This window comes from Dioscorea cayenensis, chromosome 10 (genome assembly GCF_009730915.1).
Source record: "Dioscorea cayenensis subsp. rotundata cultivar TDr96_F1 chromosome 10, TDr96_F1_v2_PseudoChromosome.rev07_lg8_w22 25.fasta, whole genome shotgun sequence".
Taxonomy (NCBI): domain Eukaryota; kingdom Viridiplantae; phylum Streptophyta; class Magnoliopsida; order Dioscoreales; family Dioscoreaceae; genus Dioscorea; species Dioscorea cayenensis.
Window position 1 is genome coordinate 6067878 of NC_052480.1, and position 69114 is coordinate 6136991.

General features: G+C 35.7%; 1 protein-coding gene across 1 annotated transcript; it reads right to left on the reverse strand.

Moving 5' to 3' along the window:
- Positions 1-30539: 30539 nt before the first annotated feature.
- Positions 30540-45425, reverse strand: LOC120270049. The gene is made up of 10 exons (XM_039277050.1): positions 45126-45425; positions 43504-43547; positions 43374-43423; positions 43054-43276; positions 36755-36827; positions 32290-32670; positions 32079-32205; positions 31280-31573; positions 31080-31183; positions 30540-30962 (listed from the first exon to the last, which is right to left on the reverse strand). Exons 6-9 carry the CDS (start codon positions 32667-32669, stop codon positions 31136-31138), a joined length of 849 nt encoding a protein of 282 aa, XP_039132984.1. The 5' UTR covers position 32670; positions 36755-36827; positions 43054-43276; positions 43374-43423; positions 43504-43547; positions 45126-45425; the 3' UTR covers positions 30540-30962; positions 31080-31135.
- Positions 45426-69114: the final 23689 nt, after the last annotated feature.

Genomic DNA, 69114 nt, shown 5'->3' on the forward strand with positions numbered 1-69114 from the left:
GAACAATTTAGTGGTGACTGGTCAACTAGTTCAGGTGGGTGTCTTCAGCCTAACGGTTGACTTTTGTTAGAAAAGGGACAATTTCTATTGGAGATGCAAGACTGTGTATGGACCAAACATGAGATCGCACAAGCATGATTTCTGGGAGGAGCTTAGGAACTGTTCACGTCCAGGGGAGCTTGCCCTGGGTAATTTGTGGAGATTTTAACGTGATTTTCTCGCTAGAGGACAAAATATCGGAGGTGCCTAATTTGGAGGATATTAGGCAAGCTACCTCCTTTCTTCAAGACCTAGAACTTTAGGAGCCGCCTTACTGGGTAGAAGGTTTAGTTGGACGGATGGGCAGGCAGATCCTGTTTGGGTGAAGCTAGATCATTTCCTTGTTAAAAATGCTTGGGCGGTTCACTTTTCGAGAATGATTCAAAATTATCTTCCAAGGTTGGGTTCTGATCATGTGCAAATCCTCTTGAGGTCAGGAACTTTATTTCTTATCCGCAGTTGTTCAAATTCGAATTGGTTTGGTACACTGCGGAGGGTTTTCAAGATCTTATACATCCATGATGGATGGAGGCTAGGCCTGTGGGATGCGGTGCTTTTGTTTTCTCTAAAAAGCTATCTTACTTAAGAGGAAAGCTGAGAGTTTGGGCCAAGGTTAGTTTTGGTTCCATTAAACCTCCGAAATTGGATTTGATGCATGAAGTGGATGATTTGGATATTATTAAGGAGACCTGGTTGCTTAATCCTTCAAAGGCACTTCAGGAGTTGGCTCTTCTAGAAAGATTGGGAACATCTGTAAACAAGAAGAGGTATATTGGAAACAAAGAGCCAGATTGCAGTGGTTAAAAAAAGGGGAGGAAAACATTAAGTTTTTCCATGCAGTCGCTAATGGGAGGAAAAATCATAACTTTTTGCCTATGATTGTGCATGACGGTAATACTTCTTCGAAGCCAAAAGAAATTGGGAAAGTTTTTTTAGAGAAATTTAAGCAGCTTTTTGGGCGGAAGCGCGATTTTCGCTATAGAATTGACTTAAGGAAATTGTTCGATAATAGAGTTTCTGTGGATTTGTCGCACTTGAAAGATCCTTCTCGCTATAAGAGATTAAAAGTGCTGTTTTCCATCTGGGTGGTAACAAAGCTCCAGGGCCGCATGGATTTCCATTGCATTTCTTTAAGCAATCTTGGGAGGTTATCTAGGGGGATCTGGTTAAACTTTGCGAGGATTTTTATTCTGGAAGGCCAATTTGGAAAGGATAAATTGGGCTAGCATTGTTCTTTTATTCATAGGATCAAGACAGCAGTTGCCCCTGGTGATTTTCGGCCAATTAGCTTGATCAATTCTTCCTTAAAAATCATTTCCAAATTGATAGCGTCTAGGCTTAGCAAGGTTATGAATGGGTTGGTTGACAATGCCTAATTGGCTTTTCTCAAGGGTCATTGTATCCTGGATAACATAGCCATTGCAGAGGAATTGATCTTTAGCATTCATAAGCGTAGGCTTCTTGGGCATATATTGAAAGTGGATTTTGCTAAAGCCTTTGACACGGTTGACTGGGATTTTTTATTGGACCTTTTGAGGGCTAGAGGGTTTAGGGCGCGATGGGTGGGTTGGGTTTCAACTATTTTACACTCTTCAAAGGCTTCCATTCTTATCAATGGTTCCACGAATGGTTATGTTCGTTATCAAAGGGGGCTACGGCAAGGTGATCCTCTTTTGTGAATGTTTTTTGTGTTGGTGACTAATGTGTTGTGTGAAATGTTTGCACATGCACTGCAGTCAAAAATTCTGTTTGGTGTGCCTTTAGGGGAATTTGGAAGCATATGTAATCTTTATTATACCGATGATCTGCTTATTGTTACCATGGGAGGTCTAGAGGACCTAAGGATCATCAAGCTTATGCTGTATGTGTTCGAAGGGTTATCAGGCCTTGAAGTCAATTTTGCTAAGACTTGTCTGTTCTCATGTTCCTCGGGGTCCTTGCCTGAGGATGAGGCGGCTATGACTTTATCTTGCTCGGTTGGCCTTTTCCCAGTTACTTATCTCGGAATTCCGATCTCGGGTAGAAGGACTCGACGGCAAGATTGGGAAGGTCTGATTAAGAAAGTGCGGAGGAGGCTCGCTTCGAGGAAAGCTAGTCATTTGTCTTTGAGAGGTCGGCTCACTCTGGTTAATTCAGTTTTATCTGCTATCCCTACGTATTGGATGTCTATTTTTAGACTCCTATGTTGGGTTTCAAAAAGAATTGACCATCTTAAAAGAGATTTCTTATGGTCCAGTCCATATCTTTGGTCTAGCTGAAGACTAGTATGCTGGAAGAATTTATGTCGCCCACGTGATCAAGGGGGCTGGGGTATCTTAGACTTAACCGCTTTTAATCATGTGCTGTTGGGTAAATAGTGGTGGAAGTTCTCCTCAAATTCCGATTAGTGTGGTGTGGAGGTCGTTCAGTTTAATTACAGAGTGTCTAACTAGAATTTATTCCCTAGGCTTGGGGGACGGATCTCTTTTTTCTAGAAGGGGTTGTCAAATTGTTTGCCTACTTTTAGGGCTTGCATCTCTCAAGAAGTTATTATCGGTAGCGAGTCATTATTTTGGAAAGACAGGTGGCTCAATGGTTAGGCCCCTATGTGGTTGTGGGTGGAGGAGTTTAGTGTTTCTATGCATCAGAATGGCACCGTGCGGGATTTGTTTCATCTCTTAACTGAAGCTTCGTTTTTGGGTTTCCCAGATTTGCTTCCTTATCGGGAGAGGCTTCTTTCTGACTCTAGGTTTGATAGGGATAAGAAGCGGTGGTTGTTGTCTTTAAAGGGGTCCTTCTCGGTGAAATCTTTCTACACTTTTTTAATTGACGGGGGTTTGTTGTGCCCAATGTCTTGATGGTTCTGGCACAGTCAATGTCCATGGAAAATTAAGTTATTTAATTAGCTTGAGTGGAAGAATAAAATTTTGACTCTTGAAAATCTGTAGAAACACAGATGCAATCGCCTGCTTACAACAACTTATGTGATGTGGCATAGCGGGATTGAATCTTATGATCATCTTTTTTTCCAATGCTCTTTTGCTAAATGTATTTGGGAGTACTTTGGTAATCTTTTTCAGCTGCCAGAGCTATTGCTAGCCATATCTCTTTTTGGGGATTCGTGGCAGTCGGGTCTGAATCCGGCATCGAAGAGTTTGGAGATTTTGGCTGTAAAAGCTATTGTTTGGAATATTTGTCTTGATAGAAATGATCGTATTTTTAACGCTAATATTTTGCATGCTATGTCCATTGTTATGAAATGCAATTATATGATTTTATCTTGGATATGACAGCAGCCAGAGCCGATGAGGGTAGCCGCCCAACTTTGGAAATCCTATTTCGACTATTAGGCGCAGTTTGGACTTTTTGGGACTGCGTTCTGAGGAGACTAGTGGTGTGTCGACAACCAAGGAGGCCCAACATCAGATCCAGGGATAGTTTGTATTAGTTGTTTGGGCCCACAAGGAGGCCCGTTGTTCCTCGTTTTATCTTGTGTTGCTTTTTTGCTCTTTCTGGTTGTGTGCCACAGCTAGTGGACGTGGGTTCGGTGCTATATGGTTTGTTTTACCCTCCACTCGTTGTTTAGTGGAGGCTTATGGTTATTGTGTTCTTTTGTTTTAATTGAAGTGGTTTATCCACTTTTTCTCAAAAAAAAAATTCCTCAAGTAGCTGAAAAGGAATTGGATACATGATTGTTTATATTTTAATGGGATTTTTTTTTTAACTTTTTGCTGGAGAGGGTATATAAATAAATATAAGGCTAAGTAAATATAATTTTTATATTTGTATATAACCGATTTTCAATTTTTGCAAAATTTTATAAACTAAAAAACTAATGTTTTTTAAGATTCTTTGTTTAAAAGTTTTTATGTATAATATTAAAAATGCATAATAATATTAAGAGGAAATTACCAGAAAATTCCTTAAATTCTTCTGAGTCTATCAAAAAGCTCTCAAAATTTTAATATAATTAAAAAGTCTCTAATTTTGAAATCATTTATTTTTTTAAATCCAAGTCCATTTGAAATTGCTAATAAGCCTTTACCATTTAACTCCACCGGCACTAGTAGCAACGTAGGTGGTGGCGGCAACTAGAAGCACACAGATACAAGTGCGTTGCTTGCCTAGGCATGGATTTGCTGGTGGACTCATGGACTCATGGCTACAGCGTCACTCGGGTTTAGGAGCGCGGCCTCTTGGCACTTTTTGTTGTTTTTTTTTTGTTATTTTATTATTTTTTATTTTTGAAAAAGTGACAAACACATGTGTTAATGATGCATGAGTATGAGTTGTGATATCATCCGTAAATTAATTTTTCAAACAAAGATTTAAACCTTCACCACTACACGCATTACACGAGACATGAATAGTGTGATTTAAACCTTCATCACTACATTTTTATTATTTTTTAAGTATAGCTAATCACTTGTCCAATTGTCCAAGACCACCGGGAACTCCACACCAGGAGTAGGTCTCCTAAAGGCATGCACTCTTACATCGGGGATATCATGGTGCAATCACCTATGAAAAAGGAAACCTGTGCTTAAAATTGATGTTTGTGCTTGTATAGATTATGTATAATTTGCAAGTTGTATTTAAAGATGTTAAAGTTGTTTTTGTAAATTGAAGCAAATTGTAAGCTGTGTGTTTGTATTTATGTATAATTTGTAAGCTGTATCTCTGCATCTATGTATTAACACATAATTACATTAAGGCAATATTTACAATGATTATGTGGTATAAATTAAAAGTATTTGTTATTAATGGAAGTAAATAGTGACCTCAATGTATTTGTCAAATTTGATTTTATGGATCTTCTTTTTAGCATTTAATTACCTTCATTTTATTCTTCAATTTGTACAATTATATTGAAATAATGAATTTAAAACCCTAATTATATAACAATGAACAAAGTGGAACAAATGGCTCCACCTTTTCTCCCTAAAAGCAGAAGACATAACTCATCACGAATGCAAATCAAACGCTAGTGGCTCGACTGACGTACTGACGAGGTTTTATTGCTATAGTGTCAGGAAAAAGGGGAAATTGGGGGAGGGTGGGATGAGAGGAAAAGGTGATGTGTCCATCCTTTGTGGCCAAAGTTATGCCACTGTGTCTAAATTACTGAGTTGGTGCCTTGATGACGTGGATCTTGGGCATCCATGCAAGGTTTGCGACGTCCACGTGACCAAAATTTCACCGGAAATTCTTAATTACTCAAACTAAAATTGAAAGTTAGTGCTCAAACTAAAATAAAGCAAGAGTTTGATACCCACTCAAAAAATCTACTTATCTATTGCTATTTGATTCTCTACATAAGGTATTAATTTGTGTATGACTTAGGAAGAGGATTGGAATCTAAATTTGCAAAGGGTGAAACCATGTATTATGAGCTTGTGGTTATACTTCACACATTTACCTGCTCTTGACATATGGCTTGTCCACGTACAAAAAAAAATCTTACCAAAAAAAAGATTGGTAGTGGTAGCAATTTGGAGCACTCAATTGTGCTTGCTGGAAAGGGCTAGTCTATATTTCCTCCGGCCCGCTGCATGATGTGGTCACCCGACAATAGGTGTGCTCACTTGCAAGAGGACCGTAGGCAACAAGCACCGAGGTGCATGGGTGTTGGTGGGCGACCCAACACACACAGCCAAGGGTAGTTTTGATTTTTTAAAAGAATATTTGAACAAGGACCAAAAACAAAGAAAATCAATAATAAAGGATTGAACAAGTATTAAAAAGTCAGGGGTTGATTTGAAAAGTTGCAAAACTTCCGGGGCTTATAATTAATTTTTCTTAGTTTATTTATTAATTTATTACATGTGAAAAATGGAAGGTTGGCTGTAGTTTTCTTGTCTTATTTTTGGATGTGTATTTTTGAGAATTAGATTGTATCATACCTAATAGTTTGTTTATTGATAAGTTTGCATTAAAATAAGAATAGTTTTGGCATACATATGATTAAAAACTCATGTGATTAAAAATGTGTGGTGTTGGTGGAAGTAAAGCTGTTTTACGGGTGGTGGCGGACCCAGTAGGGCCCGGTTGCTACAATCATTGACCCTAGCCCTTTAAAATTTAGAATTATTATAATTTTTAATGTATCCTAATAAACATGCATGATGTTTATGGTTAGATTGATTTTTTATCTTTTGAATTTCTCAAGGTAGCTGAAAAGAAGTGGTTACATGATTGTTTATTTTTTAATAGTTTTTTTTTTGTCTTTTGGTGGAAAGGGTATATTAATAAATATAAATGATTTATAAGACTACGTAAGTAAACTATAATTTTTATATTTATACATAACCAGATTTTCAGTTTTGAAAAAGTTTATAAACTAAAAACTAATGTCTTTTTAAGATTCTTTGTTTAAAATCTTTTTATGTACAATATAAAAAATACATAATAATATCAAGGGAAAACTACCAGAAAATTCCTCAAAATTCTTCCGAGTCTATTAAAAATCTCTCAAAATTTTCATATACTTAAAAAGTCTCTAATTTTGGAAATCATTTATTTTTTAAATCCAAATTCATTTGAAATTTGCTAATATGCCTTTACCATTTAACTCCATCGGCACTAATAGCAACGTAGGTGGTGGTGGCTGATACATGCTCACTCGTGACTTCAGTTACACACCGTGAATAGCAGAAGGAAAGGAAGACAGAGGTATGAGAATACAGGGAAGAGAAGAAGAGAAGAAAGAAAGAGAGATGAAGAAGAGAGGAAGAGGCAAGGAATAATACTAGAACTAGAATCTTGCTGCCCTATGGGCGTTCATCATCCATATAGTTCGTTATAATAACCATACAATACAAAAGTTGCCACATAGCACACATACCCATAACAAACATTATCTTTAGTGAGACTATTAAATGTTAATAGTATTACGTGGTAACCAGTTACCCTCTGAAATATTCCTTTAATGCGCGGCTGAACCTGTCATCACTATGTTCCCAGTCTTGTAGTGCGGTGTTGTCTCCTTGTTGTCTCTAGTGGCTGCATTATTTGGCCTCCCATCATAAGGTGAGCAATGCTATTTCACACGAAAGTTTTTCACCAAAACACAACACAATTAACGTGGCTTGAGTAATGCTATATAGAGCGAAGAAATCACACAATACCAGCCACACGACTGATGTAGCTGGTGACATGAAAAATTTTTAAATTTTTTTAATTAAAAAAATTTAAGTAAACATTAGGGCACAGGTCTAGTCTCTTTCTTGTGGAACTCTCTCTCTCTCTCTCTCGCGTGGCTCTGTGCTCCCGACCGCCGCTTCCCTCCCCCACTCCTGGCCACCGCTCCCGGCCTTAGCTTTCCTCCCCTCTCCCGACCGCCGCCCCTTTCCCATTTTGCTTTGAAGAGAAACTAGTGCACAGGTTAGCCCTAGTTTGTGTCTCTCTCGTGTGGGACTCTCTCTCTCTCATCTCGTGTGGCTGGTTCTTTGAAATTTTGGTGTATGAGAAGCGGCGGCCGGGATGGGAGCCGAGAGTGGGGAGAGAAACGATGGCCGAGACGGGGCGGGGGCACGGGCGCGGTGGGGGAGAGAAGCTAGCACCGGGAAGGGGGCCGGGAGCTAGCGGGGAGAGAAACGACGGCCGGGACTGGGGCCGGGGGAGAGAAGCGGCGGCCGGGAGCGGGAGAGAAAGCAATGGCCGGGGCCAGGGGCAGGGGAGAGAAATGGCAGCCGGGACGGGGCCGAGAGTGGGGGAATGTAGCGGCACGAGAGAGAGAGAGAGAGAGAGAGAGAGAGAGAGAAAGACTCACGTGTTACTTTATCAATATTATTTTTTAATTAAAAAAAAATCCATGTCACTAGCCACATCAGTTGTGTGGCTGGTGTCGTGTGGTTTCTTCGCTCTATATAGCATTACTCACGTGGCTTCAAAGTTCTCTTTCTTAGTCAGGAAAAAATTAAAAAACATGTTAGGCTGGGATTTCAAAGCTCACTATTTTCAAATTTTCAAACCCTAATTCTCAAATTTATTTTCTTCACTGCCACCCTCTTCACGCCATCACCAGCCCCACCACTTTCCCGTCAACTGTCGGCCTCCCCATCACTTCTTGGACTCTCCGCCTTAAGCTTATTGCCTCCGAGGATGAGCGTCACCGCTTGCAGGACCATATTTTTCTCATCGATGATCGCCTTGACGATGCTGAACGGCGCTTAGACGAGTGCGGATTTTATTGGAGGTTTTGATATGTTTGAAGGTCTTGGTTAAGGGTTTGATTAGGTTGTATATCTTGTTTTAATTTTAATGGAATGCGGTTCAGTTGTTGATAGTTGAGTTTTCTTATATATTTTTTTTTATTTGGAGGTTTTGATCTGGTTTATGATCTTGTAAATTGTTGGTTTTAGGGTTTAGGTTGTTTCTATGGTTTCACTTTTTCATTTTCTTTGTTGAATTGTATGAAAGTTGAGATTTTGTTTCATTCTTGCCTAGGGATTCAAATGGCTAGAGTCGGTGAGTATTCAAGAGGCTTGATGAGATCAACTTGTTCTAAAGGTGTATCGATATGGTATTTGACATGCATCATTTTAAAGATTTGATCTTTAATCTTTAATCTTTGTTTAGTTCATGAATTTTGAGAATTTTGTTTTCCAAAGGCCTTCCACTGGTTGGTGTTAAGAATGGATCTGAGATGGGAATTAATACTAACAGGAGGGCTTTGAGAGATATCAATAGGGGCAAGCTTGATGAATAAGAACATAGTGATAACATCAACCTGATAAATGATTGATTTGTTTTGAGTCTGTGTGTAGAAGACTAAGAACATAGGACCTTATATATCTTCTTAATCTCACTTTAGATGTCCCTTATGCTTGATTTTGCTCTTTCTTTAGTTATCAGCATTATTTAGATACCAGAAGAGTAGACAAAGTGACATGGTCATATGTTTTATTGTTTGCAAGAAGATCCTCAAAATGCAGGTGCACCCGGACAACTGTTGTTTCCCCTACAGCATAATTAATTGGCTTGTTGATAAGAAATTGGAGATGCAAATGTCTATTTCTAGTTTTTCAACCCAGTGCTTGTGTATGTTAATGCGCTGATTTTATTATTTTTATACTACAGGGCAACATAGAAGCATCTGCTTGTATATGTTAATGTCCTGCTTTTGTTATTTTTCATACCACAGTTTTCTTTTTTTGCTGAATTCTCTCCATCTAACACAATTGAGGACATTGAGGATGACTGACACAAAGTTGACCATTGTTCAACTAACATAATTCCCAAGCTCTACATATAAGTACATCTTCAAAAACAATGAAAAAAACAAGCCAAAACAATGAAAGATGATGATGCCCATATAATGTCCAAGCTAAGGCACAACAACAAGATAAAAGACTTTTCCCTGTTTTTCAAGAATAGAGAAAACTAAAGAAAAATGCAAATTACAACCATCTTTCTAACCCTAAATAACAAATTACAACACATCTCCCTGTTTTCAGGAAGTAGTACTTGTCAGGGCATTGTGATGATGGTGTTGATGATGCTCCATTTTTCTAACTCTAAATAAAAAATTACAACAAAATATTTATTGAAATTATTTTTTTTCACCAAAAAAAAAAATGAAAGAACAACCATGACAAATTAACATATGTGAGGATGCCGATTCGTGTTTTTTTTATACAAAAAGTGAATTAACCTTAATCATGTTATTGCATATGCGAGGATGTCCATTCATTGCCTTCACTAGGGAAACCCAAATAAGAACCATGATGTTATACTCCATCGATTACCTTAAGAAGTGAATAACAACTTGCATCATGTTAGATAGATTTAAATAATTATCTTGGAGATGAAAAATTGATTTGAAAATAAATCACTTAACCTTTTTACCTACCTTTGTAATGGTGTTGATGTTAGAATTTTGGAAACTGCATTTATCAACATGCATATTAAATGCATTTGGAAGAGAGTTCGAATTCACCTAAGAAAAAAAATTTAAGGCATACATATGTAAAAATATTATGTAATAGCATGACAAATATTAATATAGATCGATCAAAATGGCATTATCTCACTCTCTTGTGTGCAAAGTTCAACTTGCATGTCATTTTGAACAAGTGTACTTTTCTTTGTTTGAGCTTTCTACAAGAAATAACAATAAAACTTTAGGGCAAAAATAGCTATAGGACTAATAAAAAATGATATAAATGTAACTACCTTTTTCTTATTTCTCATTATTATTTTTTCAACTTTTGACTTTCTTTCTCTTTGATAGTGGTCAGCCTTTGTTGCACACCTTTAAAGGGGTTAGAAACCTTTTATTGGTTGTTGTTTGGTGTTGCACATCATTTTCTTCCAAAGACATTGGTGGTAGAACTTCATTGGAATGGCTCCCCCAAAAGTTTGCATTATCCATCGAATTCTCAATTGCATCATTTACACATTTCATCAAAAAGTCGTACTTCTCCATAGATTTCTGCCCCAATTTCCATAGCTTTTGAAAAATGAGAACATAACTTATTGTATCACACTTTTTGCTCAGTAGTATGTATATCATCATAACAATTTATTACAAAAGTATGTTTTGTGTTTGATGTCTTTTCTCTAACGTGGTAAAATGTATCAAGCTAGAATTTCTTTCACATTTTTCTCAATAAGAACTTTGCATATGTGCCTACAAATAATTCCTTTGAACTCAAATAAACGGCATAAGTAGTTAATGTTAAATTTGACTTCATTGTGGTAAACCTTGAATACCACTTGCTTTTCTAAATGCACCTTCTTTTCCTTTGAGGATATCTGTCACTGGAAATGTACATATTGGTCTATCGGAGATAATAAGAGCATGATTACAATATATCATTCCCCTCAACTCATCTTGAAACAACTTAAAAATTTCATTTATGTAGACTTCTTGTAGTTGCTTCTCAAAATGACAATCAGTAATCATTGGAAAACATGAGTTGAAAGAAGCAAAATCTGCTTTGTTTTCCTTCTCAAATCTTACTTTTCAGGGCATAATCATATTGCTCTACAAATTGCTTCAATGATGTTTTTGGACCAACATAACCATCAAAGAAAGCATTAATGCTTTCACTTCTTTGAGTGGTAGACATTCCAGCCCAAAAAATCCCTTTGACATAAATAGGAGCCCAACGTTGATAATTTTTATATAAAGAGTTCAACCATACATTTTTTTCCATATTGAAGCCTTTTATCATCTCCAACCAAATGTCTTCAAAATCTTGAATATCTACTGCTTTATAAACGATGCTTTTCAAAATTTTCCTTATTGCTTTATATTCATTTAGTCCCGCAAGCTTCTCAGGAACTTTTTTCATGATGTACCAAAGGCATAGACGATGATGAACATTTGGAAAGACCACTCTAATTGCACCTTGAATTGCCATGCATTGATCTGTAATGATTGATTTAGGGGCCTTGCCTGCCTGACATACATTCCATCCAAGTTTTAAAAACCAAATCTAAGTTTTTGTTTCTTCCTTTGACAATAAACCACATCCAATAATATTGTTTGCCCATGATGGTTTATGCCAACAAACGGAGCAAAAGGCATATCATACTTATTTGTTAAGTATGTTGTATCAAAAGAATTCAAACAAATGGAAAATCAGGAAATAGAATACAAAAAAATAAATGAAAATATGATGATGTTAATGGATACAGTATTCCAAATGCAAAAATAGATGGCAACATTGATGGTAAATCGCCCTGAGCAAGTACATAGGTTGAACAATCCAATTCCTCAACCAAAAGAGATTGTTCAAGCAGTTGGGCAAGGGGAAACAACAAGTATCCCTATCCAAGAAAATTTAGTTGCAATTACTCTAGAGGAGATACAACAGATAGTGGTCATTGAACTTAAACGTACCAAACATAGCGAGATAAGAGTTGATAGTAACAAACCTTATTCCAACTATCATGATTTAGTACCCTATCCCAAAGGATACAATGTGCCCAAACTTAAACAATTCAATGGGATTGGTAATCCTGATTAACACTAAGCTCATTTTGTAATGGCATGTGGAGACATAAGTGTAAAACCATCACTTCTCCTCAGACAATTTTCCGCTAGTTTCACAGGAGTTGCATTTGAGTGGTATGCAAGTTTTCAACCCGTTCAAAATTAGCAACAACTGAAAGATACATTTCGAGTATGGTTTGGAGGTGTTAGTGATAAGATCACGATAGCTAATCTCGCTGCCACTTGCCAAAACAAAGATAAGAAAGTAGTTGACTACATTATGAGATGGAGAAACCTAAGTATTAAGTGTGAACAGCCCTTGGACCAACATCAAGTAGTGGGATTGTTACTTGGGAATATTGACAATTGGATGACACCTTTCTTAAGTACGATTGGCATCACTACATTTCAAGAGTTGATTTCACAAGTCAAGAAATTGGAAAGGACTAACCCAAGGGTGTTGTCTAATTTCTAAACTTCCAAAAATGACAAGCCTAAAAAGGTAGAGGTGTCAAGTACATTACTACAACCTTCAATGTTGATAAAGGAAAAAAACACTATAGAGTCACATAAACAAAAACAAGCTAAGCCACCCATCATATGTGCTCCTAGAAATGAACCAAGGCCCATTCCTTCTTTGAAAGAAATAATGAGCAAAAAGTATTATTTTCAAAGACATAAAGTATCAAAAATTTTTAAAGATGCCGTGAAAGGAGGCCTATAATTGCTTGAGGGCAAGAGACAGGAAGAATAGAGTAAGAAAGATCGTCCGAATTATTGTCCATACCATAGAGTGTTGGGGAATACAATTGAAGATTGCTATGTCTTTAAAGATTGTCTTGAGCGTCAATTTCAAGAAGGCAAGATCTCACTCTCCAAGAATATTCTCTTGGAATAGCCTACTGAACATATCTACTATGTGACTACCCTAGGCTATAAGGGATCATCCCAAGAGAAAATCACACTAGTAGGGTAATAAAATAATGCTCCCATCAATGTTTGATGGTAAAAACTCTTTGTGTTCCAGAGAAATTGTGGGAAATATTCATATTGAAAAAGTCAAAGAAGATGCTAAAGAAGTTCGTTAAGCTCCCCAGGATCAAGTGGAGAAATGCCTAGAAACCCCCTAAAGGGCTTCCAATAAAGCAAATCAAGAAGAAGAATAAGAAGAAGAGGAAATGTGAACACTCAAAACACAATAAATCCATCATATAAAAATATATTGAATCTCTTAAAGAATATGAACAGAAGGAAATGATGTTGATCACTCTTAAAGAATATTTTCCAAAGGAGGTTGAAGAGCTATTTGAGGAATTAGTTGAAGAAAATGCCGCGATAATGCAAGTGGAAACTTGTATGGTTATTTTTGGAAGTAAATACTCTATATATGACCAAGATGATGATGAAGATAGTTTTTTGAGTTAGAAGAAATGTATGATCACTATGGTTGGTCTTATATCAACCAGAAGAAAAAGAAGATGGCATTTAAAGAAAGGGGAAAGAAGAAAAATGCAAACTCTTAGAGCCACATCGGTTAGAAAATGCTAAAGAAACCATGCTATACTCCAAAGATCCCAAAGTATAGAGTCCTAAGAAAAGTGATGCTTGCTAAAGAAATCCCTTCTTTTGTTCAAAGAGTAATGGAGGAATCAACTAATAGGCTAATGCAATTGCATATTGCTGATAATAAATGGGATGAATTAAGGATATATCTTCTAGAGTCAACAAGCGAAAATTTTAATCCAGAAAATCATGAAGCCTACATCCTCAGTAATAAAAGGTCTAGGGACAAGTCCATTCCTTCAAACATTGAAATCAGAAAAGACAAGAGAAGAGAGATTTTTAATCTAGCCATGGAAGAAGGGCTAAAATTACCTAAGCCTAAAAGGCCGTGCTTGATGCATTTGGATAGTCACCCAAATTATTGTCCGTATGACCGACTTGTGGAACACACTATAGAAGATTGTTGAAATTTTCAAAAATGGCTACAAAAGCAAATTTTCATGGGAAACTAACACACCCTTTGCGTGTGTACCGCAATTACACGGGTTGTCGAAGTAATAAAAGTACCATGGTGAGTGGATAGTCATATCCATAGGGAATAGTGATCAGAAACACAAGAATTGATATTTAACTATGGTGAAGATGAATCAATAGTGGTGCGAACAATATCAATGTAAATAAAAAATAAAGAAAACAAAAGAGAGAAACAATAAAATGATAGGATAGGCAATGGATAGAAAATGGGGCACCCGGACATTGCTTCCCCTAGGACTATTGTTTCAAGTGCAAGACCAATCATTATGTCTCTTAACTAATACTTAATGAGATGTGGAAATCCTATAATGCACGGTCCCAAACCTAAGGTCAACCGTGACTAATCCTACACTATGCTCCGGTAGAGAAATCGTTCAATCTCAACACCTCACACCGTGTAAGGTTGCTTAAAGTTATAGGGACTCCAAGTAATAAACCCTATTCCCTAATATAGATCTAACCCTTTGGTTTAGGCAAAAGACCCCTAGTCACAATTAAGCCCCAGCACTAAGGATTACTTCAACGCTTCACTCTGTTGCTTGCACAACTAAGCCCCAGCGGAGTTCCTCTCTTAGCACTTTACTCTATTGTGACTATAAAGAACTCTTGGAACACAGAGATAGGATAAATCACACTGGAAGGGAAAGGGGATTTTCCGCTACCTTTCGACTCACCCTCTCGACCTTCTCCAATCTTGCTTTGTCTAATCCTAATGGTGTCTCACTAACTCACAAAGATTACCAATGTAGATTCTCAACCCTAGTGTCACTCTAAGGGAAAATCAATTCAACAAGCATTCAAGATTGGAACTTAATTAAAAACATCAATTAAAGGAGCATAATAAAAGGTCAATGAAACAATATCATCCTATGGTTTACAAGTCCAAGCACCCAGTAGGGGTTTAGCTCTCCATGGAGCAAGATACAATTAATAATGAAATCGAATGTAAAAGCATGCAATCCATAAGTAAAACCCCTTGTAGTCCGTATCGATGGTCTTGTGGAGTAGCCTCATCTTCTCCAAGGGTTCCCTCGTCAAGCCTAGGGCACACCTCACCGAATCGACGGCGACGAAAGCTTCTTTAGTAACTATCTTCCGAAGGAACACGATGTTGAAGGCTGTAGAACAACTCCCAAAACCTTGCCAAAGCCTCTCCAAACCCTAGCCGTGAGCACCTCCAAAGATGGGGAAAAGATAAAAAAAAGCTCTCTTAAAACAGCTGAAATCGTGACTTAAATAGGTGGAATTGGGCATCCACACGGGCGTGTGAAATTTACACACACCCATGTGAATCTCCAGGAAACTGATTTTCTGTGGTCTATGAACAGTAACTTCTACATTAATTTGCTACAATAAAGTGCTACAGACTCCACCAAAATACTCCCGAATCCACACTTTTCATCGAGGCCACATGAACAGGCACACATCCATGCGGTAGATCGCGTTGCGTCTTCAATAAACATCACATTGATGAAGGTCTTGCTAGTGTTGTACAATTCGGAACACGCGAATGTGACTGCCTTTGTGCCCCTCCGAACCATGTATTTGTTTGAGCACGAAGGAGGTTGGCACACAATCACGTGTATTTGAGCACAACTTGTGTCTCCACATTTGTTTACTCCAAGATTCCATTAACAAAGTGCATCTATGATCTACTTTTGGTTCCTTTCTTCCACTATTGTCTCCGTAACCCTATATGCACAAAAGAACACAAATACACATGTATAAACGATAAAATCTGAGAAAAGTATTGCTTAATGTAAGAAAAGAATACTTCATATTATTAGTACACAAACACTTATCAGAAACATGAAGTTGATTAATGATTATTTTGAAGAGAGAGGTGTTTGTTATGCCATAGCATGTTAGGAAAGTTCTGATGATGAGCTGAATTTTCCAGATGAAAAAAATGAAGTATCCTGCCACGTACATCAAATTCAGGTTAGAACTGGAAAGTTACTCCAACCAAGATAGGTTTCCATCTCTAATGATAAAAATAAATAGAAGATAATAGAAGAGGAAAATGTCTGACCAAAGAAACCATTAAAGAAACCATATTATAATATCTTGGCACACCTGAAGAAAGTCTTGGCTCTACTTAGCATATATAACACACTGATGGTGTCAAACAGAAGTCAGGGAATCTTTAATACATGCCTTACAAAACCCTGAGGAGTATCAGGCTTATTTTGCTGAAATTAATATTATAGAAGGTCTGTACGGAACATATACACTTTTGGTATCATTCACCGATGAAGACTTATTACTTGGAACTACATAGCACAATAGACCATTGTATGTGGTAGGGTCTTATGATGGGATAAAGATCAATTGAATTCTAGTTGATCCAGGGTCTTTTTAAACCTAATGACCCTCAATACACTTCGGGTATTAGCTTTGGAAATATGGCAATTATCTTCAGAAGTGATCATTATGGAAGGCTTTAATCAGCATAGTTAGAAAGCATTGGGAACTATCACTCTCCCGATCAAGTTTGGGAAGATCATATCTGATGTGAAATTGTACACATTGAACAAGAAGATGATACTGAAATCCACCCTATAAACTTCCCAAACCATTACACTAATAAACTCAAGAGGATGGTTGAAGAGTTTGGGGGCAAAATAAACTAGTCAAAGAACTCATGTCAAATTTTTCATCAATTATGGAACCATTCCCATCCAGACATGAGAGGGATAAGTTATTTTGAATCTTCTAGGCACTCATGTTATATGATGGAGTCTAAGGAAAAAGAAGTTGTTAAGATGAAAAATGCACCACCTGAATTAGAGGATGGTGTCCAAGAAACAATTAATTAGTTAGTTGAAATCAACTTGGGATGTGATGAAGACCCAAGGCCAACTTTCTTAAGTGCATAACTGACGGAAGAACAAAAAGAATCTTTCAAAGCTCTTTTGAAACAATATGTTGATTGTTTCACTTAGAATTACAGTGAGATGCAAGGTTGGAGAATGAGGTAGTTGTTCACAGATTGGCTATTGATTCCAATACTACTCCAATTAAGTAGGCAGCAAGAAAGATGAAACTTGATTTAGAAGACAAAGTAATAGAAGAAACAAAGAAGTTGATAGAATCAAATTTTATTAGGGAAGAAAAATACCTAGATTGGGTTGCTAGTATAGTACCTGTAAAGTAAAAGAATGGCCAGATACTAATATGCATTGATTTCAGAGATTTGAATAAAACTATCCCAAAGATGATTTTCCTTTACCAATCATGGAGATCTTGATCAACGACACCTCGGGGGTATGAGATGTTCTCCTTTATGGATCGATATTCAGGATATAATCAAATTAAGATGCACCCTAGATGATGAGAAACATATTGCCTTCCGAACACCTATGGGCATATATTGTTTCAGGGTGATGCTCGTTTGGCTTGAAAAATTACGGGGGCAACATATCAAAGAACTATAACCAAAATATTTGATGATTTGATTCATAAGGTCATTGAATGTTACATAGATGATCTGGTAGTGAAAACAAATTCGAAAGACAAAGATCATGAAGATCTGAGGACCATTTTTATATACCTTAGAGAATATAAATTGAAATTGAACCCCATTAAATGCGCCTTTGGAATCCTATTAACAAAGTTTCTGGGTTTCATTGTGAGACATCAAGGGATAGAAGTAGATCCCTCTAAGATAAAGGCAATTTTCAAAATGTCACCTCCACAAACATTGAAGCAGTTACAGTCTTTTCAAGGACATTTAGCATATATTAGAAGATTCATTTCCAACTTATCAAGAAGATGCAATCCTTTTTCCAAGTTGGTCAAGAAAAATACACTATTTAAGTGGGATGCTGAATGTCAGAAAGCTTTTGAAGATATTAAGCAGTATTTGCTGAATCCACCAATATTAGCAGCCCCGATTTCGAGAAAGCCACTAATTCTATATTCTGCTGCCTTAGAAGGGTCATTGGGAGCTATACTAGCTCAAAATAATGAAGACAGTAAAGAAAAGTGCATTATATTACCTCAGTAGAATGTTGATAGGAGTTGAGAGTAAATAAACACCCATTGAGAACCATTGCTTAACCTTGGTGTTTGCAGCAAAGTAATTGAGACACTACCTGCTAGCGCATAAAATTATTCACATATCTAAAATTGATCCCCTCAAATATCTTATGACAAGGCCATTATTCATAGGAAGACTTACAAAATGGGCACTAATCTTAATGGAGTTCGATATAACATACACTCCGTAGAAGGCTATCAAGGGGCAATACTAGCAGATTTCTTGGCGGCACATCCTCTCTTTAATAATTCACCCCTTAACTATGATCTCCCTGATGAAGAGATGCTTACAGTAAAAGAAGCAAAATTATGAGTATACTTTGATAGAGAGTCATCCATAAAGCCAGTACTCAGGTATGAGCTTTCATAAATCAAAGCTAGGATAAGACTTGTGTTCATTACACTAGAAGGAGGAATCCTTAGATATGCATTTTCCCTTATAGAGCCATGCACAAACAATAAAGCAGAATATGGATCTCTCATAGCTTGTTAGGAAATGGCATTCATAATGGAAATTCAACATATCCATATATTTGGAGACTCACAACTTATCATAAAGCAAGTCGAAGGAGAATATAAAATATACAAAGCTGATCTTCTTAAATACTGTAAGAAGGTCAAAATCTTAATGAAGAAAGTTTCCCAAGTGCAGTTGAGGAGGGTTTCAAGATCATAAAATGGAGAAGCTGATTCTTTGACTAGAATAGCGAAGGAGTTGGAAAATCCAAATCATTATGAAATTCAATCACTATAAGGAATAGAAGACACATAAGTAGAATCCTCAATGAAGCTGAAGAAGAAAATAGTGAAGATAGCATGTAAGTCTTCACCCTCAAGATGCTAGATGAAGATTGGAGGCAACCATTCATGGGGTGTTTGAAATATGATAAATTGCCAAGGGACAAATCAAAAATCCTTCAAATAAAATGAAGAGCTCTAAGGTTTACCCTCATTTATGACACATTGTACTGTAGGTTATACGATCAACTACTCCTCCGATGTTTTTCATATGAAGATGTAAAAGAAGTCATGCATGATGTACATTCTATGATATATGCCGCATACAAATCTGGACACAAGATGCAACTTAAGATTAAGTGCATGGGATATTACTAACCAACGATGATCAGAGACTGCATGGAATATTCCAAAAAATTCCATCTATGTCAATATCATGAGGATTTTATTCACTAACAACCGAATCCCTTTCATCCAACAGTCTCTTCATGGCCTTGTGAGATATGGGGGATAGGTGTGATCGGTCCCATTGAGCGTTCATCATCTTTAGGAAATTGATTCATATTGGCTACAAGAGACTATTTCTCTAGATGAGTAGAGGCTATTCCTTAAAAGAAGTAAAGACTGAGAACATTATAAAATTCTTTAGGTAAAATATCCTATATAGGTTTGGATTTCTAGGAAGAATTATCTCAGATGATGGCCTGCTTTCAAAAGCTTTAAAATTGGGAGATTTAAACAACATCACAAAATAGGTTGGAAGTATACCTTTATCTATAATGCGAGAGGAAATGGGTTGGTGGAAGCATTTAACAAAAGTCTCTCAAAATTGCTAAAGAAAGTTGTGTCCAAAAATAAAAGGGATTGGCATGATAGACTTCTAGAGATGCTATGGGCTTATAGTACCACATATAGGACTCCAACATAGTGCACACCATACTCTTTGGTATTTGAAACTAAAGAAGTCCTACCTCTTAAAATTCAAATACCTTCATTAAGGATGGCCTTGCAGAATGAAATCTCAAATGAAGATAATGTTTGAGTTAGCCTAGATGAGTTATACTCTTTTAATGAAAAAAGGATAGAAGTACAGTAGAATCTTGAAGTTTACAAAGCAAAGATGTCTCAAGCTTATAATAAGTTGGCTAGATTTCAGACATTTACAAAAGGAGAAATGGTTCTTGTCCTCAGAAGACCTATCATCACCAACAAGCGGGTCAGGGGCAAGTTCAAAGCAAATTGGGAAGATCCATATGTCATGGAGATCATCTACGAAGGAGGCCAATATCAACTCATTGATGCTAATGGAGAAAAACGCATGCCACCTATTAATGGTTGTTGTCTAAAAATGTATTATGCATAATGTAAAATGTATGATGGAACGTCAAGTCCCTTATAAAAAAGATGTAGACCGGTCATGTACAATTGTGCGTACTTCTTGAGGCAAAACATTGAATTTTATGTACTTTTGTCTATGATGAAATGCATGGCATGTTATCTCAAAAAATGAAAATAAAATTAAAAATAATAAAATAATAATAAATAAATAAATAAGGGAGTAATGTAATCACAATGCTTTAATTCCATCATCAAATGAATAGTCTTCAAAGCTAATCACCAAAGCATATTTAATAATATATATATATATATATATATAAAACAAGAAATGGAGAGAAATTAAATCATATTAAATAAAATTTTTATGTTCATAGAAAATGTCTCAAAACCAACTACTAAAGCAAATATATACTTAAAAATAATTATCAAAGCATAAACAAACTAGCTAAACAAATAGAAGAAAGATCACTCAATGCTTGAAAACTTGAGCGCAAGACTCCTTTGCTTCCTCCAATTTATCTAGCAATGTTGTGAAGAGGGCAACATGACTATCATCTAAATCGCCTCCTCGAGTCTAAGCAAGTTGTGTTCTACTCTCATCCAGTGTAGTTTGCAAGTTAGTTTGTGTAAGGGCAGAATAGCCATGGAATGTTTTGAAGTTGTTACTTCTTCGCACAAAATCTTTATCTAATCTGAAATCTTACGAACCCAGCTTTGAAGTTGGTGGTGTTATGCTTCAAGTTTCTGAAGTTCATCCTTCTTCATATCTGTGCCATTGATCAAATTCGCCCTATGCTTGTTAAGATTTTCGAGCGCTAATGTTGTTTTTAGCACACGATCTTAGAGCTTGTTGTTTATGTACATGAGCTTGGACGCTAGGGTCTTCTAAAATCTCTTTAACAAAGAATGTACATTGAGATACCTTTTCTAGAACATGTTCAAGATTGTTCAAGTCAATCCGAAAGGACATAAGAATTGCACTTGATGCTTTCACATCATCATTAACATTGTTGTAGTTGTATTGATCGAAAGACTCAATCACTGTCGACTACCTTGTCTCGTAGGAATAATATAGCATTCCTCAAACCTACAGAGATAAAAGATAATAAATAATAATAAATGAATAAATCTAAAGGGAGTGAAAATAATTTTACCCTATGGGGTTGATAGAGCGAGCCTGCATTAGTGTCAATGCTGGAACTAGTATGCTCTAATTCTTTCATACGTTGCCTTAAAGATGAAGGGTTGTCACCTTCTTAAGGGCTAAGTTTCAAGAATTTTTGTTTTAAAAAAATGAATTAGTGAATAAATAAATAAAAGAAAAATGATAATGGTGGTGAATTAAAATGACCTTCATTTTGTCTTAATGATGATGTAATTTCATTATTTGTGTCATTGTCCTCCAATTCTTTCTGTAGAGGGAAGAGTATGTTTAATAAACTTTTTAGAAGGAGTTCATCCCAAAGATGGCATACTTCCATCGCCTTGAACATCTAAATCTCAAAAAACATGTCTGTTTTATGCGGAATAAATGAATGAATAAATAAATAAATTAAATTAATTAAAAGAATACTTTCTGGGGCCAATGGTGAATGGTGTTGTAGTTCATTCTCTAAGATAGTTGGTATATCACCTAAGATAGGGTTAAATGCAAATAAGGAAATAATAATAATAATAATAATAATAATAATAATAATAATAATAATAATAATAATTATTATTATTATTATTATTATTATTATTATTATTATGAATGATAACAAATTGATGATACTATTTGGATGATCAAGATTAATTTCCTCAGCCACTGAGCCTGTCGAACCTAAAAAAAAAGGTTTGATAAAATAATATTTTAAATGTAAATATACATGTTTAAATAAAAAAGAAAACATACTAGTAGCAAGATTTTGGGTGGGTATGACACTTTCTAATGGCATAAAATCAATTTGTATCTTCATTGATAAATTGTGGTCTTCTTAAGGATTGACCTTGTTCCCTACTTGTGATAGGCTCTCCTCGAGTTAAGAATGTAATGTTCTGATTGAAGAAAGGCTGTACAATTTGAACCACTTCTGTTCATAGATCAATAGGAGTATCCCACTCCTATCATGCTCAGGAATATAAAAGAAACGTGAAGTCTTTTGGCGAGAGAAATGAAACCAGTAGCCCGTGAGAATTCCAAGGGAAGAAGGCTTTCTAGGGATGCTAATATATTTAGGAAAATATTGGCTATAACCAAATTGAAGCCCAAATCTATGAGGATTATAAGGTTCTGCATAAATATCCCAAGCACAACATAGTGGAAGAACGCCAAAACAAAGGCAAATCACATACTCTACGGTATATGAATCTAAAACTTCTAGCCCAGTAGAATATCTAGAATTTCATATTATTTCACCATTATGTTGTAGAAATGGAAATGGACATCATACAAAATTTTCTTCATGTATGATAAATTTTCTCACATTTAAAGGGCAATCAAATGGGGTGGGAGAAGCATTCATATAATATAACATTTTCGCTATCCTAAACGTCCTACAATAGTAGGCATGCCATCATGAATTTTCCTTCATAGATATATTGTAGGGAAGTGACATTTAGTCCATGCATAAAGAAAGTGAGAAGGGAAAATTGTCGTGAAAAATTCAGGACCTTTTCTATTATTGACCAATGCATTCAACCCCACATATATGCGTGCTAAAACTGTGGCAGCAAAAACAATCATTTTCCCATGCACAACTTCAGAAGCCATCATGAAAACTTTTGGTCTAATCACATTATGTCTTAATGGCATGATCAAATAACAAATCTAAAGACCACAAAAGCTGCTAAATTAGCATCTGGAAAAGGTTTTGGAGGAGGATCAGATTTTGAATCAAATTTTGTTCTCTTTCTAAAAAAGCCTATCCAATTATCTATAGACACGCCATTGTCATGTTGAGAAATATCTTGCCTTGAAAGTCATTGATAGATATAAAAAAAGTTTCTCAAAATTGGAAAGTCAAAAATTCCTCTCTGGTGAAAAATGTTATTAGTAGGGATGAATTTGTCATACATATCGTCACAAATAGGAAGCCCTCCAAGCCACTTGATATCCAATAAAGAAATTCCAACCTCCCCATGTAGGAAATGAAAGGTGTTGGTCTCTTGAAACCACAATTCCACCAATAATTTATAGAAATTAAGATCTATGTTGTACTGTCCAATTGAAGATATAATCCCTCCCACTAGCCCCCATGGGATAACTCATCAGAATAACTATTAATAACATGTTTGGCCCAATCAGCTTAATCTGGAAAATTAATCAACTCACTTATGTCCAAGAGTTTGGAAAATATTTGAATCTTGTGCACTCCCTTCAACCTTTAAGTAAATTGCATCAATCCTGCTATCTTCAGGCCAGTGGTTTAGAGTAAGCCTTGTAGTGACTAAACGAGCCGAAGGGCGCTTCACCCATTCAGAATACACTTCTCCCTTAGAACTAATAATCGGCTTAGATCCTATACCAAAAAAAGGGTTATGTCGAGTAAACGTTTGACCATGTGGGGATTCACTGCAACTTTGGTCAATGTCCCAAAAGGGCTCGTTCTGTGAATTGTTGGCCATGAAATATAAAAAAATTTGGAGTTCCTACTTCTCTTACACAATATCACTAAAATTTTTCATGAGAGTAGTATGAAGTGGGTATTTGTTTATATTAAAAAAATTTAAATTAATTAATTATAAATAAAAAGATAGATGTATATCAAATACATGTCCTAATTTAAATAAAAAAAAAATCAGAATTTTAAAATATGTTTATCTTAATCACATGCAGCCAAATCATAATGAATTAAGATAGTAATATATGGTTAAGATAAACAAATTTGATAATATTTAGCTATATTCAAAGATTGCCTAAGTATACAGATCTCGAGTCAATTTATATACTTAAGATTAGGCAAGAACATAGATCTCAAAGTGATCTAGAATATTCAAATCTCAAGATCAGCCAAGAGCACAGAACTCAAAGTAGTCTAAAATACATAAATCTCTAGATCAGCCACGAGCACATGATTTTTAAAGCGATCTAAAATACATATTATCCAAGAGTACAGATCTTGAGGTGATCTAAAATAAACAAATCTTAGGCAAAAGCACAGATCTCGAGATGAACTAAAATATTAAAATCTCAAGATTAGCCAAGTGCACAAATCTCGATGCGGTCTAAAATATCTAAATCTCAAGATCATCCAAGAATATAGATCTCGAGGCGATCTAAAATACATAAATATCTAGATTAGCCTAGAGCACAGATCTCAAGATGATCTAAAATACACAATTCTCAAGATCAGCCAAGATCACAGATCTCGAGGGTATCTAAAATACATAAATCTCATGATCATCAATAGCACAAATCTCAAGGCTATCTGAATGTCCTAAATCTCAAGATTACTTATGAATACAAATCACGAGACAAATATATATATATATATAAATTAAAAAATAAAATAAAAATAAAAAAAGACATAGTGTCGTGGGGAAGTGTTTGACATGGTCACCCCACGATTAACTACCACGTGAAGAAGAGAGTTAAAAGATTTTAAAAGGGAAGGCATGAAAGGAGGGGGAAGTGGATCTATAGAGAAAGGATTGAAAAAACGTTATCCACAGAGAGATAATCCAAGAGAAACAAGATTTGAAGAAGAAAGAAGAATGAGAAGGTTCCCTTTTTTTTTTCCTCTTCTCTGCTATACATATATATATATATGTGTGTGTGTGTGTATGTGTGTATGTGTGTGTGTGTGTGTGTGTGTGTGTGTGTGTGTGTGTGAAAAGATGGTCGCCACCGCTTTTCACCCTGTTTCTACCATTATTGCCTATTGCGCATCATCGTCACCGAAGAAAGTCACTGTCACTAGAGAAAATATTGAAGGCGCTTAGCCACTACTTTGTCATTGTTGTCGATGTTACTGGTTGTCATTGACGTTGTCGTTGACATTCTCCGTCGAGGTCAGCTTTGCTCAAATGTTCCATGGTGGTGTGATCAAAGATGGTGTGACCCCCCGAGCGAGCCCGTATAGTCTCTTTCGTCGGGTGTTAACTATCATTCCAGTTACTACATTTAAATGCGTGCACGCCGTGATAGACAACTCGTTTAGTCTACGTACCACCATTCTTGCTCTCTCTCTCTCTCTCTCTCTCTCTAAAAAACAAATTATACAATCCCTAAACTCACTATTACCATAGTTTGTCCCTTTCACCCCCCTCTTTTTCAATTTTGTAGTCAGTGACAAAGATCGTGTTTTGCCAATCAGAACTCATCACCAATTTGATCTGATTTGAGAATTTTTTTAATTAAGAAGGCAAGGAAACAGAGGGGTAAAGGTGGTAGGGATGATTTTTTTGGATTTGGAGATCCCATTCACTGGTTTTGGTGGCTTTGGTAGGCCTGGTTTGATCTCCAGCATCTTTGAAGGAAGAGATCCGTTTGATGACCCTTTCTTCACTCATCCATTTGGGAGTATGATGGGTCCATGCATGTTTGGGCCCGGATTGTTTTGGGAGAGAGCCTTCGTCGATATGAATCATGGTGGCTTTATAAAATAGCAAGCTCCACATGCCAGCAAATCTAAGGGCCCAATAATTAATGAGCTTTCTGAGTTATGAGGATAATATTGAAAAAGAGAGCAATGAGAATAATAAGGACAAGAAAAACCCTCAAAAGCACTTTAGATTGAGCAAGGAACCTTTTGTTCAAGATCCTGATGATGAAGAAGATGAAGTACACAAATTATAGGACTTTTGCAAGTAGAATGAATTCATAGGCCAACACATATAGCTTTTTATGTTCTTTTGTGATTTATGGTGGCCCCAATGGAGCATACTATACTGCATCTACAACCAGGAGGACTGGTGTTGATGGAGTAATTGTTGAAGAGAGCAAAGAAGCTGATGCTACCATAGGTAAGGCTAGTCACAGGCTCGCCAGAGGACTTCGTGATAAGGGTTATTCTGTTACAAAGAAAGTTAATTCTAATGGGAGGATGGAGAGAATACAGATGTTTCATAACTTGAAGCAAGGCAAATTGCTTGGTTTTTAATGAAGCAAGGAAAGGGAGTGCTAGAGAGCATATGCCTGGTTGGAACCAGGGTTATGATATGATTGATAACGGTGATATAGGTGGTGGCAGTAGACAGAATGAATATGCAGCTGGGGGTTGGGCGCTCCCGAGGGACTAGACAACCATCAACTAACTTTGCCAGGGCTAGGCCAAAGGCTCATCCAAATGACACAGCTTGATGCTGTAAAAGATCAGTATAATCCCCCTTGGTTTCTTTGTTATCTTGCTGTCATGAAAGAGTCATGATGAGAGTCTAGAGTGTGCTCTTGATCTATATGTTTGTTTGTTGATCAAATATTAGGTTCCTGGGGAAGATATATCCCAAAAACTAGTTAGTTTTTTTTTTTATTTTTTCTCAACGATCATTCCATGCAAATGATCTTATTGTGGACATGTAAACGACCTGTTTCATTTTTTAATAGTTCACATTTGGGAGTTTACTATTATTATTATTATTATTATTATTATTATTATTATTATTATTATTATTATTATTATTATTATTATTGTTATTGTTGTTGTTGTTGTTGTTGTTGTTGTTGTTGTTATTATTATTATTATTATTATTATTAAAAATGCTCACTCCGAAGCTATGTCAAATTTCAAATATAAAAATATACACAAATTTCAAAGCGGTGACGAGATACATATCTCAAGACGACAAGGAGACATGCAACGCAGTGATGAGGCACAGGTGGTGATGTATGACATATATGTATACATAAGTTATATGTTCATATATAATGATGTAAATATGTATATAATAAATAAATAAATAATGAAATTTATAATTTGTGATTTTCCTATCTTTCATTGTATTCGAGCCCCTTAATGCAAGGTTCCCAAGATTTTAGTATGGGGTAATTAATAATAGAGGTTTGACTCTATTAGGAATAAAAGAGGCCACAAAAATGGAATAGTTAACATTTGTGATTCGATATATCGCCTGGTGTCTCTTCACCAAGATGACGCCAAGACGGGTATTTTTGATCCCACACCCATAATGTCAAAGGTGGTTGACTGAATTTTGCCTGTTACAGTGTCATTTGAATGGCCAAATGATAAGTTATGTTGTAATGCCATTCCGCCCATAGGAGTAGACATACCCAATGTTTCGATGTGTTGGCAATGAAGCATCGTAAGTAATCCTCCAAATACTGGTTTATCACTGTCGTTCGGCCATCTGACTGCCGATGGTAGGCGCTGCTCATCACGAGCACTACTCCCTGAAGATGAAACAGCTCGCGCCAAAAATAACTCATAAATAATGGGTCTCGATCAGATACTATATTGGTAGGAACTCCATGCAAGGGAACCACATCCCAAATGAAGATTTCTGTGACTTGTGGAGCAGTAGAATTGGGTCCTAGTGCTGAGAAATAGGCATGCTTTGATAGCCAATCAATGATAACCAATATGGTGGTTTTGTCAATCGAAGGAGGGAGGTGAGTGATGAAATCCATGGAAATGGATCCCCATATGTTGCCTGGTATGGGAACGGCATGAAGCAATCCTTGGGGTTAGCAGTTGAATGGTTTTACAGTTTGATAGTCAGCCTACCTTGTGATGAAGTTTGCATACCACTTGTCGTATACCTAGCCAGTGGATGACTACATTGATACACGCAAGGGTGCGCTACATTCCTGTATGGCAGCTCGTTAGGGAGCTATGGAATTCGGTGGGAAAGAGTTGTTGGAGAGCGGAATTTGGTGGCACGTAGATGCCCCCTTGTATAGTAATAACCCATCAAGTACTATGAAGAATGGATGATCAAATGGTTGGTAATTGATAGCTTTGTACAGTTTGAGTACCTTCGGATGATCCTTGTAACTTTGGCAGAGGACGACCCATATAGCGGCACTGGTTTGGAGATGGATGATGCATGCATGGATACCTCTAGTATTCAAGATAAGGTATCTGCAAGGCCATTCAATGCTCTAGTTTATATATAATATCAAAATCATACCAAAGAGCTTTGTCAGCCACCTCTGTTGCTCTGGGGTTTGAATCACTTGGTCCCATGGTACTCTAAGGCTCTGGTGATCAGTTTCCATAATGAACTTGCGGTCAATCACTTATTGATGCATTTATCAATCGCTTCGGTGATCACATACATTTCTCGTGTATATGTTGATGTCGTGCTCATGTGTGATGATAGTTATTTGTTGAAGTAGGCCGGGGTTGGTAATTTTATTATAGTATTGCTCTAATGCCGGTGATGTCATCTATCTGGATAATGAATAGATCTTCTAAATCTGGAAGTACCAGGAGTGGGGTCTTTGTAAATGCTTCCTTGACCTGGTAGAAGGTGGTTGGAGCTTTCAGACTCCACACAAACTGTATCTTTACGTAGTAGTATTATAAGTGGTACAATGAGAGCTAAATAATGCAAAATGAAGCATCGGTAATATTTCGACATGTCCTAGGGAAGCTCGAAGGTTCTTGACCAATGTTGGCAATGGCCAAGCACTAATGACTTCTATTTTGTCTTGATCAACCATGAGTCCTTGCCCAGAGATCCTATATCCTAGATAGGTGATTTCTATATAACCAAAAGCACACTTTGTCAACTTAGCAAAAAGACAATAAGTATGCAAGAGAGTAAGGACAGTTCTAAGATGCTCAAGGTGTGAGTCCCATGTAGGACTATAGACGAGAATGTCGTTGAAGAAGGCAAGGACGTAGCACCAGAGGACTCCTCAGAAAATAGAGTTCATGATAGCTTGAAATGAAGATGGGGTATTTGAAAGCCCAAAGGCCATCACGATGAACACAAAGTGGTCGTCATGTGTGTGGAATACCATATTCTCGATGTCTAGAAGATGGATCTGGATTTGGTGATAACCAGCACAGAGGTCGAGTTTAGAGAAGATGGTTGCTCCAGTGAGCTCATTAAATAGCTCGTCGACCGTCAGGATGGGGCAAATGGTTACGGATTGTAATGATGTTGAGCGCTTGATAATCCACGCAAAACCTTCATGAGCCATCTTTTTATCTTCACTAGGAGAACCAGTGAGAAAATAAGGATTGTTGCTTAGTCGTATGATACCTTCCGTCAGCATCTCTTCGATAAGCTTTTAAATCTCTTGCTTCTAAAAATGGGGATAGCAGTAGGTCCAGAAATTCATTAATCGGGTGCCTGCCATTAATGGAATACGGTGGTCGGTGGTTCTCATTGGTGGTAAGCCCTTGAGAGTGGTGAACATTGGCATGAATTATTGTAGAAGTGTTCACATCCGTGCATCAAACTTCAAGGGAGCGTCTGGGCCGATGTTGGGTGAAGAGCCAGGATGTTTTGACTCTACAACTAAGTGAAAATACTAGGCATTATCTCCTTGGAATGCTTTTTTTGTTAATTCCAAGGCAGATGTGTGGTTTGTTGACGAATGTTAAACACCCATGAACCCGATGTGTTTGCTTTTTTTCCATGCAAATTCCAATTCCATCCATAATCCCATTGTAATCAAATATGATCGGCCCAAGGCTTTCCATCTACTAAACCTCGAGGATGACACTTGCTCTGTAGATCGAAAGGAGCCTCATGTCAACGTGGAATTTCACCTTATCCAGCTTCAATGGTACTTGCAAACAAGATCCCGCACAGTTCAGTGAGTTACTCGTCGATCAACATTCACTACAAGAAAATTACTGTTTAGAAACAACGTTTTTCGTTTCTAATCCATTGCTAATTCAGTTTAGAAACAGATTAGAAACGGAATTTATCTGTTTTGAAAACTCTTGTTTCTAATTTAAATAGAAACAGAAAAATGTTCCGTTTCTAAATCTAGAAACGGATTAGAAATGGACACCAATATGTTTCTAATTTTTGAATAATGAAAACGGAATGATGTATGTTGCTAATCCATTTCGAAATTCCGTTGTAGTTCCGTTTCTAGATTTAGAAATCAATTTAAAACTAAAAGGTTTTACCGTTACAAAAATTAGAAACGGATTCGAACGGAATATTTTTTGTTTTATTTTTGTCCCTCCTTATTAGAAACAAAAAGTTTTTTTGTTCCTAATCCGTTTCTAATTTTTTTAATTAAAAAACTAATATTAAAACAAATAAATCCATTTCTAATCCGTTTCTAACATTCAAGTAAAAAAAAATAAAAATTATATTCATTATTTTTTTTAGACCTGACACATGAATTTTATTTTTAAACCTAAAATACCAACAAATAAGATAAATTCCTCAATTCATACAAAAAGAAATGTTTAAGTATATATGTTCAACACAAAAATAAAAAACATATGACAAATAAACCTATAAGTCAACATCATGATCATCAGTCAATGGTTGTGAGTCCTATGTAGTAAACTGCGACTGCTGAAGAATCCTTTTCTCAAAACTCATCATCATGTCCTTCATTTGACGCATCATCTCCTCATGATATTGGTCCCTCTCCTCTTTCATTTCATGCAAACTTTGTTGAAGCCTCTCCTCACGATCTTGGACTTGACTAAGAGTTTGTTGAAGCCTCTCCTCACGATCTTGGACTTGAGTAAGAGTTTGACGCAAATCTCTAACCTTAGCCTAAGTGTCTCAGATGATGAACCTGCTGAAAAACTTGAAGATAAATGTGATAAAAGATACAAGCTTGGGATCCTATTCCATAAACCCGATTTTTCTTTCCTCCCCCAACAGCCTCATAGTATAGAGTTGTTTCATCCACAATAGGAAGCTCATCATGTCCTTCTTGTGTTTGAGATGCTTGCTCCACAAGCTCCAAATAGCGATCCTACATTAGTTAACTTAACTCATTAAATATTATTCTCAAAACAATTTAATATAAACTCACAAAACATTGTAGACAAAGTCTATAATTGAAAACCCCACAAAAATTTGTTCCGCTTACCTTAATAGATTGAGCACGTGCATCAACAAGTATGGAGGTACTCTTTTTTGTACGAGTCACTTCAAAAAGCTCAAAGGGCGAGGATCACATCCAAGCCTCGATCGCTAGAAAAACACAACAAATTGAATTTTGTTACAATTAGCATTAAACTAATTCTTTATAATTTTAAAACATATTTATATAAATATGAAACAAATTACCAATCTATCCGCATGGGAAGCATGAGAAATGAAGCCTCCTGTGTGCCGTGATATACCAGATCCAGGTCCTGCAATCTCAGTGAGTCGGTTTGCGGTAGCTTTCTCACACCTAATTTTAAATTCCGGAGAATTCCATGCCTCAGTCCATGTTTTCCATGCAGAGTCAAACACATGCATTGATTTTTCTTTCCCCTTTCTCAAACTACACATCAATGCTCTATACCGTTTTGCAGCTTTACGTTGACATGCCATCTTAATAGTAGTTGACATTGACTCATCCCATACAAAGAATTTCTGTAGTTTATAATAAACAAACATACATATTATATATAATTATCGATTTAAAAATACTAACCAATGTTTTATATTAAATTACTAATGTTTGCTAATTATAATTATACTAAAATACTAACAATAATATCTAGATTATGGAAAATGACACCATATAATTAATAATTCAATAAAAGTTAGTTCCACAAGCAACATCAATTACTTGCTTTGCCAACATCAAAACAATCATGATAATGATTTTCAAATTCGCTAACAATTAACAATTTAAGTACTAAGCAATAATATTTGGATGATGCCGATGACATAATCCCAATTAACAAATAATCTCTAGGTTATTGAAATTAAACCTATACAATTAATATTTAATTGAAAAATTAACGTTACAATTTATTTATCCTCACAAACAACATCAATTATTTATTTCTACCAACATGCTAAGGATTTATAAATTCAATAAACATTACAAATAAAAGCAAACAAGTTTTCTTTAAATATTATATAAATCTACCTGAAATTCATTCCAATAGAAGTCCTTTGTCTCCTTAGAGACATTCTTCCAGCTATATCCATTCTCATCCATTCTTTCCTTAAAGATGAATGTAATTTTTTGAGCACAGACATCTGAGGGATGTAATCTACAAATATACAAAGACAATGAATAAATTAAATGACTCATCATCAACAATTGTACATAAAAATATAGCAACTTTAATACTTACATTCCATTCACTAGTTTTATGCGTGGTCTCCTTGACTCATCAAGAGCAAGGGGCAAGCAATCCATGGATGATGTCGTAGTATCTCTAGCATCCATAGTAGGTTCACCATTAGGGGTAACCCCTCCACTAGCACAAGGAGTAGAAGCAGAAGATGATGATGATCCCACATAAGCATTGGCAACAGATGATTGTAATGGTCGCGGCAATACATTAGGTGCAAAAGTAACTAGAGTTGGAGCATCACGTGCTATCGAATGTAAACTATCATAATGTTCACCATGCACGGGCCGACTCCTCTGATCTGTGGGTGAACCCATATGCCTCAACTGATCAGATGAACCTCTGTAACTTGAACCTCCTTTATGACCCGTTCCTCTCATGCTGCTTAAACATGTATTGTTATATAAGAACATATACAAATACATATCAGAAGAAATTAAAAAGCAATTTATGCTATTATTATTATTATTATTATTATTATTATTATTCGTTTCATTACTTTCAAGAGTTTTATAAAATATCTTACCTTAATTTATTCACTACTACTTTCAATTTCATCAAACTCATCATCTTCATCATTGCTTTCGGATTCAAATATAGGATCATCTTCAATCTCAACGTCTTCATCATCAATTTCAATCAATTCTCCACTTGGATCATTTAGAGGTTGTTCTTCATCGTCAACATTGATTTGTATAGATGACACTTCCATTTCATCTTGCTGAAAAGGTTCTTCATATGATGTTGATGTTTTCAGTTGAACTTGTTTAGGAAGCTCTACAACATATCTAGCTTTTACTTTGAATACTGCCCACCAGTCAGCCTTGTCACGTTTTAAACTAGGATATGTTGCATAATTAACTTGAATTGCTTGGGAGGCAAGAACAAATGGTTCATATTTGTTGAAGAACCGCTTATGATTGACATCCACGAGTTTATATTGTTGATGACATTTTGTACCCACCTTTGGTGTTGAATCAAACCAATCACATTTAAACAAGATTGTTCGCTTAATTGGTAATCCCGGGTACTCCAAGCATAAAAACCTCAACTAATTGTCCATAGTAATCATTTTCATCTGTAGTATAATTTGTGTCCCTTTACACATACACCACTATTCATTATTGTACTATTTGGGCAATAAGTTTTTGTGTGAAATTTGTAGCCATTTACTATGCACCCATTATAAGACTCTGTAACTCCTTAATGGACCTTTTGATAAGTCCTTCAAGAATTGGTTGGAAATACTTTTGGAAGGATCATGAGCAAACCGGTGAAACCATGCTGGAAATTCATGTTCTATTTTTTCATCAACATGTCTATCATCAATGTGCTGATTCTCTACAATTAACTCATCAACAAAGATCCTGATACATTAAAATAGAAGCTTATATTACTATATAGAGAGAGGTGAACTACGTAATCTTCTTAATAAAAAAATAAGTAGTCATACTTGGTGAATGGTTGCACTTCCGGACAATTTAATAAGATGTACATTTGTGCTGCTGCATATTCATCTTCATTAAGATATTTAATTTTTCCTTTTCCCAATGTTTTACCGGGTCGTGTGAAAATTGATAAGTTGCCAAAATGTTCTTCTACATCTTCACCACCATCATCATTACGGGGTGTCTTTTCGATGCCTCGTCCTTACATATGGTTCAAAATAATGTGCTCAAAATGATGTTGCTTCCTCAACTAAGTAGGCATTGCATATGGAGCCTTCAACAACTCTTGCTTTATTTCTCACATTCTTTTTCAGTTTTCTGAGATATCTACAAATTTATATATATATATATATATATATATATATATATATATATATATATATATAACGAGTCAATTGATATGATTCAAGTAAAGAGTGCACAACAACTATTTAAACGTTTTACCTCTCAAATGGATACATCCATCGATACTGTACTAGACCCGCAATCCATGCTTCATAAGCCAAATGCACCGGAAGATGCTCCATTGAATCAAAAAAGCTTGGGGAAATATATGCTCTAGTTTACATATAATTAGAGGAATTTATTTCATTAAGCCTTAGCATGTTTTCTTCTTGGAGTACAGTCGAAGTGAGCTCCCTAAAAAAATTACTCATTTCTGTTAATGCCTGCCAAACACTTGATGGAAGCAATTCCCGGAATGCTATTGGAAGTAATCTCTGCATGAAGACATGACAATCATGACTTTTCATACCAAAAAGCTTTAGCTTTCGCACATCAACACAACGGCCTATGTTTGACACATATCCATTCGGGAATTTAAGATTGCGAAGCCATTCACAAAGCACAATTTTTGATTTCTTATTAAGAGTGTAGCATGCTTTTGGATACTTTCCGGTAGCATCATCTTTTGTTAAGGCATGCCGACAACAAAATTCCTTCAAATCTTCCCTAGATTTAGCATTATCTTTACTCCTCCCTTCTACATTCATAACAGTGTTGAATATCTTGTCAAATACATTTTTTTCAATGTGCATAACATCAAGATTGTGTTGAATGAGATTTGTCCGCCAATAAGGTAACTCCCAAAGAATACTCTGTTTTCTTCAACCACTGATCTTAGCAATGCGGCTATTAATCTCATGTGCACCGGAATCTACAACACTCCTTAGGCCCAAATCTTCCATTTCTTTCAAGATCTCATCACCAGATGGAATAGTAGGAGCTGTCTTTGTTACTATTCTATTTTTCCGAAAAGCTGTTTTGTTTCTTCTGAATGGATAATTGTGAGGTAAGAACTTACGATGATTATCAAACCAAGATTGTTTCCCACCTTTTGTTAGAGTGAATGCATCTGAATCTTGTTTGCAATATGGACAAGCAGTCCTACCCGCAGTGCTCCACCCGGACAACATTGAATATGCTGGAAAATCACTTATGGTCCACATAAGAGTAGCATGCATTTCAAAATTATTTTTTTCTTTGATGTATCATATGTCTCAACACCAACTTCCCACAAATGCTTCAATTCTGCAATTAGGGGCTGCAAATACGCATCCAACATATCCTTTAGATTTCTAGGACCATGAACTATTATAGTTAAAAACATATACTCCTCTTTCATGCATATAGAAGGGGGTAAATTGTACGGAGTGAGTATTACTGACCAAGAAGAATATTGTTGACCTAACTGCCCAAAAGGTTGAAATCCATCAGTACACAATCCCAATCTTACATTTCGACTCTCTGATGCAAATGAAGGATGTGTACTATTAAAATGCTTCCATGTAGGACTATCAGAACAATGACGCATAACCCCTTCTTCCGACTCATGTTCTGCATGCCATCTCATTTCCTTTGCTGTCGTATTTGATGCATACAAACTTTGTAGCCTTGCGGTTAAATGAAAGTAGTACATCTTCTTGTATGGGATATTTTTTTGACTTTTGGATGAACCAACTCTTCATTGCTTATATCTAGGAAATTGACAAAGTTTGCAACTCATTAATTCACTATCTTCTCCCCAGTATATCATGCACCCATTAGAACAACAATGAATCTTCTCAACTAGTAGACCTAATCCTTGAACTAACTTCTTTGTGTTGTAGAAGTTATCTGGCATCACATTATTAGTTGGTAATAATTCTTTCAAAAACTGGCAAAAGTCATCAAAGCATCTCTCTGTCAAATGATGTTATGCTTTCATGTTTAAGATTCTTGCAACAACCGATAATTATGAATGATTTTCACAACCTAGCCACGCTTCCTGATTAGCAGCTCTTAGCATTTCAAACAATTTTTTAGCCGCTGCATTTGGAGGTTCCTCTGTATTAGTATGAGAGAAATCAGGACCTACAACGTCCATAACCATTTGTTGGCATAGATTTGCGAAAGTATTTCAACGCCCAAAATATATTCATTTCCCACATCTTGTCCATGAGTATTACTATCAGACATAGAAGGTTCTCCCTGGAGAACCCACAAATAGTAGTACGGTACAAATCTATACTTCATTAGATGATATCTAACGGTGTCTTCCATGTGAAAAGCTCAATTTTGGCACTTGCGATGATTACATGGGCACTTAATTTTGATACCATCCATACACTCTGGATGCATTTTTGCAAAATCGATGAACTCATTTATTACTCGCAAGAAATTGGAATTCAAAAGTCCATCCTTAAGCCTAGCATACATCCAACTCCTATTTGCAGCCATGTTACTAATAGTTCTGTGTTAAAAATGTAAAATCAGTCAACACACTCATTTTATCATTAGCCCTTAAATTCATTAACTAAAAAACAAACAAAAATGAGAATAAAATGGTCATATAAAAGCTAAGTTGTTAGCTAATATCAACTAAAAATGTACAATTGACCCATTAGGATAACTATTTTTAAACATCAATAATTGGTCCATTTATATAGCTCACTTGTGCAATAGTTTGTTAACAAGATCCTTTTAAGAAATACATCATGCAAAAAACAAATATGATTTTCACAGGAAAAAGGCGATACCTTCTCTTTAACAACAAATAGTTGAGAACTAAACTACTTTCGCCCCCTCAAATCGCACAAAATGCAAATAAAACTGCAGAACAAAGGAAAATGGTTAGAATTAGAGGTCTAACTAATAAAAATTTAAATAAATTAGAAAAAAATAGATTTGGGGTAGCACTAATTATAAACAAATTAATAAATAATCGACCGATAGATGTCACAGTAAAAATAAAAAAATAAAAACTGTTTTTGAGATAAAGCAAAAAAAATTATTTAATAAAAATCAAAAGAAATTATACGTTTATTTAGTATTTTGATTTTTTTTTTATAGAATAATGTGAGAAAAAATTTAGATAGCGGATCCTAAATAATTAAAAATAGTGGAAATTGCCAAAATAACCCCCTAAGTTTCTAATATTTCCAAAAACACCCCATTAATTTGGGAATCCCTAAAAACCCCTTCCTTTTAAATACAATGAATTTGAAACCCCTCAAGCATTTAATGGAGTTAGTTTTAAATATTTTGGACGAAATTATCCCTTGCATGGGAAGTTGTGGCAAGTGAGACGTGGTTTGACCATAACGCCCTTTGCTGCAATAATTTTTTCTCTTTAAGAGGAATCCGTTTTTTTTTCTTGGTTAATCCCCCAGAGAACACCATTATTGGTCCTGGTTTCTTTTTTTCTCTCTTCATCTCTTCATCTCTTCAACTTTTTCCTTTTTCAAAGTTGTCGTTACCTGGACATCTTCTGTAGGATTGGACCACTGCCTCGAAGAAGAACTCCCACTCAACTCTTTGGCATTTCATTAGTTTGCACTCAAGGTCATCGAGGCGAGGTGGATGCCGTTGAAGATGTTGTGCAGCTTTCATTTTGTTTTGATATTCGTGGGTTTCTTTTTAGTTTGATTTCTAAAGTATTCTATTAGAAAGAGAAATTTTTCGGTTTCATGGTGTGATTATTGGATGATCTTGTAGTTTGTAGGAAGATTTTTCGACAAGAGTTTTGTTTGTTTTTTTATTTTTCGCTTTGTGTACATAATCAAAAGCGATAATATTGTGTTGAAGGAGATTTTTCGATTGTTTTGCAATTTCATTGTGATGTCCGACTCGATCCACATTTGTCTAGGACGGCCAGGTTTAATTTTGAATGTAAATATTGTTATTTTCGCTTTAACTATCGATTGTTCTATTTAAGTTTCAAAAATTTATGTTTAAATATCAATGTTTCGCTTTAACTACGTACGGGCTTTCTATTTAAATTTCATCATTTCTTTTTAAATTTGCATTTATTTATGAAAACGATATTCATAAATAACGAGCAAATTGTATAATAATATGCGATAGTTTGTGGCAAACATATGTAACGAATATAAGTAATTATTTATGCTTAGTTGGCGATAGTTCTTTGCAAGATCTACGATTGTGTCCGCACTCGTGGTAGTGAAATAAGTTTTTTAAATGATTAGCGCCTACAACACGTTGTCCGACATGCAATGACAAAACTTCAAAATGATCTAACGAGTAAGGAAGGCCTACTAAACCGTCAGGGTGGCCCTGAGGGTAGACGGATACGCTCGTAAAATCCGAATACCTACTAAAATCATTTCTGTTTAAACTAAAACTGGATATATTTAAACAGAGACATAATATTTTAAACAGAGACTTGATAAATTTAAACGGAAACATTTATGCTTAAATAAAAAATTGTATAATTTTAAACGGAAACAAGGACATGACAATAATAGTTAAGAAAAAACATAAGTTTTAAGCGGAAACTGAGATAATTAATCAATAATTAACTTGTACAACTATGTTTATGTTTAAATATCATTGTTTCATTTTAAATTTGCGTTTGTTTATGAAAACGATATTCATAAATAACGAGCAAAATGTACAATAATATGCGATAGTTTGTGGCAAACATATGTAACGAATATAAGTTATCATTTATGCTTAGTTGGCGATAGTTTCTTTGCAAGATCTACGATGTGTCCGCACTCGTCATAGTGAAGTGAGTTTTTTAAATGATTAGCACCTACAAAACGTTGTCCGACATGCAATGACAAAACTTCAAAATGATCTAACGAGTAAGGAAAGCCTACTAAATCGTCACGGTGGCTCTTGAGGGTGGGGACGGATACGCTAGTAAAAATCCGAATACCTACTAAAAATCATTTCGCTTTAAATTGAAAGCGGATATATTTATACAGAGACATAACATTTTTAAAGCAGAGACTTAATAAATTTAAACGAAACATTTATGCTTAAATAAAAACCCTCAGTATAATTTTAAACGAAAAACAAGGACATGACAAAAATAGTTGAGAAAAACATAAGTTTTAAGCGGAAAGCGGGATAATTAATCAATAATTAACTTATACAACTATGCTTTATGTTTAAATATCATTGTTTCATTTTTAAATTTGCGTTTGTTTATGAAAACGATTTTCATAAATAACGAGCAAAAATTCTACAATAATATGCGATAGTTTGTGGCAAACATATGTAACGAATATGAGTTATCATTTATGTTTAGTTGGCGATAATTTTTTTGCAAGATTTACGATTGTGTCCGCACACGTGATAGTGAAGTGAGTTTTTTAAATGGTTAGCGCCTACAAAACGTTGTCCGACATGCGATGACAAAAACTTCAAAATGATCTAACGAGTAAGGAAAGCCTACTAAATCGTCAGGGTGGCCTTGAGGTGGGACGGATACGCTCGTAGCATCCGAATACCTCACTAAAATCATTTCATTTTAAAGCTGAAGCTGGATATATTTAAAGCGAGACATAACATTTTTAAAGCGAGACTTGATAAATTTAAGCGAAACGTTTATGCTTAAACAAAAAGCGTATAATTTTAAGCGAAAATAAGGACATGACAATAATAGTTGAGAAAAAACATAAGTTTTAAGCGGAAAGCGAGATAATTAATCAATAATTAACATCTGTAACTATGTTTATGTTTAAATATCATTGTTTCATTTTAAATTTGCGTTTGTTTATGAAAACAATTTTCATAAATAACGAGCAAAATGTACAATAATATGTGATAGTTTGTGGCAAACATATGTAACGAATATGAATTATCATTTATGCTTAGTTGACGATAGTTTCTTTGCAAGATCTACGATTGTGTCCGCACTCGTGATAGTGAAGTAAGTTTTTTAAATGGTTAGCGCCTACATAACGTTGTCCGACATGCAATGACAAAACTTCAAAATGATCTAACGAGTAAGGAAGGCCTACTAAATCGTTACGGTGACCTTGAGGTGGGATGGATACGCTCATAGAATCCAAATACCTACTAAAATCATTTCTGTTTAAACTTAAACTGGATATATTTAAACAGAAAGTTGATAATTTTAAACGGAAACATTTATGTTTAAACAAAAAGCGGTATAATTTTAAACGGAAATAGGGACAGGACAAGGATAAAAGTCTTCCAAAGTTTGTTTCAGAAAATAAAAAAGAAATGTAAAAAAATGTTAGACATGATGTGATTGGACGGTTTTTTTTTCACACCATTTTTAAGGGCAATGATGAAATTTCACAGCATGGACCCAATCCAAGTGACCTACAAGGGGTAAAAAAGAAGTAAAATGATAAAAGAAGGGTTGTCCGCGGTATTCATAACTTGCAGGGGTTATTTGAGAAATTTTAAACAGTGTAGGGGGTAAAACGCTGGTTTATTTTTTAGCATTCTACGGCATGAATATAATTGGTTGGGCCAAACGCTGGTTTATTTTTTAGCATTGGAACTTTTTTAGATACAATAAAATAAGTCCCAGAAAATGGAAACATGGTTTTTGACTTTTCCAAAAAATGACAAGACTTCTTAAGAAAAGGATGGGTGATAACCAAAAAGAGAATAATCACCAAAATAACTAAATAAATAAATAAAATTAGCAACCAATGAATGGTTGGTGGATTAGATCCAAATATCATCGAATCCTGCTTGCTTGCTTTTTAATTGCTACAACACAAATAACCACAATAATAATGTAAGTAATTCATTAACATCTCCTTTAGTTTTTTTTCTTTTTTTTCTTATTCTCTGTTGCCTACATTTTAATTTTTGTGTAATTATATAAACATAATAGAACTAGAAACACATGTGGAGATGTTTAAACAAGCACAAATAAAAACATTTTATAAGAGTATACATGCCTAAAATGATATTCACACAAATAAATTTATACACAAAATATAAGCATATATACAAACTTCTCATATATTTAATCTCATCTCCTTCTATAATTAGATCATAACAATGCATACCAAATAAAAGGCTTCAGGGAATTTATCTTGTAATGTAAAAAGACATAACTCAAAGGAAGGAAGATTTGCTCAATCTCAACCAACAAGAAACTGTGAGAAAAGAATAATAACAATAGACTCATGAAGAAAATGTATATACTCATTTTCTATTGTTGAAGAAATTTACAACAATAAAAATAACTTTAAAAAAAAAGAACTTAGAGAAATACCTCAGCTAGCATGGCAAAATAACTAAAAGCATTATTGAATATGGAAAAAATAATACCAAAATTGATTTGTATACATGCATGTGTGAATTTAAAATATCTATATATGTATATATAAACCTGCTTGAGATCCAATCATGTCAAGTTAATTCAGTAATAGATGTCTATACATGCATGTCTCAAGAATCTATAATTTCATGTATAATCAGAGTTAGGAAAACATTTTGAGTCACTCATGTACCTAAACAATTGCATTAAGTGTTACATTCACAAATCTATTTTAACTTAAAAATAAATAATATCAAATGAATGAAAACAAAACCATGATCTACAAGAGTTTTATCTCATTTTGCAATTGAATAAATAATATTTGAATAGAAAAGCCTACATCCACAACAGTAATGGAAGGAAAATACATAATGGAATTTGGAATGTAATATAAATTGTTGATGCAACCTCTTTATCTGCTTGCAATATACATATTCACTATATGCAAATAAATACTCTTCTAAATGGCGTAGGATATGCATAGTAATTAAAAGTATTATATAAGATCCATCTTTCTAAAAGAACTAAGAATATTTCAATCAAATGATTAAATCCATACTCATCTTAAAAAAGGCATACAAAGTATAACAACAGCTTAACAATTAATTGAAACTAAGAAAGGCATTAGCAAATTTGAAAGATAACAGATATGGTTAAAGCCCTGGTTGCTAAGAGGAATATAGACATTAATGAAGTACAATACTAAGTAGAATAACGAGCATGGTCAATCAAACATGAATAAGGATCTCTCAATTAACCAATAGAGAGAATCAATCTTTAGTAGTACGATCGGTTCACCAGGTTCTGCATCATGGCATGAGGAACTCCCTCCCCTTCCTTTTAATGAAGTACAATACTAAGTAGAATAATGAGCATGGTCAATCAAACATAAATAAGGATCTCTCAATTAACCAATAGGCACTACTTTCCACTTTGTGATTTACAATATAAAAAATAATATAATAAAATGATGAGATTCAAAACAAAAAAAAATTCAATTGTGTCCTATAGATATCAGTGCTAAAATTCAATGTACATTTCTAAGAAACCCTTGTAAATTTCAAAGAAGCGGCAGTTCAAGAACATAATATAAAACTAGTTAAAGGCACCTATTAACATAACCAATATACATTCTAAAGAGATAAATTTATTCTTCAAAAATAACATGAAGAACATAATTAAAATCCTAACAGCACTATTCTAGGAAGATGACGATCCTAATCTCATAAATAGTTTGCCATGAAATCCATCCTTAATATATTATATTTCCCACAAAACCAAAACTATCCCTTTTTTTTTAATTTGCAAGATGAGCAAAATTAGAAAATAGAAGGATTTTATCAAGAGAGAAAACTAAAAAACAAATAAAAAAATCATCAAAAATCACATGAAAAACAGAATAAATGCAGAAAAAAACAGAGATCCAGGCTCAGATCAGGTATCAAAACAACATATGTAAGGAACCCTAATCACCCCCAGCTTCACCAATCTTCAATCTTTACACATTCATCCCTAAACAAACAATCCATGGTTGCAGCAGTTACCCAACCGACCCATATGTTTGTGAAGATATATATATATATAGATAGAGAAAGAGAGAAAGAAAGAAAACAATGATGGTGATAAAGATGATGAAGATGGGCACTTGAACTCAAGTAGAGAAGAGCTAGGTGATGTTACCTTCTGAAAAAAGAATATCATAACAAAGCACATGCATTTATACAAGCAGAGATCTAAACTGATGATCATGAAAAAACAACATCAAGTTACAATACTTACATCATATGATACACTATGAGTTCCGTATTTGTCATCCCAGTACATGATGCTGATTCTATACAATTGATGTATGCTTAGCACTTGTCAACAGTACAAACAACAAGCATCTAAGGATTGAAGCCAACTTGCTGACAAATTTTTGTTGCAAAAGAAAATGATGACTCACCAGGCACAAGTCATTTGTTATTTCTTTCAGCGTCTTCTTGGGTTTTTGATGTATCACCTGGTAACATTGCAAAGACACAAAAGATAGTAGTACATCAGGAAGATGATAGCCACATAAGCAGTATAGTTTTGGTGATGTTCATCATGTAACATACCAAAAATCCTACAGCCTGTCTGATATACATCAATTCCTCCCATGCTGAACCTGCGTACGACATTGCAAATATTTTTTTTTAGCAAAGCATTCAGAGTGGTAAAAAAGAAAATTGAGGGACATAAGCCAACCTCTTCTGTTGCATCATAGCACCACCTTTCTAATTCAGCTAATCCTGCGTTCACATATTCACCATTACTAAATGAACAGTACTCGTAACGCAAGAGAATACTACAGAAATGGAAAGGAAACACAATAATTACTTCACAAGGTTAAAAGAGAACAACAAATTGCAAGAGAAAAGTATAATACCTGCTACAACATTCAGAAAGTACAAAACCAAAAAATAAATCTAATTCAAGAAATGGTAACTTCACAAGAGAGAGGGTATTAAAAGAATCATCATGACTATATCAATATACCTGCTACAACAGAACTACAATAATGACTAAATCATATAAAATTAAAACAGATTCTATAGTTAGAAAGAAGCAAGTACAAAGTTGCCGTTTGCATCTATTACACAAGGCATACCAGAAACCAAAGATCGTGTCAACATCATTTATGCATTTTGTGAATAATACATGCAAACAACATCACTTTTATTAACCATACTTGAACCTCTTATTATATTTGCACATTTTCCACAATTCATGTACACTAGAAAATTTTCAAACCAAAAAAAAAAAAAGATTTTGTTGTAAACTTGTGCAACTTACAAGCAAAGAATTATGTGTGAACCCTTAAATTTGACTTTATATAGTAGCCACACATTTGGCATTTAATAAAGTCCATGACGTATATTTAAGAATGATATTACATCATTCAGTTGATTTTTCACCCAATAAAATAACATACGATCTGAAAAACATCACAAAAATAAACATTTAAAAATATAAAACTGATTAACAAGAAAAGCACCATGTAATCACCATGTAACAAATTAATGCCACTTGATAAATCAGTTATTATCTAGTGGGAGCTTAACCGTAGCCATATATATAGCCAGTAAGATAGTGAGATGGGCTAACTCATATATATATATATATATATATAAATAGTTAAAGCTAATCCTCAGATAAAATGACACATACTAATAAAATTAAAGCACTGATGTTCAAAAAAAAAATATAAGAATCAGTGAACACATCGACTTTCGGCAAGACAACCACACATGGACAGGTGTTGAGAAGCAAAGGCAGAAGCAACCCCCACCCAACAAGTACAAATCTTAATAGCTAGCCCTTCAGAACAAATGGCAAAACATATCCATTAATCCATGATCTCCATGAATGGAATAAAAAATACAAACCATTATTCCCTTAAAATACAAACCAATATGTGAAAATATCAATAATCCCTCATGCAGTAAAACAAAAATAAGATATCAGCATGCTAAAGGAGCTGAGTACTAAGCAATTAGCAAAATATATGAACATCATTTTGTACCATAAAACCATGATCTCCATGAATGGAATAAAAAATACAAACCATTATTCCCTTAAATAAACATAATGCATTCAGGAGTCCATTACAAAACCTAATTTACTGGCACTACAGCATAGCATATTCAATCACCCAACAAAAAGGTTTATGCAATCACTATGTGAACTCCTCAAAGATACTAGAAAGGGACAGCCCTAATCCAAGTTTGCACCAACGAATTTCAATTGAAGCACTACTAGAACAACGAATAACACTAAAAATCGGAAGGAGAAAAGAAAAACGTAAACCCTAACCAAATTTCCGATACCTCAAAATCAGATGCTCGAGACGGTGTCAAGGGTCGAAGAAACACTAGAAATCTCCGAAAGTTCAAAAATCCACGAGATCCCTGTTCTTCTTCTTCTTCTTCTTCTTCTTCTTCTTCTCTCTTTGACACTCTTTCTCTTTCTGAGGAGAGATTGATGAAGGGATTGAGCTCAAGTGTGGATATCAATGGCGAGATGGCTCTTCGTAAGGCTGAAGAAACAAGGGTCTTTTGGTTTTTGTTTTCTTTGTTTTCTCTGTTTCTGTGTTTTCTTTATGGATTCAATGAGAAAGAAATTGGTTCTATTTTTTGTTTTCTAACAAGTACATTTAACAAGTCTGAGATAATAAATGGCTTTTTAAATATTACAAAAATTACTAAATTACGACGTGTTTGGGATTATTTATCAAAAATCATAGCAGTTAGTGGAAAAAGCAGATAGCCTTTCCCCGTTTTTAGCTTTTTTTAAATTTTTTTATTTTAAAATATGGAAAAGCGGAGAGGTTCTCCCGCTTTTATTTATTTTTAATTAAAGAAATTATGAAAAGCAGGGAGAAACTCTCCCGTTTTCAAATTCTTTTAAATTTTTTTAATAAAAATAAAAAGCGGAGAGTAACTCCTGTGTTTTTAAAAAGCCTTGGATTCTCATTCCCGGTAATGTTGGTTAGGGCTTTTAAATTTGTTAAAGATTCTCATTACTTAGCTTTGACAAATGAACACAACTATATTAACTTTTACTAACGGATATAAATATATCCGTTGAATTATTATTATTATTTTTATATAATACCCACTTCCCACTTACAAACCCCCACTTCACATCTCCCTCTATTCCATTTTCTCTTCGAGTCTAATTATGTGGATGTTTTCTACTTAGCGATGTCTGAGATTTTACATTGATAATTTTTATAGCGATTCTTAAGATTACAGGTGATCGCATTTCATCCATTTTGTCGAAAAAGGTAATATTTTGTATTATTAGATAACTTTGAAATTAATTATTTATTAATAATTATATTAAGACATTAGTTTCACTATAATAATTTTTTTATGTCATAATTATTAATCGTATTAATAATTATCTTATTAGCACCTCAATCATGTTTAATTAGATAACCCACTATATTTATAGGGTAATTTTTTTATTATTAATAATCGTATTATGTCATTAGGGTTTTATGAATAATTTTTATTATGCCATAATTAATTATTGTATTAATGATTGTTATATTAACCTCGAAGATTGTTTATTTAGATAACGGAGTATATTATTTGGTTATTTTTTTATTAATAATTGTATTAAGTCATTATTTTTATATTAATAATTGTATTATATCATAATTATTAATCAGTATTAATAATTATCTTATTAGCACCCCAATCATGTTTTAATTAGATAACCCACTCTATTTTTTTAGGTAATTTTGTTTATTATTAATAATTGTATTATGTCATTAGGGTTTTATGAATAATTTTATTATGTGATAATTAATTATTGTATTAATAATTGTTATATTAACCTTGAAGCATGTTTATTTAGATAACCTAATATATTATTAGGCTTTTTATCAATAATTGTATTAAGTCATTATTTTAGATAACTTAGTATATTATTAGGTTAATTTTTATTATATTAATAATTGTTATATTATAGGGTCGAAGCATGTTTATTTAGATAAACTAGTATATTATTAGCACTAACAATGTTTATGGTTTACTCTTCAATCATATTTAATTTTTCGATGGCATATGTTCGGGATTTATGATTTTTTCGTGTCTTATATTTTTTCAAGTCAACCTATTTTATTTTTTTCCATTTAATATGAAATTGATTAATATATAACTTTCTAGACTGATCGGGTTCTTAGGGTGTAGACATGTGTCTATCATGAGCCTCCTCCACAAATCATAGGCCTTTTAAGAGAGTCGGGGTTCCATCATGCGGCTCAAATTCTTAATTTCGAATTGATGCCGCTCCACGAGAATCATCGGTCGGACTTAGAGCTTAGGAAGTCTCGTCTGCTGCAGAGTTGCTCGGAGTGGTCCCGCCGTGAGCAAAGGAAGGTCGAGTATAACTTTAGCGTGGCTTGAGGAAACATTTGGCATCTTTGTCATACGATGCGGTCGATAGACGAGATAGAATGTTATGCACGTGCCTATATCCTAAGGCTTATCGGTTGTGTCCTAATTTCAGATATGTCTCAGAATAGGGTTCATTTGAAGTGGTTACCACTTTTGAGGGATTTCTGAAGCGAGGGAAGATACGAGTTGGGGTTCGACGATGTCTAGCAACCACATGTCAGGTCTTTATGCCGTGCATCCAACAAGGATATGAAAAAAATATCGGTGGATCTATGATATTACTTCAATCATGGGCATAGTATAGGGATTTCAAGTATATCCCCTCAAACCCGGTGGTATCGTATCCTTTCCTACGGCTCGTAGGGTGAGAGCAAATTAAATTGATAATTCATTTTACACTTAATTATAATACATTGAAATTATAATTCATTCTCATTTTTAATTGGGCGTATCATTGAAGTGGATGATGATAGCCGTAGCAACAAGCACTAATGTGAAGATATATAGGCGACTACTAGATCGGGTTGGAGATCTGACGAGGTAATGTTGTTAAAAAATCGATAATTCATACACATATTTTAGGTATTAATAATCATTGATTATTTGGTAAATAATTTTGAACAGTTTATATGGCGGCCTTATGATTCGAACGAGATAATTGCACAAGTGCCACATGACATTTTCGCAGACAGACCTTTATGGACTGCGTTTACATCATTGATTTGCTTCGAAGTTGTTGAGTGGCACCAAACAGATCGAGTGACAAGACAATTTGGCTTCGCCCAAGGTGTTCCTCTCGATCCAGTTTGCATTGGACCGACTCATGATCATGATCTTCGTGGTAGAATTGACACAGATTGGGCATTGATGCACGGAAGATGGATTGGATACTGGAGAGATAGAGCGTAACGTTGCCTCAGCCTCCATGTTCCTGCCGGGAATAACGCAATGTCGGTGGAATATTATGACTGGTATACTACTAATACCATACTATTTTTATCGACAAATCAGGACCTGTTGGATCCTCGATGACGAGAGGAACACTCTTCGAGCGCCCCTTAGAGCGTTTCCAGCGAGTGGTTGTAGATGTGCCACCACCGAGGTCCTCACTGTCTGACGGCGTCGTCGGCATAGTTCTCGGGTCGGTACACGGCGAGGGCACATATTCCTCGACACTCACATCACGAAGGGGTACCGATCATTTTCACTCATCGGATGATATCAGCGTTACTCGATCATCTCATCTCCATGGATTTCCTCCGATTGAGCCCAGCGGATACTCGGTTGATTTCGGGATGGACTTTGTGCGGAATTTATTTGAATATCAACCTCATCATCCACCTATGGAACGCGGACAATCTAGTCATTCAACTTCATTTCGTGACAAGGCTGGGAATCACCCCTCAAACCCTTCCGTGCTGCTGCGAACTCGAACACTCCGACCTCGCAATACGCGATTCGGATGAATCATCGATGATGACCCACCGGTAGAGCAAGCCACGAAGACCCTAGAGCCACGGGGCTGCCCTTGACGAGAGATATTCACCCACCTCGATGTTTCTTGAGAGGTGGCAGCGTGAAACAGTGAGAGTAGACTCTTATATTAGTTGTTGTTTTTCTTTATTGTTTTCATGCAAAAACTATCTTAGGTTGATTTTTGCTTGGTGTTCTATGTTGTGTATTATTTTTAAATTTACTTTTTCTTTGCATTTGTCTTGTCTTCATATGCTTTTAAGAAAAGGCTTTAATGATAACTCATTGCATGTTATAATTATATGAAAGGCTTACATCATTAAAACATTACAACGAAAAAGACATTTAGACTATATTACGACCAGTACTTAAAGCAGGGAGATGTTGGGACAATTTGGCGACTATGTCCTTCATTCGTGACATAAACCACAGCGTTTTATTTGAACACCTTCCTAATATCCATCTCGATTCTGAATCCTTGTAGATTTTTGGTCTTCCTTTACGTCGGTCTTCTCATCGTAATATTAGGGGCGTGGGCGTGGACCATTATAAGGGTTCCAATATCCCTCATTTGATCTTGGCTCAAACTCTTTACTGATATACATTAAAAAGCTGTTTGAAAGCCTATACACGTTGTCAACATACTCCTCCCAATGTGAAGCGAATATCTCGAGCATCTTTGCGAGGACATGTCACGACATGGAAAAATGCAGCGTCTGAAAAGCACCACAGTCGCACCAATGTGATCTTAGGTTGATACGAAAAGTGCTAGCTTGTCTCCCACATTGCGGGGGTGACATCTCATCTACCATGAATGACTTCTCTTCACGGTCGAATTGATGACGTAAATCTTTGACTACTTTGCTTGTTGATTTTTCTTGGATTGCCTTCATTAGTGATTACGAGAAGATAAGGCTGATCGCGATCCCGAGCTTCGCGCTGTGCACCTTTCCTCACAAATAACTTTCGACAAGTCGAATGCGTTGATTTAACCATAGCTCGTTATAGGAAGGGTTTCTTGTTCCCTTAAACCTTTGAATTAACACATTCTGCGAGGTTGGTTGTCATGTGACCATATCTTCTCCCTTCTTTATTGAGCGGCTTGAGGCCCACTTCTCCCGCGGTATGTTATCCAACCATCTCGTCACCTCTTCGTCGTTGTCCCGTAGTAAACCATACCGATGGTTAAAATCTTGAATGGTTTTCGAATAACCTCTACGATGAACTTAAAAAGTTAAGATAACTTCAATAATTAACAACAATGTAAGAGTTAGATTAAAAAGCAGGTTAATCTTGTAACTTGCCAATATTGACAACTATCCGTTGCATTTCTTTGTTTTACGAAGCGACGCATGAAATTGGCGAGATATGTCTAATCGCGATAAACATGAGTGCGCATGAGGAGCACTCATCTCACGGCGAGCGATCTAAAAGGCGATTTGATAGATTCATGGCGTCAGGATATAAAAGCATATTCCTTGTTGTGGTGTTACACTAGAGCGTAAGTTCTTGCTGAAAGAAAGTCCATCCACCCAACGTTTTCTCCTTCCAGCGATGGCAAAAACCAATCGGCGAGATATTTTTATTACCGTCTTGTGCGATTGCCAACAACAAAAGTGCCTTTGTATTTGCCATAAATATGGGTGCCATCTATACGGATGACCGGGTTTTGCAATTTTTGAAAAGCCTCACGCGGTGAGAGCTCAGAAAAACTCTATGAAGATTCGAGGCATCACGTGCGGGTAAGGTCCATTGTATCTTTGGTGGGTCTCGAGATCAACTATTGTCGGGAACAAACTATTGCACGCTGATAGCCGTCTTGGTAGATTCGTTGTAGGGACTCCTCCCAATTGCCAAATCTTTTGCAACTCGCTTTTTGCTTAATCTGTCCATACTTTCCTATTTGTCGGTGTGTATCCGTATCGATTTTTGATCTCCGCTATTAAAACCGATACATTGATGCTAGGCTATTTGTTGGACTAGTGCTTGTGTTTGACGACAAATCATGTTTTGAATCGACTTTGAATGATCTGCGAGATCATTCTTTGATGAACTGCGATGTGAGGCCGAGTGTACTTTGTAATTTCCCAAAAGATGTCTTTGCTTGCTATAGGATCGCATGAACCCTCGATTGCACCCATCGCCGTATGACTTACATTTACGAGTGATCAGTCGGGATCGAGACTCAATAACTTTGTATTCGAGCGAGTTTAAGTAGCGATGGCTTAATGTGCGGTCAGCTGACATCATCTTTGCTTCAAAACCTCATGCCTACATGAAGATCTCCATTTGTCGTTGCTCGGTTAATGTGTCGGCATCTGATAAAAGGGTACTCAGGAAATTCTTGTCGTGACATTGCTTCGAAATCAAGGGGTTCGCATATGTCTTTGGAGGCTCCGTTGGTGCCATCATGAAATTATGGGCGGTCGTTGGAGCGTCTTCAAGATTGCATTCTTCTAGCGAGATGTCATCAACACTTGCTTCGAGTGTCTTCCCCAAAGTTGTCACCATCGTCACGTCAGTCATCGTCTCCACTTTGGATCGACCAGTCTTGACCAAATTTGGTTTCATGAGTATCGTGAAAAAAGAACTTGTTCCTGCCTTGTAGATGTTGTGAATTAGTAAAAATAATTATTGGATGGTGGATCATCATGTGCCCTCCACTCCGTCTGAGCCGTTCGGGGTTCGTTAACTTGGCGTGGTGATGAAATCCTCTCCCGTCTCAAATTGAGTTGAACTTACGTCGTTTGGGGCGGTTTGTTGTCAGGAAGGAGCACCCTCGAAAGTTCAGTGGCTGAACTCCACATACAATTCAATAATGCCAATATCTGGATTTCTTTTGTGGCGATCGAGACATCATCCAGAACATCTCGGTCATTACGTGATTTGAATGACAGATAGCAAATCTTCTGGGATCTCGAAGAAATTGGGAGCGGTATTTGATATATGAAACTCTTAGGTTGTCGTGATCTCGATACTTTCTTCGATGGATCTCTTTAAATTTTACGTAAGAGATGTAGTCTTCGACATACAAATATGATTGATCCTCCAGACAAAAATATAATTGTATCTTCACTGCTTGATGATTGAACCATTGTAGTAAAACGATACAAGTGAAGTCTCTGCCATTGTTGAAGATAAGAAGAAGTATGGGTGAGTGGTGAGTAAGTAAATAGTGTGCTGAGTGAAAATGGGCTACTAATGTTGGTTTATATAAAGAACTCGAATTTTGAAAATTTCATTTATGAGCATTGCAGGTTTGACCGTCCTAATTACTGATTGGTTCAGGTTTGACCAACCTACTTTGTGCTAAGTACTAAGCGGTGTAGGGTTTGGTGTCAGTACTTTGTCCCAATCACTTTGGGTGGTCTTGAGTTTTGGCCGTAGCCGTCTTGGCTGATGCGGGTTTAGTATCTGCTTTGTCCCGATCATTTGAGTGAGTGCGAGGTTTGGTCGGCGTGCCCAGTCTTGGCTGAGTGCGAGGTTTGGCTGTCTGCTTTGTCCCAAAGACTCGAGTGGTGCGGAGTTTGGCCAAAGCTGCCGTCTTGGCCCGAGTGCCGGTTTGTGTATCTGTTTTGTCCCAATCATCGAGTGGTGCGAGTTTTGGCCAAAGGCGTGCCGTCTTGGCCGAGTGCGAGTTTGGTATCTGCTTTGTCCCAAACTACTTGAGTGGTGTAGGGTTTCACTGAGCGTACTTAGTCTTGGCTCAGTGCGGGTTTTGGTATCTGCTTTGTCCCAAACATCTTGAGTGGTGCGAGTTTGGCCGGCGTACTTAGTCTTGGCTCAGTGCGAGTTTGGTGTCTGCTTTGTCCCAATCAGCTGAGTGGTGCAAGTTTGTAGGCGTACTTTGTCTTGGCGGGTGCAAGTTTGGTACATCTGCTTTGTCCCAATCATTTGAGTGGTGCGAGGTTTGGCCAAACTACTTTGTCTTGGCGAGTGCGGGTTTGGTGTCATACTTTGTCCCAGATCATCTGAGTGGTGCGAGGTTTGACCAGCGTGCTTTGTCTGGTCGAGTGCGGGGTTTGGTATCACTGCTTTGTGCATGAAGTAGGAAGTGGGAAGTGGGAAGTGGGTATTATAAAAAAATAATAATAAAAATAATTCAGCGGATATATTTATATCAGTTAGTAAAAGATTAATATAGTTGTGTTCATTTTGTCAAAGCTAAGTAATGAGAATCTTTAACAAATTTAAAAAGCTAACCAACATTACGCAGGACAGAGGAATCGAGGCTTTTTACAAAAGCAGGAGTTACTCTCCCATTTTTATTTTTAATAAAAAAATTTTAAAAATTTGAAAAGCAGGGAGAACCTCTCCCGTTTTTCTATATTTAAAATATAAAATAAAAAGGCGAAAAGCAGGGGAAAAGGTTTACGTTTTCCATCAACTACGTATTTTGGTAAATAATCCCAAACATGCGTAATTTAGTAATTTTTTTTTTGTAATATTTAAAAAAAAAGCCGATAATAAATATGAATGAGAGGACTTTGTTGAAAATTCCGATTGGTAACATTGGTTTTTGATGGGTGAGATTATTAATTACAATGTTTTTCAGGGGTCCATTTGGAAAAAGATATCTTGCTAAGCTCATTGAGTTCATGAATTCAAATGAAATCAAGATAAGTTTAATTAAAAAAATGTTTGAAATTACAAGATTGAATCAAATATTTGTAGTGTGAAAAACTTCCAAATTTTTCATTTGGGCAAAAAAAGAAAAAGAAAAAAAGAAAAGTTAAATTTTACGGGAGACCTTCAAAATTTTTAAAAATTAAGGGTGATAAGTAATAACCAAAGGTAAGGTATTTTTTTAATATTTAATAATATTTAAATAATATATTAATTTTTAAATCCGTTTCTAGTCACTTTTCTAATAGAAACAGATTAGAAAGCGGATATTTTTTTAATATTTAATAATATTTAAATAATATATTAATTTTTAAATCCGTTTTCTAGTCACTTTCTATTAGAAAGCAGTTAGAAAGCGGATATTTTTTTAATATTTAATGATATTTAAATAATATATTAATTTTTTTAAATCCGTTTTCTAGTCACTTTCTAATAGAAAGCGGATTATAAGCGGATATTTTTTTAATATTTAATGATATTTAAATAATATATTAATTTTTTTAAATCCGTTTCTAGTTCCTTTCTATTAGAAAGCGGATTAAAAGCAGATAGTTTTTAAAATTTTTAATAAATCATATTTTTTTAAATGTACGTTTTGTGGTGATGTTATTAAAATCATATTTAAAATGATTGTTATTCAGTTGCTAATGTCATTGTAAATTCAAACAGAATAAATTCAGTTTCTAATATTCTATTTTTTTAAATTGTAACCTTTCCCTTAAAAGATTGTTACTTGCCATCTATTTTTTTAGTGATTCGCCGACTTCAACATGGAAAGGACTACTTATGCATTTAGTCGGGTGGAAAGAAATCTGAGGGGTTGTTGGTCGAGTTTCGATGAGTCGGGGAGGTGTTTCTTGATGGTCGGTGAGATCACGAGTGTCTTCGGGTGAGGATCATCTTCATCGTCCACCATTAGACATAAGAACTATGGAGTGCTACATCGATGTCCCAAAGAAAATCTTGCATCACGGTTATAACATAACCCCTTCTCAGTGCAGCGACCATCCGGTGAGAATAAGCTACTTGATGATGAGGAAGGTGGTTCGCCCCGTGTTTAGTTTGGTGAAATCTGCGGGTTTTGGCCGGGGGATGTAGGAGGTCTAGCTAAAAACGTGTTTAGTTTGGTGAAACCCGTGTTTAGTTTGGTGACCAGCGTTGCACTTGTCTTCAACAAGTTTTGCCATCCCCATGAGGTCATGAAGTGAGAGCAGTATAAGGAAATACAACTCGCATTGAATATGTTGAAAGGGTGTTCAGAATCCCAGCTTTGAGTGGATTGGCCACAGTTTGAATTGTTTGAAGACTTTTTAGTTAGCTTTTTTTATTAGTCGATGTTTTTGAGTAGTCAAGTCATTGACGGTGTCTTCTCTAAATAGTTAAGGTTATGTTTTTCTTTATCTTTGGTTTGTCACGAGGTTGCATGGTTTTGTGTTGCTCTTGATCATTGGGGAGAGCAATATCTTTTTGCTCCTTGAGGGGATTGGGCAAAGCAAATAGCTTTTTGCTCTTTTTATATCTTGTTTGGTGGTATTATGAGAATTAGAAAAGTTCATCTTAAGCTCTAACTTAAACTCTTCTCCTTCCTTGCTTTCTTCTAGCTATTGTTTGTATCCTCTCTTCTCAGGTCCTTTGAGACACACCATAACTAAGAGGCTCACCACTACAGTGGTATCGAGGCTATGGAAGGGGCGGCTCAAGCTTGGGGACGGGTCAAGCAAGCGTCCCACTCTTGAGGGCTGAACCCTATGGCGTTTGGAGTCTTCATATGAAGACTCTTCTTAGAGTCTGAGGGTGCATGCAGGATTTAGTGGAGAATGGGACCCGCTCATCGAGGATGAGACTCGGGTGAATGCACTCATGGAGAAGGATCGCGAGGGGCCACTGCACTTTAATTAACAAGCACTAGGCAGAAGACCATCACAAGAATCTCACGAAGCTCAAAGCCGCTAAGGAAGCATGGGATGCGTTGAAGATGGAGCATCAAGTCAGCACCAAAATAGTTGCGGTCAAGCTCCACACACTGCGACAAGATTTTGAAATTGCTGAGATGAAGAACATGGAGACTACTCAAGACTATGTGAACCGGATTCTGTCTCTTGTTTATCAGATTCGCCAACTAGGAGACACACTCACAGATCAAACGGTGGTTGGACGGGTGCTGCGAAGTCTAACTCTAAGGTTCCATCATGTTGTCTCTTCTATTATTGAAGCACAAGACCTCACTACACTCACTGTTGAGCAACTAGGATCCTCTCTTCATGCTCATGAAGCTCGACTTAATTTATATGAAGACAATAACGTTGAAGAAAAAGCCTTTGAGGCCAGAGTAACTAGTGATGACCATGCTCAGGCTCAGTTCACGCGGCAAGGGAATCATGGCCGTGGTCGAGGTGCATTCTGAGGCAGGTTCTGAGGACATGGATGAGGTCAGCCCGAGCGAAGCAGGAGGCTCTCAAAGGCTGGCGAGAGGATTTTATTCGAGTGTCATCACTACAAAAAAATATGGAGCACGTAAAAAGCTCAATGCTTTGGGTATAGAGAAGAAGCGACCGCTAATTTAGGCTGAAGAAGTGGGCGAAGGCATGTTGTTCATAGTCGGGAACGTCACCAACACAGAAGAAGATCTGATCACGGATCTTTGGACGAGCCCGGTGCTCCAACCATATAGCGGGCACCCGAGCGTTGTTTCAAGACCTTGATCTTTCGCCCTGACAAAGCCGTTCAGTTTGAGGGGTTAACAAAGGAACTTGAAGTTGTTGGTATTGGAGCGGTTGCTTTACCATCCGACAAAGGAGAAACTAAACTACTCAAAAGGCGTTCATTATGTCCATAACTAGCGCACAACTTGCTTAACATTGGCCAGCTACTTCAAAAGGGATACACAGTTGCATTTGATCATGAAGGATGCACTATAAAAAGTCGAAATCTTTGGACATCACGATGCGTGAAAGTCGGAATGACCAAGCATGAGGCTGTTTCCCTTAACAAGCGATGATGTGAGCATCGCTAATGTAGCTCTTGCGCAACTTTGAACTCTACGACTTTTATGGCATCGGCGATATGAGCATCTGAATTATAAAAGCATGCAAGTGCTTTCCCAAAAGGAGTATGTGTATGGTTTACCTAGCATAAATCCTGTAGAGTCATGTGAAGGTTGCATCAAGGGCAAGCAAACTAGACAATCTTTTCCTTCTTCTGGTGCTCGACGTGCAACCTCACCTCTGGGAACTTTTTGCATGCGGACACATGGTGGTCCTATGCAAACAAAAAGCATATGGAGGATGCCAATACTTGTTCCTTATCAGCATGACTTTACAAGATATAGTTGGGTTTTCTTTCTTCAGAGAAAAGCTTAAACATTTCAGCAATTTTAGAAGTTCAAGCTCATGGTTGAAAAACAATATGATAGACCTACCAAAGTTCTCCGAACAGACCGCGGAGGAGAGTTCCTATCACTAGAATTCAAGACATTCTGTGAACACCATGGTATCATGCAACAACTCACTGCTTCATACTCACCTAAGCAAAACGGCGTCGCGGAATGGAAAAACATAACCGTGCTAGAGATGGGTCGATGCATGATGAAGGAAATGAACGTCCCCACCTCTCTGTGGACTGAGGCAACTTCAATAGCAGTGTACCTGCTCAATCGTTCACCAACTCAAGCTATTGATGGCGGAACACCATATGAATCCTTAACAAGTATAAAAAGCCCTCACTGTAACCCATCTGCGAGTCTTTGGTTTGCCTTTGCTTTTTGCTCTTACTAACTTCATGACAAAGGAGGAAACTTGATGACAAATCTGAGAGAATGGTGTTCATCGGATATAGTAATGAAACCAAAGGGTATCGATTGTTGAACCCCATATCTGGGAGAGTTGTCATCGATGAGATGTTGAGTTTCTTGAGAATCGACCTTGGGGATGGGGAGAGAACACTGAAAAGTTCGGCACCAAAGATCAAAGATATAATTATCACGAGTGAAACTTGGTGAGGATAAGTGCATCCAATGATGGAATGCAAGTGCCCTCAATTACTCATAAGCTCGGGGTTGGCGAGGGCGGTCACGAGTTCTGATCCAAGCTGTAGCAAGATCACAGAGCATTGGAAGATATTTATAACTCGTGTTCCTTTACTCTAATGACTGTAGATCCATTGATGTTTGATGAAGCAACTCAGCATGAAGACTGGCGAACTGCTATGCAAGAAGAGCTTCAATCTATTAACAGAAATCAAACTTGGGACCTTGTCTCAAGGTCAAAAGGGAAGAACATTGTGGGAGTTAAATGGGTGTATAAGTCTAAATATCATGCTAACGGCTCGCTGCACAAGTGAAAGGCCCGACTTGTCGCTAAGGGATACACCCAACGTCAAGGAATTGACTACGAGGAGGCATTCTCCCCTGTTACAAGGATGGAGACTGTGCGGGTGTTTCTAGCTATTGTAGCACAAAAGAAATGGCTAGTGATGCAGCTCGACGTGAAATCTGCTTTTCTCAATGGAGATTTGAGCGAAGAGGTTTACGTCTCGCAGCCGGAGGGTTTTGTTGTGCCGGGCAAAGAGAATATGGTTTATAAGCTAAGCAAAGCTCTCTACGGGCTTCGATAAGCACCTAGAACATGGTACCGCAAGATTGATGATTATTTTGGAACATTAGGATTTCAGAGGAGCAGCTGTGAACCTACTGCTTATCGGCGTGGAGATGAAGTGCAAGGTTTCTTATTGTTATGCCTTTATGTGGATGATATCCTGTACATGGGATCAGCTACACAAATGATGGAGGAGTTCAGAGATAATTTGATGACTAAGTTCGAGATGATTGACTTAGGTCCTCTGCAATACTTTTTGGGTTTAGAGATTCAACGGCAAGAAGGATGTATTCATGTGAGTCAAAAACGATATGCTGAGGAGTTGCTTTGTAGAGAAGGAATGTTGAATTGTAAGAGTGCTTTAACTCCATTAAATATCAATGAGAAGCTCCAGTTGGATGATGGATCTGGTAAGGCAGATGAAAGAACATTTTGAAGCATAATTGGGGGTCTTATATATCTAGCACACACCAGACCAGACCTAGCATTTGCAGTTAGAATAGTATCTTGGTACATGAATGCACCAACAAAGACACAAATGGGAGTTGTTAAGCGTATATTGTGCTATATATCTGGAACTATTAAGCTGGGAATTCAATATACACATGTTCATAACTTCGGACTGGTTGGGTTCGTTGATAGTGACTGGGGTGCATGTATTGATGACCCGAAGAAAGTACTCTCGGGTGGGCATTCGGTCTTGGTTACGGTTTGATCGCACGGAATTCAATGAGCGAGAGTCTCTGCACTCTCAAGCACGGAGGCTAAGTACATGGCGGCGGTGCGAGCTTCGTGATCAGCGGTTTGGCTCTGGCGACTCTTGTCCGAGTAGGGGTTGATCAGCAAGAACCAGCGGTCATTTATTGTGACAGCCGATCAACTATCTCCATCACAAAGAACCCCTCCATGCATGGTCGAACAAAGCACATCGACCTTCGCTATCATCATATCAGGGAGCTTCTAGCAAATGGTCAGATCCAGCTTGAGTTCTGTGGCATAGACGAGCAAGTCACAGATGTGCTGACGAAGTCGCTTTCCATTTCTAAGTTCGAATACTTCAGGGAAAAACTGGGAGTTATGAACAAGGGGACATGTTGAAAAAGGTGTTTAGAATCCCGAGCTTTGAGTGGATTGACCACAGTTTGAATTGTATGAAGACTTTTTAGTTAGCTTTTTTTATTGGTCAATGTTTTTGAGTAGTCAAGTCATTGGCGAGTGTCTTACTCTAAATAGTTAAGGTTATGTTTTTCTTTATCTTTTGGTTTTGTATGAGGGTAGCATGGTTTTGTTTTTGCTCTTGATCGTTGGGGAGAGCAATATCTTTTTGCTCCTTAGGGGATTGGGCAAAGCAATAGCTTTTTGCTCTTTATATCTTGTTTGTGTGGTATTATGAGAATTAGAAAAGTTCATCTTAAGCTCTAACTTAAACTCTTCTCCTTCCTTGCTTTCTTCTAGCTATTGTTGTATCCTCTCTTCTCAGGTCCTTTGAGACACACCATAACTAAGAGGCTCACCACAACAAAATATCCTCTTGAAGGCAGGAGAGAAAATAGTTCAAAAGATTATCGGAATTGAGGTCACAGATGTGCGTGGATAAGCGCTAGAATTCATCGAGGTATTCCGCCATTGACGACCATTGCTTTAGCTTGTAAATTTGAGCTTCATGGTTGATGAAGGCTGATGGACCAAATTAAAGCTTTGTTTGAGGTGCAAAAGCTTCCCAAGTTGTCAACTGCATCATTACATGGAGCCAGTAATACCACTGTAATGTTAGGGCAGTCATGTAAAAGGCAGTGATGATGAGTTCCTGGTCGTGGGCACATGGTGATAAGTGAAGAAGTGTTCCACTTGGAACAACCAGTTTAAAATGTTATCACCCGAAAAGAGTGGGATCTCTAGCTTCGAGAGGCGAGTAGGTGTAGTTGATTATGTAGTTAGGAAGTGTAGCAGTGGCGGTGCTAGAACCATAGTACCAGTTATGGGGGCTATGGGTAGTGGTAGTAAAGGTAGGGTTTTGTCAAGTTTCAGCATCTTGGCTAGCATGTCGGACATGATAGTCTGTTGCGACTAGGAATGGCAATTTGTACCTTACCCGACGGGTATACCCGTAACCGTACTCGGTCAAAGAGGGTATTACCCTCTCTGACCGGTACGGGTACGGGTAAGGGTATTACCCGTTATTTTTTGAGCGGGTACGGGTCGGGTAAAGGTATGCCCCTACCCTACCCATACCCTTACCCGTTGAAGAGGGTATGGGTAATACCCGTACCCGTACCCTTACCGTCTCATATATATATATATATATATATATAATTTTTTTATTAAACTAAAAATTTACCCACAATTCACCCATGATCTATTTTCATGGTGATTAATTTGAAAATAATACTTCAAATTTTCTCTTAATATATTATTTTAATTTTATTTAATTTTTATATTTATATTTAATAAAGTATAATATTATCAAAATTAAATTTTGGATATATATTAAGAATCATAATTAAATTCAAAAAAATAAACATTATAAAAACAAATATAAAAAAATAATGTTATAATAATTTATTCTATGAATTATAAGAATATCCTTAAAATAAGATACTAATAAAAATCAAATAGATATAACTTATGAGAAATTACTTATAATGTTTTTATATTCAAAAATCTTACTAGACATTTATAAAATTTTAAAAGCTATATAAAATATAAATAGTAAATATATGAAAAAAATTCAAAAGAAAAAAACCAAGATAGTTAAATATAAACAGTAGAGTTACCATTGAGTCACTAAATAGATGCCCGTTCTTATGCGATTATATAATTTAAGATTAACAAATATATATCAACTTGTAATTTTTGAATTTATAGACGCATGTTTAAAGATTGTAATATAATGTATAATTAATTTATTATTATTATTATTATTATTATTTTTATTTAATTTATATTTTAATTTAATTCGATAATTTGAGACAACGGGTAGCGATTCTGCTGTGAGTAAAAGGTAAAGGGTATGGTTTTACCTTAAAGGGTACGGATAAATGTACGGGTATGGGGTAGGGGTTACGGGTAAGGGTAAGGGTTTTGGCATATCCTACCCATACCCTACGCGTTGCCATCCCTAGTTGCGACGCGAGAGTTTTCAGCAGGTGTTTTTTTTTAATATTGCTTTTTAAATTAATTACCAAAATAGGCATTTTTACAATTATTTACCAAAATAGGTATTTTTATAATTTTAATATTAAATTTTAGTTTTTTTAATAGTTGTGGGTTCCACTAGTTTTTTAATATTAAAATTTTATTTTTTTTAAAAAAAAAATCTCAAGTCCCACTAGTTTTTTAATATTAAATTTTATTTTATTTTTCTTAAATTGTGATTGGTCCTACTAGTTTTTTTTAATTAAAAACAATTTTACACTAAAGGCTTTATAATTTTATAAAATTTTTATAACTTGTTTTATTCCCACTTCTACTTAATTTTTTATAACAATTTTACACTAAAGCCCTTATAATTTTACACTAAAGCCCTTATAATTTTATAAAAGAGTTTCAGCCAATGTCAAATGATAGATACTAGAACCCCTATAATGGTCAATGTCTATGTGTTGATCTTACAATGTGTAGACCACCTTCAATGTGCCCAAAATCTACCATAATTCGTAATGAGATGGATATAAGGGAGGTTGATCAGCCAAAGCGTTGTGGTATTTTGGATGAATGAAAAAATTACACATATATTATAAAATGATTCAACAAGTAAAATATTTAAATTATATTACGACATATGACTTGGACCAGCTTCATTCGGACAATTTCGATGACTGTGATCTTCATTACGATATAGTCCACTGACCTTTGGTGGCCGCCTCCTTTATGTCCGATCTCATTACAAATTACGGTAGATTTTTGGGCACCCTGAATGTGGTCTTGGCATCGTAAGATCAGCATATAGACCTAGACCATTATAGGGGTTCCAGTATCTCTCATTTGACATTGGTTGTAACTCTTTTATGAAATTATAAGGGCTTTAATGTAAATTTGTTATAAAAAATTAGAGTAAAAGTGGGAATAAAACTAGTTATAAAACATTTTATGAAATTATTAGGGTTTTATTGTAAAATTATTTTTAATTTAAAAACTAATAGGACTATCGCAATTTTTAAAAATTAAAATTTAACATTAAAAAAACTAGTGAGGACATGTATTTTAAAAATAAAAATCTTAACATTAAACAAACTAGTGGAACCCACAACTATTTTAAAAACTAAAGTTTAATATTAAAAATATAAATGCCTATTTTGGTAAATAATTTTTAAAAATACCTATTTTGGTAATTAATTTTACCTAGTTGGGAAGTGTAGGCGGTGGCAGTGGTAGAACCATAGTGCAAGTTATGGGGGTTATGGGTAGTGGTAGTAAGGGTGGGGGTTTGTCAAGTTTCAGCATCTTGACAAGCATGTCAGACATGACAATCTGCTACGACACAAGAGTCTTCTGCAGGGTTTCAAAGGTATCCCCGAATCTTTGTTGTACCATGGATCCTACTCGAGAGACGATGGTTCGATGATGGAGGATAAGTGTTCCTCGAAGATTTGAGAAACACGTCATCATTGCCCTCCGTTATCAGCTCTCAACGAAAGCACCGGTTGATACATGCTCTCACTCGTGACTTTAGTTACACATTGTGAATAAGAGAAGGAAAGGAAGGCAAAGGTATTAGAATCAAGGTTGTCAGACTCAGCCGGGCATTGACTTGACCAAGCTTAGGGGTCAAGGGCTCAACGGGTGTCCAACTAGAGTTAATAATAAAATAATAAAAAATATATTGTAAAAATTAATAATAACCAAATATCATATAAAAACTTAATTAGATAATAATAAAAAATAATTAACTAAATTTGATATTTTAAATCCCTTTGATATTCAAAACAAACACATCAGTAACTAAACAAATTAGTTAAAAGATATGTAATCAAAATATATTCATAATTATTTAAATATTTAAAATATAACTAATATGTGATAAAAATTTGATTCATTTGTCAAAAACAATAACACACTAAAAGATTTTGTGTTTAATTGGCAACATAGAAAAATGGGTGGAAAAGAAAAATTATTCCATAAAAAGTTTTTCCATAGAAAGATTTTACATGGAAAATGAAAAAATAGTCTCTTGATTGGCATTATTTTCTAGCTAGAAAATAAAAAAAAATTATATGAAAAATTCAGATTTTGTTGTTTGATTGCTCTTATTTTTCCATAGAAAATGAAACATTTTTCCATGGAAAAACACTTTGATGTGCATCAATTTTTCCTACAAAAAGTCACATTTTCCATGAAATTTTTAAAATTATTAAAATTATAAACAGCGCTACGTGGAATTGAATCTTGGAGCTACGTGAAATTGAATCTACCATCAAAAGCGCTCGCTGAAATCATTCAGCTGATCTGGATAAATTTATTTAAAATATTATCAAGTTATATAATTTATCTATTTTTTTAAAAAAATTGAAAGAAAAGGAAAAACTTTTCTTTTAAATTTTTAAAAAGATATTTTAAAATTATAAAACAGCGCTACGTGGACTGAATCTTACCATCAAAAGCGTCAGCGGATACGATTGGCTGATATGGATAAATTTATTTAAAATATTATCAAGTTATATAATTTATCTTTTTATTAAGGGTAAAGCCACACAAATAGTCACTAAACTATAGGGGTTGTTCTGTTTTTGGTCCTTGAATTTTTAAAAAAATTCTATTTGGGGTCGCACTAAACTTTAATTTTGCTTCAATCAAGTCACTAGGGAGAGACGTGGATTAGCGTCACGATGTAACAAGCCATGTCATATATATTTTTGCCACGTCACTGAAGTTCAATGACCTAAATAGAAATTTATTAAAATTAAGTGACCAAAATAGGAATAACTTTATAGTTTAGTGACTATTTGTATAGTTTACCCTAATTTTTTTTCCAGGTTTTTGTTGTAATTGTAGATGCAATGTAAAGATGTATTTGTACAATATATACATTCAATAAATCAACTGTTGAATGTTCAAAAATGACATTCACAAGACACAATCATAGAAGAGATATAAACTACTATTCATGTATTAAAATGACGTTAGCGATGGTTTATATCTCCTATGGTATGTTTGTGAATATTTTGAGGCAGTTCAACAATGATTATTGAAGATCTACTATTAGCTACATGCATTACAAATACATGCTTTTGCTAGAAGAGTTGCATCTACAATTACAACAAAAACTTGGATTAGAGGTGAACCACGCAGATAGTCACTAAACTATAGAGTTATTCCTATTTTTGGTCATTTTAACTTTTAATAAAATTTCTATGTAGGGTTCGATTTCAATGCTAGTGACATGGCACATGTGACATGGCTTGCATGCGTCGGGCGCCGATTAATAAGCGTTCTCGTAGTGATTTGATTGAGTAGTAAAATTAAAGTTTAGTGACCCAAATAGAGATTTTTAAAGTTCGATGGCCAGAAAATAGAATACTTATAGTTTAGTGACTAGTTTGTGGTTTCTAAAATATTGAAAAGGAAAAAAACTTTTCTTTTTAAATTTTTTTAAAAGAAAAGTCGTTTAAAGCATATTTCGATCATGCGTTATTTTTCAGCATAGCTCTTTCGTTTTTCAGTGGAAAACTTTTCCCGGAGTGAAGGTAGGGATAAATTTTTCACTGATTTGACGGAAAATAGGATCACATGATAGAGTTTATAGAAAACTTTTTCTGAAAAAAATTTTTGGCAAAAAACAACATGTTAGTTTGGAAAATGGCTAGGGTAAAAATTCTTCGGGAGAAAAAGAGCGATCAAACTTGGCCTAAATAAAAATACATGCTCCCAAGATAACCATATTTATACTAGCTAGAAAATAAGGTATTAAAATTCTATCAATATATATATATATATATAAGGCATTAGAATTAAAGAAGGTAAACCAAATATTCTAAAAAAATAAGGACAAAAATTTAAATAAAACCCTGTTTTACATGCACGAACATCCTTATTTATCCCATTATCATGAAGTAACGGTTTCCATCATTTTATTGACTTTTTCTTATTCTAGCGGTGGTTGTCTTTGTGGTCGGGCCACAGCCAAGCACTGGCACCGGCTCCACCATCAAATTCATATCGTCCCCACTATCCATAGACTATGCAACATCATGTGGAGAGAGATAGGGAGATCCATGATTGTTTTTGGAGGAATTTTTAGAGAGTTGTGCAAGAGAGAGAGATCAACTCTTGCATTTTGACCTGATTGATCCGATTGGGTTAGCAGGTTCATGGTTTTGAGTCGATTTTTAATATCAGGTCAGAGGGGTATATTCGGACTCAGACAGCATGACCGATTTTTGGTTTTTCAGGTTAAATTGATTGGGCCGGTCTGGATTTGATAGCCTTTATTAGAATACAGACAAAAGAGCAAAAGAAAGAAAGAGAGAAGGAGACAAGGAATAATACTAGAATCCTGCTGCCCTATGCGATTTCATCAATCATATAGTTAATTATAACAACCATAAAATACAGATGTTGCCACATGGCACACATACCAATAACAAACACTATCGCTTGTGGGACTATTAATAGTATTACGTGGTAACCACTTATCCTCTGACATATTCCTTTAATGCGCTGGGCTCTCTTTTCTTGCGTAGTGGGCGTCCTATTAGTATGGCTGAGCCTGTCTCCTTATTGTCTCTAGTGGCTGCATCAGTGGCAGCCAGAAGCACCTGGATGCAAGTTGCGTTGCTTACCCTGGCATGGATTTACGGGTGGACTCTTAGTAGTAAGCTTACCCGGGCTGAGGAACACAAGCTTGTTGGTGGGCATATATTAAATATACCTTTCATAAATTAAAATTTTATAGGGTTAATCGAAAATGATCGAGAGAGAGCTTGAGAGTGGGCTGGTGGCGGTCCCAAGCAGGTAAGGTTATCAATTTACCTAGGACCCGATAGAGAACTCAATTCTTTACCATGATAGGGCCGGTGCCAGGCTAAAATTTGGGAAACTGGTACGAGACTAGGGCGGGGATTTAAATCCTCGTCTGGGCCGGGGAAGGGCATCCTTTCCCTGTCAGGCCAGCCCCATCCTAAATATATGATTTTATATTAAAAATTATTTATATTAAATAAAAATATATATTATTAAAACATAAATTTGATGCATTTAATATATGACATCTAGGACTGATTTTTCCCTGAACTAGGGTTGAAGGACGTCTCAAACATGCATTTGGCAAGTTCGAGTCGGGCCGTAGAATACATCCTCCAGTAAATTGTCACCCCATTAACATCCCTAGACGCACGTGACTGCATGTGCAGGTGTGTGTTGCACAGCCTGTCGTAGATTTGCTGGTGGATTCTTCGCATTAGGCTCACTCAAGCTTAGAAGTGCAGGCTCACTCGTGCACACTCGACCACGAATGCACTTAATTATACCATCGTTAGGGGAGTGTCCAGTTGTGGGTCCATTTAGCGCAAGTGCCCATTTCAAGAGGCTTGAACGCTTGACAATGTAGTGCCTGATAGTGTAGGGTATCCGGAATTAAAGGTCCTTGCATAATATTTTGTCAAGATTAGCTGCTAGCCTGTTAAAAATATGAGCGTCTGCTGACAGATAGAAGCGAATGAGGAAGAACTTGCACGTATGTGAGCAGGAGACTACGCATGGGCTTGATCGTTCTCTCGAGCCCACAGAAATATCGCCCATCAGTAATTTGAGCACTCATTTTATTTGTGAAGATAACGAAAAGAGCTAGATGATCCTGGACCACAAACACGCTCGGCAGGGTGCTGAGGTGGCGACCAGAGGGTGCAAGATGGGCCGGCCGAGACGCGGTGCGGCCCAGGAAACCTTCGTGCTTTCGGGCCCGACCCGGCCCGACTTGCTGCTCGTCTTTGGGCAGGCCTGACGCCCACCGTACTAAAGGGGTTGACCCGTGCACCAGGAGACCAGCCTAGAGACTGGCCGGCCCGCTTTTTAATATTAAATTATTTAAATTCTTTAAAAAATATTGTAAAAATTGTAAAAAAATACTTTAAAAATACTAAAAAAATATGGAATATCTAAATATCATAAAATATAAGTTTCTTGATTGTAAAAAATATACAACACATAAAGACTATAGAAAAAATAATTAAAAAATATGCAAAAAATTTTTAATTTACATGAATACAAAAAGATAAACTTTTTAAATTTAACATAATATTAGAAAATAAAATTACATAGAAAAATAGAGATAAACTAAAAATAAATTACAAATAGATATAGGATTGCCATTTATTTAAAAACTATAGAGGACAACTAGTCGTTTATTGTTGTTAAAGGGTAAAAAGTAATTATATTTTAAAAGTCACAAAATAGTAGCCAAAAGCTAAACCCGTTTATATAGTTGTTAAAGAAATTTATAAATGTCGTTTCAGATATTTAAATTAGTTGGGGAAACAAATACTGAAAAATTAGCGGCGGGCCGTGCTTGGGGCAGCTCGCAACTTAGTTTGGTGGCGGGCCGTGCACGCTGAACCCTGAAAGTGTGGCTGGCGCAGCCGAGATATGGGCGTATACCGACTGGCAACACTTTCTGGTGGCGAGTGCCGGCCGAGACACGCGCAACTCTCGTCTGCGTCTTGCGAGCTCGGACATGCGGCCGGTTACCTCTAGTAGCGACTATGGGGTTAACACTCGATCGCATGTGCTTTGATGTAGGTGCTTTGCTGAGGCCGAGGCAGCTGGAGCAAATGTGAACAAAAGATAATTATAGTATATTTAAATAAAAAGTAACTAGATTTTAAAATGATTGAAATGTATTAGTCCTTAGAATTGAATGGAAAAAGTTGTAAACTTTTAGAATACTACAAATATTTATTTCTAAAATTTCTTGCTTAACTATATTATGTTTTTAATTTATCCTTTACAATTAATTAATTTATTTCTAAACTTTTTATATTAGATGGGCTGAGGCCAATGAAATCGTCTTATATTTATTTGCAATCTGACATTAATTATTATTATTTATATTACAATTACAATTAATAGATATGTGCCTCATGCTAATGTAAATGGATTTGAATTATTAAAGTTATTTTTGTGATACAATATTTTATTGGTTTAGGTATGAGTACATATCATGTATGGATAATTTTTTTAAAAATAGTAATAATACATATATCTTTTTTTAACAAAATCTGGCTCATCAGCAAAACACATACACCATATCGAGAAAACTTGTTATCAATATGCCAAGAGCTCCTTAACATATTAAATATATCTTTTATAAAATAAAATTTTATACCTTAATCCAAAATGATCTCAGACAACTTGGGAAAAAGCAATACTTTCCTCGTTTGATTTTATTTTCTACATCACCCCGAAACCAAAAATTTAATATTTTAACTATAATATATGTAAACTATTTTTCCCAATGAAAATCTCTTTTAAAATTGTATATCATTAGATATTGGATTTAAAATTAGTTTTAATGAAAAATTGAGTTCAATAATTACAGAATTGAAGAATATATGATTGATTTTTTACAATCATAGAATTTTTAAATAAAATATCAGTATTGTGATATTTTATATACAATAAAACAGATGTATTCTTACATATGTTAACTATGGTGGATGCCTAGACCATCCAAAACAATTTAAATATAATAATTTATTAATATGAATATATATCTACCAAGATTAAGTATGTTTTAGAAAAATAGTTTTGGTGATGGTGGATTAACACCTACTTGCCAAAAGATGTTGTGTGAAAATTAAATTACCTGAGGTTTTAAAACACATAAGATATAATGGCGAGTAGCATGGTCTTTTGATTATAGATGCGAGCTTACCACATAAAAACTGTGTTGGCGAAGTGAAAACACACATGAGGTACAGATGTTCATTTCTAGTTATACACACCTCTTTAATTGCATATGCGAGTTGTCGCGTTTGTATACTACTGACAGTATGTTTCCTATGGGCACATCCAACAAAATTTCCATAATCATTTCACATATTAATCATTTGTGGATGATCCAATTCACGTAGAACTTCAATTTAATAATTTCCAAGTATTTGATTGATGAGATAAGTCCACACTCATCAAGCACTTCCAAATAAAATCCATACTAGTCATAGTAGTTTAAATATACTATATTAATGTAGTACTTTTTAACCCTAATAATATTACCAAACATCTAT

Coding starts and splice junctions, on each gene's coding strand:
- LOC120270049 (XM_039277050.1), bottom strand. CDS start 32,669: ATGAGAGGAACGGGTCATAAAGGAGGTTCAAGTTACAGAGGTTCATCT. Junction 31,574..32,078: donor TCTATTGGAATGAATTTCAG/GTAGATTTATAT, acceptor TATAAACTACAG/AAATTCTTTGTATGGGATGA. Junction 31,184..31,279: donor CTTCCCATGCGGATAGATTG/GTAATTTGTTTC, acceptor GTGTTTTTCTAG/CGATCGAGGCTTGGATGTGA.